The sequence below is a fragment of the Hemicordylus capensis genome, chromosome 1 (assembly GCF_027244095.1).
Source record: "Hemicordylus capensis ecotype Gifberg chromosome 1, rHemCap1.1.pri, whole genome shotgun sequence".
Taxonomy (NCBI): Eukaryota; Metazoa; Chordata; class Lepidosauria; order Squamata; family Cordylidae; genus Hemicordylus; species Hemicordylus capensis.
In genome coordinates, this window is record NC_069657.1 from 420,791,404 (window position 1) to 420,852,313 (window position 60,910).

General features: G+C 42.0%; 1 protein-coding gene and 1 long non-coding RNA gene across 5 annotated transcripts; one reads left to right on the forward strand and one right to left on the reverse strand.

The window, feature by feature from the left end:
- Positions 1-6,877: 6,877 nt before the first annotated feature.
- Positions 6,878-54,285, reverse strand: RCOR3 (REST corepressor 3). Of its 4 annotated transcripts, none has more exons than XM_053310326.1 (12): positions 54,105-54,285; positions 52,960-53,016; positions 40,904-40,981; positions 37,207-37,259; positions 31,786-31,947; positions 23,768-23,892; positions 22,747-22,825; positions 18,311-18,529; positions 15,865-15,942; positions 14,536-14,593; positions 10,151-10,389; positions 6,878-9,664 (listed from the first exon to the last, which is right to left on the reverse strand). In XM_053310326.1, the coding sequence occupies exons 1-12, from the start codon at positions 54,283-54,285 to the stop codon at positions 9,320-9,322; spliced, it is 1,674 nt and encodes a 557-aa protein (XP_053166301.1). In that variant the 3' UTR covers positions 6,878-9,319. The 4 variants fall into 4 exon arrangements, with proteins under 4 accessions (XP_053166301.1, XP_053166311.1, XP_053166320.1 ...); XM_053310336.1 differs by lacking the exon at positions 54,105-54,285 and adding an exon at positions 53,945-53,966; XM_053310345.1 differs by lacking the exon at positions 54,105-54,285 and adding an exon at positions 53,554-53,853.
- Positions 54,286-54,367: 82 nt separating this feature from the next.
- LOC128351149 (uncharacterized) lies at positions 54,368-60,326 on the forward strand. The gene is made up of 2 exons (XR_008319610.1): positions 54,368-54,945; positions 56,681-60,326. It is a non-coding gene; the product is annotated as an uncharacterized LOC128351149 (long non-coding RNA).
- Positions 60,327-60,910: the final 584 nt, after the last annotated feature.

Consider the following 60,910-nt stretch of genomic DNA (forward strand, 5'->3'; position numbering starts at 1 on the left):
CGATTTATTTGAACCCATCTGCTCAATTATAGCTACATCCCTGCTATGGGGAAACAGCTATATCAGGCAGCAGCAATATAGGAAGATGCTGAAAGACATCGTCTCGGACTGCATGGGAGAGTTATTTATTTATTCAGTCAATCAGTCAGTCAATCAAACATATTTTTATACCGCCCAAAACTTGCATCTCTGGGCGGTTTACAACATGATGGGTTGAGATGGCAATGGTAAACCCCTCCTGTATTATACCAAAGACAACCACAGGGCTCCGTGGGCACCAGGAGTCAACACTGACTCAAGGGCATACTTTACTGTAGAGATACACAAGGTGGGAGGAGAAGAAGGTGGGGCCCCAGGGTCCATCAATCCTTCTTATCCTAGGAGGACCCACTTCAGCCTTGATGCCTTCTTATGAGCTCTCCCCTGCCACTCAGCCTCCATCTTCATAAGTAAGATGATTCTGTACATTTTGACTCTGAAGCCAGTCCCTCAGTGGTCCTTAGCCTCAAATCTGTGTAAGTTTTTGCAGCCTGTTTCTCATGCACGCCTATTTTCAGGATTTCACTGCATGAGAATCTTCTTCCCAAGTAAGTATGTATGCACAGGTTTGCAGCCATACAGTATGATCCCATGCATGTTTACTCAGAAGTAATGCCTTCTTTGTCCAACAGAATTTACTCTCAGGTAAGGCTGCATGGGAGGAATTGCAGCTGAATCCATTAAGTTAAGGCATGCCCCTAGGATGGCCGAGATTTAAGAATGCCTGCTAAAAAGAGACAATATTAGTTTAAGTAAGGCTTTTGCCTGAATCAAGTGCTTTTTAAGACTTTGGATTCTTCTATTGGTATATATAGTACTGGAGTCCCTGCACCAGTGGGTGCAGGAGAGGTAGTTGCCACAGGGGGCAGGATTATTGGGGCACCAGCAAGATGCCTCCTCCTATCAGAGGAGATCTTTGGAATTAATCTGACCCTTGCAAGCTTTGCAAGGAGAACCTCTCCTCATAGTCCTTGTAAATCTTGCAAGGAAAGAAGAGGAGAGGCTGCTGGCAACTTTCTCTCCTCCTTGCTCCACATGCCTCTTTCAAAACTTTCAGGGATCAGTTTTGAAAGGGGGCTGGCCCCACCAGGGGCATGGGGCAAGGCTGCATTTGGCACATGGCGTCAGGCACCATAATACCTTGGGCTGCTCCTGCTCTGCATGCTTTGAAACTTGGACATGTGAGCCACTTGACTTCACACATCATGACATTCCTACATCATGTAATTCTTCCATAACTAACACGTGCATGTATCTGGTCAAGAGGCAGGTGATTAGAGTTTTTTGTAAGCTACTCTTTGTAATGGAGAATCACTTCTAAAACACATCTGTTTTATAGGTATAATCTGGAATTGAGTCTGCTCTTCTTGTTTCCCCCATCCAGAGTGTGGGGGAAACACACTCTGAAACAACATCAGAATGTGAAGGGGAAACACAGGGAAATACTCTAAGGCTGCAATTCTATGCAAATTTACCTGGAAGCAAGCTCACTGAACTCAATAGAATTTGGTTGTGAATAAACCTGTAGGATTGAGCTGTGAGTGAAATATAACCAAAAGACTGACTCAAGGAGCAAGCCACTATTAAACATTGACGGGTGTGAGGGGAGTCTGTGGTTGATACCTAGACTTTCAGAGGGAAATCCCTTTCTTAAATTCTAAGTATGAAAGCAATATCAAATCCTTGAGATCGTTTCTGGGAAAATAAAATTAAAACAAAAACCTAGCAGTTTCTCTTCTTAAATAAAATTAAAACAAAAACCTAGCCGTTTCTCTTCTTAAGTTCTATCTTGAGATAGCGTTGGCTGTTGTGACTGGAGATGGGCAAGAAACACAAACTCTTAATGGCCTGCCTCATGCAATGAGGCAGATTTATGATTATTTGTAATGTCAGTGCTTCAGGTTTTGACTGACTTCACGCAGCTTTCTGGGTACAATTCAAGGTCCTAGTTTTGAGAACTAAGATATATCTTGCACTAACTTGATCAAAGCTTGTAACATCCATAAATACATTTATAAGCTATTCTCACGAGCAGCAAAAACCAGGCTAGGGAAGCCCAGCCCGGTTTTTGCTGCTTGTGAGAACCACCAGGAGTCTCTCGGTGGCAAGCCCTCTTAGGTTTCCCATCACCTAGCCCAGGTTTTGGGTGCAAGTGTGCCCAAATACTGGGTTATTAACTAGTCGTGTGCCGACTGCAGCTGCTTGTAGCCTCAGCAGTTGCACTCGAGTGGGGAGGAGAGGGGTCAGAAATGCACCGCGCACTCGCACGCTGCATTACTGGGGCTCCGGAGGCGGGGCACCGCACAGTGGCACTTCCTTGTGTCCAACTCCTGGAGCTGCCGGGCAAGCTGCAGCGAGGCACAAGTGGCCTGCAGAAGAGCTGCCGCTCGTCTGGGCAGGCAATTCGCCCACCCAGGGAACGGTAAGGGATCGTATGTGGGGAGGGTTGGAAAAATCCACTCTCCCTGCAGACCTCAAGGAAGCTCTTCTCACTGATCATGAGAAGAGCTTCAATGTCAGGTTCCTTAGAAGCTCAGTAAATATGTGCCCTTTTGGTATAGCAGATACATATTGAGGTCATTCACACAATCAAAAACTCTGTTCTACCTGGGTTTGAGAGCTGTGTGTTCTCTCAGCTTTCGGTTGTGTGGAAGCAAGGTTGGAGGAAAACCTGGGTAGTGTAGTGGTTAGAGTGTTGACTTAGAGCGGGGAGACTTACGTTCAAATCCACTCTTTCCTCCCTAATTATGCTACTGTTATTTTAGCTTCAGCTTCTTATGCTTGATCCCATGGCAAGAATTTAAAAAAATTTTAAATCTCCCTTATTACCTTCAAATCTTTGGCACTCTGAAGATGAAGACTTCAAATTCCCCTACCAAGTATGTCTGGTTTTCACCACCTCCTTGCAACATGGCTGGCCTTTATTTTAAACTAAAGTACTGCATGGTCCTCTCACAGGATAGATGCACAGTCCATTCCAATACAGGTTTATTCAGAAGACCCACTGAGTTCAGTAAGTTGCCCCCAGGATGGTGTGCTTAGGATTGCAGTCTTTATGTCAAATATTCTGCTGTTATTATGAAATGCAGTATTAGATTTGAAAACACTTGAATATTTAATATACATATATACACAATATACTATGGTATGTACTTTAAAATTTAACTGCCGCTGTAATAGGAGACTAGGAGAGCTAGTCACATGCCCCCACCCTGAAGCCTGTCCAAAATTATTGGGTCTAAAGCTACAGAGTTTTTATAATATCTCTGATCTTTAAAAACGTATATTTTTCAAAATGAAACTTGTATTCAGCTATATTATTGCCTACCAAAACTTGGTAAGTGGAGAATTGCCAAGGTTGGTCAATACAGACACATTTGACTTAGTGAAAAGGAAAGAAACAGAAAGTCAAAATACTCACTTTCCCCCAGAACGTGTGGAGATTATTTAAAACCACAGTATTGGGAACTCAGCTAAAATGTATACTACTAAGAAGGGAAGGTAGAACCAAATCCAAGAGGATACTAGCATGAAAAACAAGAAGCTTAAAAAGGAAACGCAGCTTCCTTCAGAAGAGGAAGTTGTGTCTAAATGAGAACAAAAAGGTGTGCCATGTATGGCAGGAAAAATGACAATAAAGGTGTGAAAAAAATAATATGAAGACTATGAGCCCTTTCTCACAACTAGTGAGAAAGAGCTACCCTGTCTAGGGAAGGAAGCCCAGAAAAGCTTACCTCCTTGCAGATGATCCTCCAGGCTTCCCTAGGCGGGTGAATCGCCTGCCCAAACACCGGCTGCTGCCAGTGGCTCTGGGGGTCAGGACAAGTCGCCCCCCTCCTGCAAATACCATTATGCACCATGCAAATGTGCAGTGCATAATGGGGATCTCCCTTCCCCAGGCTCCCCGCGATATGGCAGCAGCAGGTGCAAGCAGACGCATGATAAGAAACGGGGTTAGGAGGGTGCTCGCTCACACATGTGTGCAAAATCGGGCTGGGCTCCCTTAATTGTTTTGCATGCTCGAGTGAATAGCATCTATGACTAAAAACATCAAGGTGTATAATTTCTAAAACTACCTCAGAAGCAGGGAGGTGACTGGGACATTAGATAAGGAAGTGAGAGGGATGCTTAAAAGAGGATACAGAGATTGAAGAGAAGCTAAATGAATTCTTCATGTTTGTTTTCACTACAGAAAATGAAAGTGTAGATACTCATGCTTGAATTGACCTTCTCAAGAAGCACATTTGAAGAACTGAGCCATATAGGAGTGACAATGTTCTAATTTAGGGCTTATAACATGATGAGATGTTCTAGGGCGTAATGTTGCCCCAGCAAAATGAATTGCCAAATTACATAGGAACATAAGAAGCTGTCATATACAAAGTCAGACCATTGGTCTATCGAGCTCAGGATTGTCTTCACAGACTGGCAGTGGCTTCTCCAAGGTTGCAGGCAGGAATCTGTCTCAGCCCTATCTTGGGCAACATACTGTATGCTTTGGTAGTTTGTTGGTTCAATAAAAGAATCTTGTCCTATATTTTTTAAAAAAACAAACTTGTCCTATCTTGGAGAAGCCAGGGAGGGAACTTGGAACCTTCTGCTCTTCCCAGAGTGGCTCCATCCCCTGAGGGGAATATCTTACAGTGCTCACACATAAAGTCTCCCATTCATATGCAACCAGGGCAGACCCTGCTTAGCTTAAGGAGACAAGTCGTGCTTGCTACCACAAGACCAGCTCTCCTCTCTAATTATTCAGACAAAAATCTTTTAAACTATTAAATCACCAGGTCTGGATAGCATCTGTAAGAATTCTTAAGATAATTCAAATGTAAAATTGCTGATCTAGCAAAATATCCAACTTCCCCCTAAAAACCAGGCTCTTTGCCAGAGGACTGGAAGGTAACCAATGTAACTTTTTTTTTAAAAAAAGGGATCTAGGAGAGATCATCTAGGAAATTGTGGCTGATTAGCTTAATATGTGCTCCTGGTAAATTGGTGGAAAGCTTAAGATAAGGGTCCATACTCTCTGCAGCATTATGAAGGCTTGCTGTGCAGCCCAGAGCTCAGGGAGAGGGATGGGGAAGCAATTTTTGCTTCTTTCCCCTCCCTGCAAAAGCCATTTTTCGCTGTCAGAAATTTATCCCTGAGGGCTGCACAAAGGTTCTTGAATAAACTTAGCAGCCATCTGATAAAAGGACAGGTCTTTTAAAGTATTGGTTAAAAAAACAAAATAGGAAGCTTAGTAGGGATTTTCATAATGAAGGGAAGAAAGAAGTTGGATCCCTCAAGGATCTGTATTCGGACCTGTCTTTTAAAGTTGTTTATAAGAGATCTGGAGTTAGGGGTTAGCAGTGAGGTGGCAAGTTTACAAACAGTAACGAAGTTTACAGACAACAGCAAGCTATTCAGGATAGTGAGAACAAAAACAGATTGTGAAGTGCTCCAAAAGGATTTCTCTAAGCTCATTGAAGCACCTTAAGTGGGGCAGCAGGGAAATGCTTGACTAACAAGCAGAAGGTTGGTGGTTCAAATCTTCGCTGGTACTTATATTGGGTAGCAGCAATATAGGAAGATGCTGAAAGGCATCATCTCATACTACACTGGAGGAGGCAATGGTAAAACCCTCCTGTATTCTACCAAAGAAAACCACAGGGCTCTGTGGGTGCCAGGAGTAGAAATTGACTTGATGGCACACTTTACCTTTAAGCTCATTGAATGGGCAACAAGATGGCAAATGTGACCATGTAAAAAAGTATAAAGTATTGCACATTGGAGAAACCATTCCCATTTTCATATATACACTGATGGGGGCAGTGTTGTCCATAACTAACCAGAAAATAGATCTTTGGATACTTGTTGATAGCTCAATGAAAAACATATGCTGTGCAGCAGCTATGAAAAAGACAAATTCCATGATAAATAAAGATGATTAGGAAAGGATGAAGATAAATGCTAGTATTATAACAGCCATATACAAATATATGGTGTAACCACATTTATAATACTGTGCACAGTTCTGGTTGCTGTATTTCATAAAGGATATTGTAGAGCTAGAAAAACTGCAGTAGAGGACAGTTTTTAGGGACTGAAGCACCACCCTTATGAGGAAAGGATGCAATATTTGGGTGTTTTTAGTTTAGAAAAAAAAGACTAAAGGGAGACTTAATGGAGGCTTATACATTTAAGAATGCTGTGGAGAAAATTCATACAAGTTTTCCTTCCCACAAGAGATTTAGGAAGACAAAAAGGAAGTATTTGTTTACACAGTGCATAATCAATTTATGGAATTCATTGCCACAAAATGTGGTGGTGATCACTAGCTTAGATGGCTTTAAAAAGGGATCAAATCCATGAAGGATAAGTCTATCATGGCTACTAGTCCCCATGGCTACATGTTATCTCCAGCTTCAGAGGCAAGATGCCCCAGAATACAAGTTGCAGGGGAACAACAGCAAGAGATGAGGTATGCCTTCATCCCTTGCTTATGGGCTCCCCAGAGGCAGCTGTTTGGCCATAGTGGGGAACAGGATGCTAAACTAGATAGGTCTTGGCCTGATCCAGCAGGGCTCTTGTGCTTTATATAACTGCAGTCTTCCAATATTCAAAATGACCCAGATTAAAAGGAATTCCACCAAAGTTGGCTGAACATTGTATTTTTTTAGCCTCAATACTATATTGTTTCAGCATAAGGTATTGTTATGATTAAAAGGATATGTGACTAACTATCCAACTGTGGCATAATATGACCAATGCTCTCCATTCCCCCACCTTCGCCCAGGCTTTTGAGCCTAGAAGTACTTTGTCCAAATACACACTTGGGCTTTTAAATGGCCATTCGTTAAAAGTTTTTATATTTCTTTATTGTAACTGAAAAACTGTACATAAAAAGGAGCTGTAAAGTTACACTTCTCAAAACCAATGTAAGAAATATTTTCTCTGCCCAACTTAAAGGGAGTGCAAACATTTTACATTTCATAAAGTGACAAAAAGAAACCAAAATTAATAGATTATGTTTTGTAGCAACGGTACAAAGTCAAGCTGGATTTTTAAAAAATTTCATAGTATGGCAAGAGAGAAACCCTCTTTCAAATGAAAAATCATATAGTTTTATTTCTAATTCTTAAAAAAATATAAATGAATTTAGAAGAAAATCACAGTATATGGGCCCTAAACATTTTAAACCATTACAAGGTACATAAAAATAGACACAGATTCCTTGGAAACTTTAATTCTTTGATTAAGCAGCAAGCATATCACTCTTCCAGGCAAAAACACTGCTTAACACAACCCCCTACCCAAAACAGGACGTGCAAGCTGTATGCACATAATCTGGAAAGCACACAATTTTTTAAAAAGACAACATTTTGCTATGTACATATTCAGTACTACAAATGCTAAACATTTCATTACTGTGTGGTATAGCGTATGTAAAGCAATATTACACTACATACCTATCTCACCCAAACGCACAAGCGCCCAGTTACAGTTTTGATAGTCTAAAATTACCACCTGCATGGCACCCAACCTTCTGTATACTGAAGTTCTAGCAACAATAGACAAGACAAAAAGTTAGCAAAAGAGGGACAAATACAGTCACTGGGAGACCTGATCTAAATACTTAAATACTGAAAATGCAATGTTAATAGTTTGGTATTTAGAGAGTTATGCCTAAATGCACGTACAGGGGTTTGACAGGTTGGAAGAACCAATCCAAGGGTTAATATTGACACCAGAACCAAAGTTCCAGAATCACAAAGTACCAAGAATTCTGGCAATTGACAATGCTGCTTTTCTCCCTTTGGAAAAAAGCCAATATTTAAAATCCAACAGTGTGGCTGGAAACACAGGTATAGTGTGAAAAGAAACCCATGAAAGGGACATTTGCATTTAATATACTACAAACAAAAGAAAAATCTATGTAGATTATTTTTTTAAAAGGAGAGAGCGAGCGAGAGAATAAAGGTAATGGATTAAGCCCTTTAACACCTTAATAATGATTAAGATGTTAAACCCAAAGGTTTTGACACTTGAGCTACAAAATGTAGAACACAAGAGGCTTTGCTGTGCGCAGAAATCATCCTAAACCTTAAACTTTGAATGTTGAATACCGTTGCTTCAGTAAGAAGTGGGGAAGTCATCTGCGGCAGTTGAGAAGAAATGCACACCTTTTAATGAAAACAGAAGCTCAGCATTTGTTTTGCCCAAAGCTAAGAGAAGCAAGCCAGCACAGAGCTATACTACTGTTTCCCAATTGATTAGTAAAGCATGATTTGGTATCTGCTTTAACACAAGTTACAAAGGAAAAAATGCATTGGCAAGGAATACCAGAGAAAAGGACTAGAGGTGGCCTGAGCAGGAAGGAGTGGTAGATAAACAACATCTTAATGTTTGGTTATTTCCTATTGCCCCTGGACCTATGAAATTCTGGAGGGCACTTCTTGCTAACTTATTGCCAGAACTTGGACAACAGAATAAAACGGGTAAAAAGCAGTATTACAAAGATCATTAAAAAAAGAAAAACAATGGGTTGTTACTGGTGTTAGCTTTCTATTTTTATTGTAAAGCAAAGATGCTGGCTCATCCACTGCCTACCACAGATTTTGCACTAGCAAGTCATACTTCCAGTATCAGAAGACCACATCATTAGGTTTAACCTATGTACCTTAGCACTGCAAATCTTCCAAGAGAACTTTTCCAATAGGTATACTGAAAACTGTTCCTGAAGAAAAGATTTTATAAAGAAATCTAGGAAATACAAGCTTAAAAATGTATGAAATTACTGTGTATCTGTCAAAATCTGTATTGCAGGCTTATTAATGCTTGCACTCCTAACATAGGAAAATGTAAAAATAATTCTCCAAATATACCACACTTAAAGCCTGCTTGGGAGCTGAAATTGAAACTCCTACCCTCTCCAGATGCTGTGTTTCCATTCATTCATGTAATTGAATATAAAGAATCTCATAAAATAAATACAAGTAAAAACCAGTTGTAGTCCTAGTGCACTGAACTTGGTTTCTTTTAAAGAAGCTAGCTGTGTAAAAAGGCAGACTTCATAGAGGATGGTCTTGGTGTAACCATTTACTGCACCGAAGTTTCTCTTATACAGATGGCTATGCACATGTTTCTGCTAAGGCTTTCACCTTATGCTCTGTGTAAGACTGCTTCAATACTGTGGAAGGCTTGCTCTCTTCCCCCGCCCTGCCCCCATCATTATCTGAGGAAAAATAGACACTGATACAATTCTGTTTGTTAGTTACCATAGTTCTGCCCTATTTCTTTAGTGCAGAGGGGACTGTGATTCTGTCTGGATTCCAATAAGCGATGGTGGCTGTGGGCCACCAGTGGAGGATAACGCTGGTCTTGGGTTTAGACGAGGAGGCATGGAATTAGCTGGGCGGATTAACGGTGGAGGGGGCTGGTTTAGGGTTGGCCTTGGCTGAATAAATCGAGCCTGCTGCTGAAGTGGTGGAGGCTGACGGTGGAGAGCTGGAGCAGCCGGAAGGGTTGGACGAAGTAATGGAGGAGGCTGGTTCAGAGTTGTTACAGGGGTTGCTGGTGTTGGAGTAGACGCCTGGGCAGGTGGAGAAGACCCTACACACTGAGGGGTCTGTGGTATCTGGGCCTATAAAGAAAGTGATACAAATATGTAAGAGCAGCCATTCTGTCATACCATGCAGTTTGTGTTGCCTTTGTCTCCAGAATAGGAAACACAATTAGTTTATCCACACTGAGAGCTATGAAACCTGCTTTGAATGCAACAATATCTAAGCATTTAAATATTGCAAGACAAAATAACCAGTTAAAAAAGTGGGGGGAAAGGATAAGCTTAAAAATTCAGGATTATTCAGCTACACATTTTTCCATGTTAGCACTGTCAAAACAAAGTTTGGAAAGAGAGACAGGTAGCCCAGTTTTTAACACATTCTGCTAAACTTAAGCCCCACTGAACTGAATAGGACATGGAGGCCAGTAGACTGTTCTAAGTACCAGGATTCCACAGCTGGTGGTTCAGCATTCCAGTTCAAGTTAAACATTATATTCTATGATATGAAGTTTAATGCCATTCCTGAACTCATGCTTATTTAAGATCTGGTACACAAAAACACACCTCATCTTCTTCATCAGTGCTCTTTCCTGATGGCACATTAGTATTTTTTGTGTCCTCCCCTAAAGCAGAAGCATCACCATTAGAAGCCAGGGTTCCTTGTTCTGCTTCCCACTCCTGCAATACCTCCTCTAAGTTAAAACGACGCCTGTAGTTTACAAAGAAGTTCTTCACTTGACCAACAGTCTTGTTGCCAATTACATCAGCAATAGCTTGAAAATCTTTACCATACTTGCGGACACCTAAAAAAGGCAAAGTAAATACACCTATGAAGGTTCAAGTCAATAAGCAAAACTCTGATGTATATATGCAGAGATGTCCTCTAGGGACAGCAGATAAAGACCCATTCTGAAAATTACAAAGTGAGGCTTCTGTAAAGATCTGTAACATAACGCAAAATATTACTATGTGGTTGGTTCACTGGATCAATTTTATTGATCTGAGTTTTAATATTGATGTTTCACTTATGGCCTGACTTGAGAACACCGTATATCTAGTTCCAAGGGGACTTTCTTTTCTCAAACAGCAACTCTCCATGTCACAAGGCATAACATGTTTGAAGAAAGGATTATGATGGGGTGAGAGGTGGTAGGGAAGGAGAACTTGATAATAAAAAGGGAGCATTCTTCTGGATGCACATTAACTCTGGTGTTCCTGCAGTAGTTTTCTGGATCTCAGTCTACACATTTTGTTCATTACATAATTTCTCTGGGTGAAAGCCACTTCGAGCAAGCAACTGTTAAGTAAAACAAATAATTCTATTTGCTTATTTCATGGTATAATTACCTACAGTTGCACATCTATTATGATGGCTAGTAATAATAATGTGGGTCATTCTTATGCCAGACCTGTGAGATCATTGGACTGTCCTTGACAGGGGGGAAAAAGGAGAGGATTTGTCGTTTATTCAGTTTCTGCAAACAGCTTCTCAACTAACAGCTTACAGAAAAGCCAAGTATTTAATGTGTTGATTAAGAGGTATCTGGAAAAAATTAATGGAATTTCAATGAGAAAACTGAATTCAAATTACAGCTACAGTAGTATGGGTAACAATAGTTTTTAAAGTTTGAGCCCTCAGAAATGCAAAACATTGATGCTTTGTAGAAGACTCATTTTCTGTAGGAAACAGCAAAAGTATATATTTATTTAATACTTTTATGTATCTTCTTGATGCATCTTTTTACTTTTGTCTATATTCTCAGATGTGTCAATGACTCATCCTTATTTGGGCTTTTGGCCAACGAGCTGTTCTTTGCTCTTTTTAAGCTTTTAGCTGCTATTTGTTCGGTTTTTATTGAATTGCTTTTATCTTGTTAACCGCCATGGGGTCTTAGGACAAAGGGCGATATATAAATATAAACATAAACAAACAAACAAACATAAATTCATAAATAACCGGTTTCATTTAAGCTACATTTAAAATATTGCTGCTGATTTCCAAAATTTAAATTCTGGTTTAAGCAAAAGTGGATATAATTCATTGCTTTGAGAATCTTTTTGTTGAAAAGCAGCATATTAATCATAATAATTTAATTGCGTCAATGATACAAAACAGAAGTGTTAGAATGGAGCAAGTTCTATGCATACAGAATATATTAACAGTTTAAATACTGAGTTTCACTATTACCTGACAATAGGTGAAAAAATAGGTGAAGCTAGGGAATTTGCCAAGACCAACATTTAACCAACTAATAGCTCAATTCTGCATGTACTCAGAACTTTATGTTGAGCAGGGTTTATTCCAGGGGTGTCTGCATAATATTACAGCCTGAAATTCTAATAGAGTGCTTATGAGATTCATGCAAGGAAACTTTCCTGTCCCCACCTCCGCCCCAAAGCAGCCTCCTAAAACCCACTCCTGAAGGTTGGGGGATCCTCCAGAGCACAGTAGTATGAAAGAGTGAGGGCTGCCCAGGAAAGAAGGGTAGAATCAGCAAAAATCATATCTGCAAATGGAACTGCTTTCTATCACACAGAATCAACCTAGGATGCATCTCCAAATAGCCTTGATGATGGAATCATCTTATCATAGCTAACTCCCAAGAGAATGAGAGTTTCCAACCTCACCCTTTAAAGTGACCACTAACATTCTCCCTTCTTGTTGTAATAGTCCAGTTATTCTTATTACTCCCAAATCTGAAGAAGTTGTGCTTTCACTACTGTTGAAAGGACACTGATCAGCATAAAAATAAAGTTTTGAACATACCTGTCAGAATCCATGAAGTTGTTGCTGAATTTTAGTAAACAGTAGTGAGTGTGTATGTTTTGGAAATTAACAAAACTTAAACAAGAATTGTTTTGCCAGCAGTGAATTAGGATTCATCTATATAATCATGTGTAAGAAAGCCAAAGGATTTTTTAAAAGGCTTCTCAAATCATGACAGGGAAACATGAACTTTGACTTGCATTTATTATAGCACAGCTTGACATTGAGGAGGAATTAGTGCTTCCCCACTCATCTGAAAACTCATTATTTCAGTTGGACCATAGATATTGCTCAGCTGTGCAGGCAGAACTATTCTTATTTATAGCTGATCAGGGGAAAAACATTGCCAAAGACAGACTGGGTAATATGCATGCTTACACCAGCTGTGCACAAATGTACCACAGGAAGACAGGACACTATATTATGCAATTTCACACTGGAATGGAACCAGCTGGAGTTTGGGCAGTTTAACTCACTCACGGCTCCTGTGGGGTGTCTGGTAGTCACTGTCACTACTCTCTGCTTCCAGAGAGAACTCAAGTTTGGGTCTGAACCAACTTTTGGAGGATCCCCTTAATTTCCCTTTAAGTAGCTCAACCAAATGGTCAGCTCATGGGTGGGAAGCTGCAACTCCAAAGTCTCTGAGCAATGTACACAAGATTGTTCTCTCTAAAAGATTACTTAATTAATCTACAGGAACCAAGGTGGGAAGGGGAGCAGGTAGGCATTTGGGAAATAAAGCAAAAGTCATTTCTAACTCCTAACACATTCTAAAGTCTAAAGCAGGGCTGCTCAACTTCGGCCCTCCTGCAGATGTTGGCCTACAATTCCCATAATCCCTGGCTATTGGCCACTGTGGCTGGGGATTATGGGAGTTGTAGTCCAAAAACAGCTGGGGGCCTAAGTTGAACAGGCCTGGTCTAAAGCAAAGCACTTGCCTATCTTGATGAAGAGCGGTCCAGCCAGCAAATGGAAAATAAATGACTTCTAACAAAGGTAAGACACAACTTTTAAAAGAGTTTCTAAGGCAAAACACCTGGAAGGGCAGTGAGCCCCTTCCACCTATTTAAGTGGACAGCCTACTGAGGAATCTCAACTAAGCATGTTGGCCTGTTTCCTCATATATCACTCTGTCCCAACTCCAGGGCAGCTACTAGCCAGAGGCTTGGAAGGTAGTACATAGCTTTTCTGAACTGCTGCTGAAAATCAAGCCACTGATGATGCCAGTCTGTGCACTGTGACCTGCACCTCTGCTGCTGGGACATCCAGAGTCAATGGTTTTGTGAGAACTGCAATGTGAATTCAGCACAACCAGTGTCTACTGTCTGGACCATTCTTTATCAAGATATGTAAGTGCTTTGCTGTAGACTTTAGAATGTGTTAGGAGTTAGAAATGACTTTTGCTTTATTTCCCAAATGCCTACCTGCTCCCCTTCCCCCTGATTAATAAAGTAAATCTTTTAGAGAGAATGACCTCACCTCTTGTGTAAGTTGCTCAGAGACTCTGGAGTTGAGGCTTCCTGCGAGCTGACCTCTTGGCTGAGCTACTTAAAGGGAAACTTAAGTGAAGGGGTGAACTAAGCCTGGCTCCTGCTCTGCAGAGACAGAGGGGATCTTCCAAAGGTTGGTTCAGACCCAAACTTGAGTTCTCTCTGGAAGAAGAGCATGGTGGCAGTGACTAGTGGACATTGCACTGGAGCAGGGGTGAGTGAGTTAAACTATCCAAACTCCAGTTGGTTCCATTACACATACTTTAATTGAGTCTCATCCAGAATCTATGATGTTCCCTCTTTCTTTATAAGAGACAAATACCCATCTACTTGCTTCTTTACAAAGCTTTATTTTAGGACTGAAGGATTTGATCTCACTAAAAGGCTCTGAAATATTAAGTATATGGGAAAGTTCCAGACAAAATACTTTAGAAACTTTCAACTATATATACAGTCTGGCTTTAACATACAATGTCATTGTTCCTCTGGTATACTTGCCAACTTCATCTTTAAATCATCCCTATTAAAACGAGAAAGACAAAATTCCTTTCATCATATTTTAAAACGGTCATTCCATGAGTCAACCACATACTCTTTTAAAGGAAAGTGGCAGCTATATATCCATTTTTTGAAGTCTTTTCTATATCACAAAATATTTCAGTATTAAAGAAAGAGCAAAAATGCCACCATACCTTGCACTGCAAGAAGTTGTTCTTCTGTTGTCCAACGGGCATTGATTTTTTGATTTGACTATTAAAAGAGAGGAAAATACATCAAAACAAGTGCACTAATTGAAAAATTAATTGTCTGAAAACAGTAATAGAGAACTTGCACCATTCACAACACCCTTCAAGTCAATAAACCACAATTTAAACTTGCTCAGTAGTGCTAGTGTGTTCAGCAAGGCAGTAACCTTGCTGAAATTAAGCAGGTATGGGTCTGGCCAATGCATGGATGGGAGACCACCACTCGGGAAATCCATGTACACCATTTTGGATGGGGCCGTAGCTCAATGCTACAGCATCTGCTTTTCATGCAGATGGTCAAAGGTTCAATTGTTGGCATCTCCAGGTAGGCTGGGAAAGACCCCTTCCTGAAACCCTGGAGAGCTGCTGCAGTCAGAGCAGACAATGGTGAGTTAGATGGTCCAATAGTCTGACTTGGTATTAGGCAGCTTCCTACATTCCTGAAAGGATGACAACAGAGCAGTGAGGGAGGAAGAGATCACAAACATAATCACACTGGTCAAATCAACCCTGGTATCCAATCAAACACTGACCTTCTTTTTCAATGCAGAGAACAGCTATGTATACAGTTGGTGTGTGAGCATAGTGCATTCCAGTGCTGAAAAGAATGAGTCAGCCACTCTTTTGTAGAGTTTGGCATGTGAATTTTTGGACTGCAGCTAATGGCTGACATACCTGTTGCCTGTGCACAACTTAAGCTGGAAGGGGCAGCTTTTGCCAGCTCCCCCTTCCCTCTGCAGCCCACTGTGCCTCCTGAAAATATGTCCCTGAGGTTGCCACTCCACTGCACACTTGAAACTTTTTCATGCTCAAAATACAAGTCTGTCAGTGAATGATTGTAGCAGAACCAGTAGTATACTCTGCAGTACTCCTCTCAAAATCCTGTTCAAGTGTGCAGCCCCTTATGTAGCACATAGGTTGCTGAGCACAAGTCAAATTTAAGGGTAGTTTTCCTCTTGACACTAAAAAGTGCTCTTGAACCTCTCACATTATTTGTGCACACATCTGAAACACAGGACAGAATGTATGAGAAAGCTATATTTTATTTATTTAACATATTTGTATACCGCCCAAAACTTACTTCTCCAGGCGGTTTTAAAAGGGCATTCTGGCTCATACAGGTTTCATTTCAGCCTTACGAACCATTTTAAACAAAAAATAAATAGTTTTAAGTTTCACATGTAAAAATGTCTTTAATGACTTGACAAGTCATAAGCTATTTAGCTCCCAGCACAGCACTGCAATACTGAACATCCGCACTGCACAATGACTCACCTCAGGAGGTTTGAATTCTTCGATCCCACCTTCAATTTTCTGCTTAAGTGCACTGTTTACTTGTTTAGCATTCTGAACCTTGACCGAACCAAAAACAAAACCGGGGGTGGGGGGTGGGATTACTTTACAGAAAATAAAAATTACTTTACAGAAAATTACTTTACATAACATGTACTTCTTTCTAAGTATCTGCATTGGCTGATACATCAATTACATCCATTTCTGGAGGAAACTACCTTATAACAGTGGTACATATGCCTGTAATCTCAAGGCTTGACTATCGTAATGCACTCTACATGGGGCTGCCTTTGTATGTAATCTGGAAACTACAGTTGGTGCAGAATGCGGCAGACACACTGGTCTCCAGGATAACCCAAACAGACCATATAACACCAATCTGGAAAGCACTGGCTGCCGATATGTTTCCAAGTGAAATACAAAGTGCTGGCTATTGCCTATAAAGCCCCGAATGGCTTGCGTCCAGGGTATTTAAGAGTTCCTCCTTTGTCATGAACCTTTCTGCCTCCTTTGTCATGAACCTTCCTGCCTATCAAGATCATCTGCGGAGGTCCAATTACAGTTACCACTGGCTTGTTTGGTAGCTACTTGGGACTGGGTCTTCTCTGTGACTGCTCAGGGGCTCTGGAATGCACTCCCTGTTAAAACCAGAGTTTCTCTATCTCTGGCTGTTTTTAAAAAGACCCTTAAGATGAACTGGCTTTCTCGGGCTTTTAATTAATTTTAATAGCTCTTCTATCATAATTGTTTTAATCATTTGACCCTGTTTTTATATTTGCTGAATTTTAATGTATGTCCACCGCCTAGGGATGCACATGTCAGGCAGTATAGAAATATGACTGAAAAATAAGTAAGTCACTAGAACAGCCTGGAAGTCAAACCAGACTCTGTGCAAACAGAATAACTTCTGAAGAACTGATTTCTGCCTGCAAGAACTAAGCTGGCTTAGCATGTGGAAGTGATGTTACATCAGAAGCTGCTGGCTTCTACATGCTAGGACAATAATGGCTAGTGTAATGTCAGACTCTTATGAGCGCTTGAATTTCCAGGATCAGAAGCTAAAGGGAGAATCAGGCTACTCACCCAAGACAAAGAACTTGGGCTACCTGCCTAAACTGATTCTAGAAGCTAACAATACAATGGCTAGGTTTCTGTTCCAGAAAAATACCACTTCCCCTAACTTACTCTCCCCCATGATTTTAGAATATGTGCACCAACCTGACCAAGCTGTATTTTAAATGGGTGGCATCCAAACCTTTGGTGCAGCAGTACTCGATCACTGAAAGGTTTTCCTGTGAATGGAAGCAGAGTTTCATGCTCACACAAGGCATCATTCCATGAGTAGAAGAGGTCCTTGCGTGCACTAGCACAGCTCTCCTGCTCTTCACAGAAGGAGCCTCCAAGTCTGAAGTGCTGCTATGCCAAAGGTCTGGATGTCCCTCAGCCAATTCTAAGAGGCCTAGAACTTGGACACACAAATATATAAATGGAAATATACATTTGTAAGTATTCAGACAGTATGGAAGATGTCTAGAGAAAGAACTGGCTTACAGATAATGTGCTACAGATTTTTTTTCATCCACAAGTCAAAAGAATATTTGTCTCCCAAAGTCATGAAAAAGGGACTGCTGTTTACTGTCTTTACAGACTACTTTCCCTACATCTCTAAGGACCAAATATGTGTTCTTTTGTCAGATTGCTTCGTCCCTACATCCACAAACTCTGCTGCTGGTCTGGGCTCTGTTCCCCACCAAGCACCTCTGTTATGAAGGGGAGGGGGTTAGACACCTGTTATCTCCTCCTCCAGGTCTCTCCTCATCAAACAGACTTCTCTCTGGGAGTTCCAGATGTTTCTTCTTTCCCCTTGGTGCTCTCCTGATCTGCGCTAAAGAACTCTATGCACCGTCAGTACAATCCACATACTATCTGGGCAACTAACACATTTGTCAAAATCCAAATTTAAAATTTTCCAAAAGTGCTTTAGCACACAGCTCTTGGATTAACTTTTAGAAACCAGGACTACTACTACTACTACTATGAATATTTATATACTGCTCTTCAACCAAAGTTCTCAAACTGGTTTACAGAGAAAAATAAATAATACATAAATAAGATGTCCCCCTGTTCCCAAAGGGCTCAAAAATAAACATAAGGCAGATACCAGCAACAGCCACTGGAGGGATGCAGTGCTGGGGATGGATAGGGCCAGTTGTTCTCCCCCTGCTAAATATAAGAGAACCACCACTTTAAAAGGTATCTCTTTGCTCAGTCAGCAGGGGTCCCTTACTACACCTGTAAGAGATAAATTTACACCCTATAATTCCATTTTAATGGGGATATTTCTGTTTACTACTATTGCCTTCTCTCTACACACTGAAGCACAAAGAATGGGGAAATAAGTGAAATGGAAGTCCGATCATTGGAATACCTGTCGCTTCAGTGAAATCAATTCCATATCCAACTGCCTAAGAAGCGTGTTAGCTGCATTTGGGCTACAGGAAACAGCGACGACATCTTCTTGAGTTAGGTACATGCCTTTGGGAGGACGACATTTAGAACGCTGGGAGTGATGACGATGCTGTAAACTCTGATACTCTCTTCTACCCAGTCCTATTTTGCTGGACTGCACAGGCTGCTCATTACTTCCCTGCAATTTTCAAAAAGTTAAAACAAAATTAAATATCAGGCAATTTTTTAAAAACTGCTATTAAAAATCCCATCAAAATTTACAATATCAACAAACCAGATATAAACCCAGCAATCAACAACAGTGGTTCCCAACCTAGGGGCCTCCAGATGTTGCTGAACTACAACTCCCAGAATCCCTGCCCACAATAAATTATAGCTGGGGCTGATGGGAGTTGCAGTTCAGCTACCTCTGGAGGCCCCCAGGATGGGAACTACTCCTTTACAAGCAAGCCCAAAATTATTAAAAAACATTGATATACATCGTTTCAACAGCAACATTCTCAAAATGCTGCTGTTTTCTCTAAAGACTTTTTTTTTTCATTCAAGCTTTTTATTTATTAACTGTACTATGGTTTTAAATTGTTTCAAAGTTTTCATTTTTAATCCGTTTTATGTTGTTGTGAACTGCCCAAAGATGGAAGTTTGGGGCAGTCTACAAATTTGAAAAACAAAACAATAAATAAAATACTAACATAAGCATGTAAGAACAGCCCTACTGGATCAGGCCCAAGGCCCATCTAGTCCAGCATCCTGTTTCACACAGTGGCCCACCAGATGCCACTGCAAGCCTACAGGAAGGAGTTGAGGGCATGCCCTCTCTCCTGCTGTTACTCCCCTGCAACTGGTACTCAGAGGCATCCTGCCTTTGAGGCTGGAGGTGGCCTATAGCCCTCAGACTACTTTATTTATTTATTGTTTTATTGTTAAATTTGTATACCACCTTTCATTAAAACAATCCCAAGGCGGTTCACACAAAAATTAAAAACAAGACTATAAAAATGACACAATTAAAATATTAAGCTAAAATATAAAAACAAATCTGACTAGAGGGAGAAAAATCTCTCTATCCACTTTCTCCGCACCATGGATGGTTTTAGAGACCTCTATCATGTCTCCCCACAGTTGTCTTTTTTCCTAAACTAAATAGCCCCAGGTGTTGTAGCCTTGCCTGATAAGGAAGGTGCTCTAGGCCCCTGACCATATTGGTTGCCCTCTTCTGTACCTTTTCCAGTTCTACAATGTCCTTTTTAAGATGTGGTGACCAGAATTGTACACAGTACTCCAAGTGTGGTCACACCAGAGTTTTGTATAAGGGCATTATAATATTAGCCATTTTATTTTCAAACCCCTTCCTAATGATCCCTAGCATGGAATTGGCCTTTTTCACAGCTGCCACACATTGAATTGACACTTTCAACGAACTGTCCACCATGACCCCAAGATCCCTCTCCTGGCCAACAGCTCAGATCCCATCAATATATACTTGAAGTTTAGGTTTTTCATCCCAATGTGCATCGCTTTACACTTGCCAACACTGAACTGCATTTGCCATTTTGTTGCTCCCATTTTAGCCATTTTTGTTGCTCAGTTTGGCGATATCCTTTTGGAGCTCCTCATAATCTGTTTTGGATTTCACTACCCTAAATAGTTTGGTCTCTTCTAGATCATTTATGAATAAATTAAAAAACACCGGTCCCAGGACAGATCCCTGAGAGACCCCACTTCTTACTTACTTCCGTTGTGAAAACTCTCCATTTATCCCTACCCTCTGTTTCCTGTCCTTCAACCAGTTAGCAATCCATACACATGTGCTTATCCCCTTATCCCATGACTGCTAAGTTTCCTCAGGAATCTTTGATGAGGAACTTTGTCGAAAGCTTTTTGGAAGTCCAGGTGTACTATGTCAACTGGATCACCTTGATCCACACACTTGTTGACACTCTCAAAGAACTCCAAAAGGTTTGTGAGGCAACATTTACTTTTGCAGAAGCCATACTGGTTCACTCCCAGCAGGGTCTGTTCTTCTATGTGCTTTACAATTTTATCTTTGAGAATGTTTTCCATCAATTTTCCTGGAACAGACGTTAAGCTAACCAGCCTGTAATTTCCAGGATCACCCCTAGATCCCTTTTTGAAAATCGGTGTTACATTTGCTACTTTCCAGTCCTCCGGTACAGATAAGTTATATATTTTTGCAAGGAGGTCGGCAATTTCACATTTGAGTTATTTAAGGACTCTTGGATGGATGCCATCTGGCCCTGCCGATTTGCTAGTTTTTAATTTTTCCGGACAGTTTAGAGCATCATCTCTTGTCACTTCTATCTGACTCAGTTCTATAGCCTCCATCCCCGAAAAGCCTGGTTCAGGAACAGGTATATGCTCAGTATCCTCTGCCGTGAAGAAAGATGCAAAGAACTCATTTAGCTTCTCTGCAACCTCCATATCCTCCTTAACAATCCCTTTCACTCCCTCATTGTCTAATGGTCTAACTGGCTCCCTGGCGGGTTTCCTGCTTCTGATGTATTTAAAGAAGTTTTTGTTACTCCTCTTGATTTTTTAATCTAAATGTTCCTCTCCTTTCATAACATGCAACATTACAATGATTGATAAGCACAGACCAGTTCGACAAAATTATCCTGTTGCAGTCCTTTGATATTATTTTTTTATTATTACACTTATATCCCGCTCTTAATATATCCAATTAAACAACAAAACAATTAACCGTATCTGCTTATATTTGTCCAATACTGACAGTAAGCAAAGTTATTTCTTCTCAGAGGCAAGGTTAATTCTAGCTGCAACGAAAAGGCAAGTAATCAATGCAAGATCTTATTCTAAAATGGTAGTTTTCATATATCACAACACATTATTTTGGGACGGGGGAATGTTACAGGCTGTAACTGCTGATCTTTTCCAAATCTGATTCCAATAAGCGGCAAATCAAAAATGCTACAGAAAAACAATTATCTTGACAACCTTGCACTTAATAGAACTGTTCTTTCAAGCATACTTTACTACTTTTTCTCCTTCTCACTTGTACATTGCTCAATTTAATTTCTGTTTAACCATCTCTTCTTTATAGGTGGCTTTATTCAATTTTAACTCCTGGCAGGGGGATGGTTTTGTCCCCTTCAGTGGCATGGGAGAAGGCAAGGTGCAGAGGTGTGTCATTATATTTATTTATTCGATTTCTATACCGCCCTTCCAGAAATGGCTCAAGGCATTTGGTTTACATTAAAAACCAAAACAATTAAAATAAATTCACACTTAAAAACAGACTATAAAACACCATAAAACAATCAACAGTTTAAAAAACAGTTTTAAACCCTGGAAAACCAGGTTACAATAAGTTAAAAACAATTACAACAATTTAAAAACCCTGGAAGGCCAGGCCAAACAGATAGAGACCTCGATAGGTACAGCTGTTAATGCTGGCTGCAATCCAGTCTCCAGAAGCAGGGCATGACACTATGCCTCCCAGATGAGCATTAAGCAGTCCTCCCTGCCCCTCTTCCCATATATAGGCTATTTACTAAAGTGTAAGCTATGCGGATATGGGTGTACATGCCAAATTTCCATAGCAAATGAAGACCAGAGAAGATCTTCAGCTGTGAGAAGCCACAGGATGACTGACGGAGGTCAGTAGGTTGGCCCATAGTGCTGGTTGCAGAGGTCACTCCAGCTGGGCCTATCCACCCCCTCCATCACTTCATGGCTTCCAGCAACCAAATGGGACCTTCCTACTGTCTAGCTGGTGACAGCAGTCTGGCAAGGCACTTCCAGGCATAGGTTGCAATTAACACAGGTTCATGCACTTACTGGCATTTATCACCCTCCATGTGGGAAGATGAGTGAGGCCTAAGCTTTTCCCTCTTTCTATGAGCAATGCTAATATACCGTTCATGTGGTTACCAGAAATTGTACAACAGTGTAACAAAAATAGAGATTTCCCTTTATCTGTCCTCCATCACTGTCAGGCAGAAGCCAGAGTAAGTAGAAATGTTTCAACAGCTGTAAGTTAGAGCTGATGAGCACCAAGTTGTGGATTCTTAATTATAGTGCTTTCTAAGCATGTTGCTTTAAGTAAAATACTGCTACCAGAGACTCCCAAAGCAGCTTACAACCTAATAAGTCTAGCTAGTTCTAGAATCAGCAGTACAAACTACAAGCAAACCAAACTAACATACTTACCACTTATGCTGAACCAAAACCCTGCACAAACAGATACGTTTTTGCTGCTCATTGAAAGGTATGGGGCAAGGAAGCCAGGTGAACCTGCCTCAGGAGGAGATTGCATGAATTGGATGCCATGACTAAGAAGGCCTTGTTTCTTGTACCGTCCACTCCATTTCTGGTGTATTTTTTGTGAATAACATAGTTCCTGCAGTTTATTACCTCTTTTTTAGTTTCCTTCTTGGGATCATAATCACTATCATTTCCATCCATTGGGTGCATTTCTTCCACATCGTCATCACTAAGGATAGAAACAAATTAGTCAACACTCCCATTTGTCTGTCCCTATATTCCACTTTTGCCCTTAAGGCCAACATTTTTTTTGGTGGGGGGGCAGTTTTGGGCCTGTACCCAAAGCGTCACTAAATTCAATGAGACGAGTTGGTCATGACTAACTTAAGTCCCATTAATTCTAATCAATCAATCAATTAAACAAAATTGCTGGTGTGGGGCGGCGCCAGGCACTTGCACACGTGCTCCGGGCACTTGTGGTTTGATGCTGACCAGGGTGGCAACAAGGTAAGCTGCCGCCCCACACCAGCAATTCTGCAGACAGCGCCAGTGGGGAAATGCAGCAGTAGTGGCGGGTAAGAGCACTGCTCCTTAAAGGTAAATCCCCCATACCCTGTCGCCAAACTGGCTGTCTGCGGTTCTGTGCACATCCCTACTCCAGAGTCTTGTATGGAATTATAGAAGGGAGAACAGAATGAGCTGTACCTAGAAAAACTGACTGGGAGGCAAGAAGAGAGCTACACCACAAGTACTGTACCTTTTGTATGCCCATACAGTTCAGCGGCATTCATATGTAGAGAACAAGAGAAAGGCCTTCAGTCATTGCATAAGGCAGAAACCTCAAAAGACTTGCTCCTCTCTGCAGATGTTTAGGAATTCCAGTCTACCAGTTTTCTATAGTATAAGAATTACAGGGGAGCAGAAGTACTGCATGTGGCATCCTGGTGGGCCCTCTGTCAGTTCTTCTTGTTCTATCACTTGTACAGCATTCCAATTTAACTAGGGCTACACTTATGGCCATTCCCATCAGACTATGATGCAGTAAAATGGGGACAAGGGTTGTTAATGAAAGATTTTTCCAGAATGCACCAACAAGTCTGCCAGAGCAGAGGAACAACATGGGCAAACATACCTTGCATTAATACCTGATATGGGGGAAAGTATTTCTTACCTGTCACCTTGATTATTTCTGTTAGCGAGTTTCCTAGCCTGGCGGTCCATTAAACTTGTCCTAGAACGAGTTTTCTTCCAGGAGTAGTAGTATTTTACAAGGCTTGCAATTGTCTTATCTGGAAGCTAAAACATGCCAGCAAAATATGTAGATACTGGTTAATAATGCTAGGAATTAAATAGCAAAGGAAAAACATGGCTACAGTGTGGAACAGGTAAGAATTATGAATACAATAAATTAGTATAAGGTAACTATTTAAAAGTTTTTATGCCCTGCTATTTCCACCTGAATAGTGCCCAAAGCAGCTCAAAATATAATAAAAATATGTAACATTAAATATGCATATAACACTATATGCATATATAGTGGCATATAGCTTTTTGTCCACATAGAGAGAATTGCATTTAAAATATTTTTTTTGCAGATTATCTTCAAAACACTGTAAACATGCACTCTCAACATGTAGAATGTTAACTTTAAAAAAACTCAAGTGTTTTTTTAAAAGAACATTAGCTGTGATTATATTTCCTCATAATCAGAAATACAGATGCTCCTGAGAAATAAAGTAAGAAGGATCATCCCACTAAGTTAAAAATCTATTGGAGTTTAAATATATGTAGCAATAGCACTTACATTTATATACCGCTTTATAGCTGGAGCTCTCTAAGCGGTTTACAATGATTTAGCATATTGCCCCCAACATTCTGGGTACTCATTTTACCGACCTCGGAAGGATGGAAGGCTGAGTCAACCTTGAGCCCCTGGTCAGGATCGAACTTGTAACCTTCTGGTTACAGGGCAGCAGTGTATATGTATACACTTTAATCTGTATACACCTGAGCTGCTCTTCAAGAATAATTGTGTAAATAGAACTAATATTTGAACATAAGGCAAACAAAATTAAAAGACCTTTATATTATGCTTAATCAGTCCATATGGTGTTCCATCTACTTAAGACATTGTGTTGATAATAATCATTTTATAAAATGCTAATAAAAATTTTATGAAATTGTTTTCTTATAGAAATTGCTTTACAAGGAAAATAAGCCAGTTCGAGTTACACACAAAAAAGTCATTCTTTGCCTCTTTAAATTTTACATCTATTTAAAAATCCTTTACTTAGAACTGGAGAAATTTTTATACAGTGTCCAGGGATAACCATTTTACTTAACAAATAAAGTACAGCCCAGCCATTGTCAAGCATTTTAAAGTCCCACTGATTTCAACAGGAGAGATTTAGATATACGCTTAATTGAAATAAATGAGGCTTATTTTAAAATGGCATAACTGTGGCTGTGCTAGACTGTACTAATAAACATCCAGTTTATTAAAAGAGAATTTTAATAAGGTTTCCAGCAAAAAAATAAAAAAATCTTTGTATCAAATAACAAAATCAATGACCTGTTCATCTCTCTCACTCACTTTATCTTACTGTCTGTAGGTCTGTTCTCAGCCATATTAAAGTTTAAATTGCAAAAAACCAGCAGTAGGATTCTTTTGAAACATTTGTTGGGATTACTTTTCCTCACCATTACAGGGATATGGTTGCTCCTGAGGATTATTCATATGTGAGCTGAAACAAAACTATTCTTCCAGTGACTGTTGCTGGTGTGTGTCTTGTGTTTCTTTTTAGAATGTGAGCCCTTTGGGGACAGGGAGCCATCTTATTTGTTTGTTGTTTCTCTTTGTAAACCGCCCTGAGCCATTTTTGGAAGGGCGGTATAGAAATCAAATGATCATCATCATCATTATTATTATTTCTTGTTTACACAGTCAGACAGGTGTTATTGACTGGTTTGTTTTATCCAGACATCGAGTCCTTCCCAAGGACCTGGGATGCCAGAATTTTATTGTCAATGGTTATAGATATCATCGCAGAATATAGGCTGTTCCCAGTAAAGTTGCTTTTTGTAATTGGCTGATGGTGATTTCTGTGGCCCCGATGGTGTTGAGGTGCTCTTCAAGGTCTTTTGGAACTGCACCCAGGGCGCCAATTACCACTGGGATTATTTTGGTCGTCTTCTGCCACAGCCTTTCAATTTCAATTTGTAGATCTTTGTATTTGGTGATTTTTTCTATTTCTTTTTCTTCTATTCTGCTATCCCCTGGTATTGCTATGTCGATTATTTTCACTTGTTTTTCTTTCTTCTCAACTACAGTGATATCTGGTGTATTGTGTGGCAGATGTTTGTCTGTTTGTAGTCGGAAGTCCCATAATATGTTTACATCTTCATTTTCTTCAACTTTTTCAATTTTATGGTCCCACCAATTCTTGGCTACAGGTAGCTTGTATTTTTTGCAGATGTTCCGGTGTAGCATCCCTGCTACCTTGTCATGCCTTTGTTTGTAGTCAGTCTGTGCAATCGTCTTACAACAGCTGATCAGGTGGTCCACTGTTTCATCATCTGCTTCTTTACAAAGGCGGCACTTGCTGTTTGTTGTGGATTTTTCGACTTTTGCTCTTATTGCATTTGTTCTTAGTGCCTGTTCTTGTGCAGCCAGTATTAAACCCTCTGTTTCTTTCTTCAAGTTGCCATTCTTAAGCCACTGCCAGGTCTTGGTGATGTCTGATTTTCCACTTATATTGTGTAAATATTGACCATGCAGGGGCTTATTTCTCCATTTTTCTGCTCGGTTCTTGACTTGTTCTTTCTTGTAGGCCTGTTTTGTTTCATTGGTGTTGAATAGTTTTATTAATTATTATTATTATTATTATTGAATGATGAGCCCAATTATTAATACAGCATTTATATGGCATTCATTTTGGACACAGACATGTGGTATTAGTAAAGATACTTCTTGAAAAAATGCCAGCTGGTTTTTTAATGTGCTGATAATGTGCTGATGTAAGTGCTATTGCTATTGCTAATGTGCTGAGAAGCCAAGGCTGGATCTAAGCAAATGTATCCAGAAATTAGCCTCATTAGGCCCAGTAGGGCACGTCCAAATAAACACACACAGGATTGCGGTGAACAGGTCTTTTAGTTCAGAGACAAAGCAGAGCAAACTCTCAGCTCTCCTCACAGCCCTCTTCATTCCCTTTACCATACAAAACATGCCTGTTCCAAGACTGGAATGAGAAAGTAAGGTGCTGAGTCCTAATGCTGGTCCTAGAATGGATGGGAATCACCTGAGGGCAGCAGAACAGTAATTATGACATGAGGTTGGACCCGATGATTTCCACTCTCCTTCCAGTCCCAAAATGACCACACAAGAGTAAGAAAGGATGAAAAGGGGCATTGGTTACTCACCATGAAGGCTTCTTCTTGCTGCTAGATTTGAGGACATTTCACGTGAGTTATCCTTCCCACATGCTCCAGAGAGCAGGACTATGTTAATTAAGGAATTCTTTATAAGTCTAGGAAGGGGAAGGAAAAAAGGAAACAAGTCGTCAGGAAGAAGCACACCAGTAGATACAGACACCCGAACAGGTGGGCCGAGATGTCCTCAAATCCAGCAACACAAAGAAGTCTTCAAGGAGAGTAACCAATGCTTCTTTCTCTGCTGCTGGATAAGAACATCTCACATGGGACATGCCACAGTGAAGAAACCCGGATGGGAGCACCAGCGTCTACTGGGGTGGAAGAACATGTTGTAGTACACGTCTGCCAAAGGCTGCCTGAGAAATACAAAGCATGTAGTGCCAAGTGAAGGAGACACCCATGTGGCTGCTTGGCAGATTTCTGCGAGCAGGGGGTTTGCTGGAACGCAGCTGGGGTGGCTGCCAACCTCGTAAAGTGAACCATGATCTTGAGCGGCAGCTGTAGGTTTTGAACTCCATAGACCAGCACTATACACGCCTTAATCCATCTGGCGATAGTAGCTGACCCATAGAAGAAAGATACAAACAATGACACTTTCTGACCCATAGAGGAATGATGCAAACAAGGCATCTGTGGATCAGAAGGACGCTGTGCAAGATGGATACACTTTCAGGCAGTGTCATACCAGCCTTTCAGTGGTGCGCCGCATACCAGTCTTGTGTCAGTCTTCTCCAAGGCGTGAACTGGCTTGGGACAAAATGAGGGAAGCACGATGTGTTGGGAGCAGTGGAAAACCAAGAAAGCTTTAGGAAGAAAGGATGGGTCAGGTATCAGATGAACTTATTCAGGTGAAAAAATGCAGAAGTTGGGTTTAGCACAGGGGTGGGGAACCTTGGCCCTCCAGCTGTTTTTGAACTACAACTCTCATCATCCCCAGCCACAATTATTGTTTGCACATAACTCCGAAACACATCTTGCTGAGGTGATGGCTATGAGGAAGGCCAATCTGAAGGAAAGAATGTGTAGTGGTATGGAACAACTTGGCTCAAAAGGCACCATGTGCAGACCTCATAAAACTTTATGCAGGTCCCAGGAGGGGAACCTGTGCACCGTCAGAGGTGAGGTGAGCATGGCACCTCTAAGGAAGCGTTTAAGGTGCGGGTGTGAGTAAAGTGCCTATGTAGCAGAAGTGGAGAGCAGAGAGAGCTGCTGCTTGGCGTTTCAGTGTATTGGCCCTGAGGCTTCTGTCCAGGCCTGCTTGTAGTAAAAGTAGTAGTTCAGGAAGGCCACAATCTTCTCCAGAAAGGTTGTGATGTCAGCACCAGCGCAGGAAAATTTGCCACATGGAATGGTACATGAGATTAGCTGAGTTCCTCCTAGATGCCAAGATGATGTCCAGGACTTTCTGTGTATATCTGGTCTTTTCAGGATGTTCCGCTTAATCGCCAGATGGCAAGCTTGAACCACTTTGGGACATGGTGGAGGACGGGAGCCTGATGGAGAACATCCAGGGATACTGAAGAGCACCATGGACCCACCACTACCAGATGTAGAATTTCCACAAACCACAGAATTTGGGCACCAGGGCCAATGTGGTGCCACGAAAATCACCTGAGCCTTGAGGAGCTGAATCCTGTGAAGTAAACGGCTGAGAATCGGGGTCAGAGGGAAACTGTACAAAAGCCCCGGGGGCCACAGGGTGGATAGAGCATCCAATACTTCTGCACCCTCGTAGGGAAATTGGGAGAAGAACCTTGCAAATTTATTGTCTGGAGACACCAATAGGTCCACCTGAGGGCATCCCAGAGCTTGACTCAGGAGCTCAAATGAATGGTTGTGTAGGTTCCACTCTGCCAGATGGATCTCTTCCCTGCTGAGTCAGTCTGCTTGCATGTTCAGAGACATGATGGGCAATGAGTGATGTGAGATGAGACTCTGCCCACTGTAGAAGTAGTGTTGCTTTTTGGTGCAGGGATCTGGATCTGGTGCCGCACTGGCAATTCACGTATGCCTTGGCTGTGACACTGTCTGTATGTACCAGTACATGACGGTTTAGCAGAATGGGCTGAAAGGCCTGTAGGGCTAAATGTATGGCTCTAAATGTATGGCTCTGGGCTCCAGCTAGTTGATGTTGTGGCGTTGTTCCTGGCACATCCATTTTCCCTGGGTGGAATGGTGCAGGCAATGAGGCCCCTAGCTCGAGAGACTAGTGTCTCTTGTCCTGGGAGGATCCAATAAGGTCTTGCCCTGGGAAAGATGGGATGGATGGCTCCACCGGCGGAGGGCCTGGAGGACATGTGCAGGAAGGTCAACAATGGTAGGTTGTTGCTGTGTTATTGCGGTAACAGGAACCACTGAAGGGTACAGAGGTTAAAGTCCCAAGGCACCGCATTCAGGGAAGCCACCATCTGGCCCAGGAGTTTGGCCAGTGTGAGGAGTGGTACTGCTGTGGTAGTAGTGATCTGTCAAATGAGTAAAAGGATCTTGTGTATACTATCCTGCAGAAGATGAAGATGGTCCTGAGAGGTATCTATAATCACTCCCAGGTGATGAATTTGAGTGAATGGTGTCAGGTGTCTCTTCACCCTGTTCACCAGAAAACCATGGTCTGGCAGCATTTGAAGGGTAACTTATACATCCGATTCCGCATTTGCAAGGGATGAGGACTTGATCAGAAGGATGTTGAAATGGCAGAAGAATTGGAAGAGGAACTCATCCCCTTTGGCTTTGCTTTCTTTCTTAGGCTTCTTTGCCTTTTTGGACTGTTGGGGGTTTTTGTGCTTATATTCCCTTTTTGTCTTTTTAGGATGACTGGAAAATGAGGATGAAGAAGAGGAATAGGAGGATGAAGATGACTCCCTATCTTAGTCCTGCTTTTTAGAGGTTTTGGAATGCCTGTGATGCTGCAGGGTTTATCCAGCATACCCTGAAACCACAATTGCCAAGTAGTGGGGACCTCCACAGGAAAAGTAGGTAGAGGAGCCGGTGATTGGAGTTATCAGGGAAGGAAGGGGTAGGAAGGCTTCGGTCTCACCAGTTCTGGTGTTGAAGGTCTGGCTGGAGTCGGTGTACCCTGTCCCAAATCTGGCTACGGGTGGGCGGGCTGAGCTGGCAAGGAAGGCCCGACCATGTTGTCCTTGTCTGCAGGCTTCAAGCCTCTTTTGCGAGCTTTGTTTGCCAGAGCTGCAGGTGGCGCAGATGGGACTGGGAGTGGCCAGCTGGGCCACGCCCACCAGAGGGCCTCTGTCATCCTTCCGGTCCATAGTCCATTATGTTCCGCAGAGGCTCCACTAGAGGTGCTGTGGAACTGGAGAGGGCTCAGACACAGGGGGCAATGCTGCACGGCAAAGCCTTTTGGGCGGCCGCGGAGGAGGAGTACAAGGGTCTTGCTCTGTCTCCATGCGGCCAGGAGGGAGTGTGGGAGGAGTGGAGGCCTCCTTTGGCATCCCGGGCTGGTTTGGTGTCTGAGCATGGCAGCACTTTTTCACAGGCCACATCCCGGGTGCGGATGGACAAGACAGTCCTTCCAAGGGATCTGGTCCACTTCTCCCTTCCACTGGCACCGGTGAGGACCCAGTGGTTGTCGGCGGGAGTGAGGATGTCGAGTGAGTCAGCACTGGTTGGTGGTGAATCCTCCCAGTCAGGAAGAAAAGGGCAGTTTCTAACCCTTTGGCACATGCTGCACCCTCTTAGGCAAGCAATCCATGGACAGCGAGGAAGCAGAGAGCAGAAAAGAAATGAAAGGGTTTTTTTTGGGGGGGGGGAGGTTGAGAGAAGGTAAATGGAAAAAAGTTGGACAAAAGAGAGAAGGCTTGGCTAAGGCAAAGAGACTGAATGCAAGATTAGCAGAATTGGCTGGGGCTTCTCCTTCCCAGGCTTATAAAGAGTTCCTTAATTAATATTGTCCCACCCCTCCGGAGCATGTGGGAAGAATAACCCACATGAGATGTCCTCATCCAGCAGCAAAGAATGGCTCTTCTTCGGTACTAGAAGTGTTTGCTGCAACACTGCGGCCCGCAGCAGAGAAGAAGGTACTGAAGTTAGTTTCCTCTTAGTGAGTGCCTGCAGCAGCAAGAAGCAGAACAGCTGATGGGTCAAGTCTGCTCGGTTCAGAGACACTGCTCTGCATAGACACAGAACCCACATGAGCTTGTGCAGAGACAATGAAGAACAAAAACCTTCACTCTCCCTTTGGAGTAGCAACCTCTTAAAATAGACACACACAAGCAAACACAAATGCATACACACACACTTGATTACAATAAAGTCATCTACTGAATGGATAGCTGACACATAGCAATAATATTCTAAGTGCAGGTGGTCCTCGTTATCTGCAGACTCTGTATCTGTGGTTTCGTGTATCTGAGATTGTGTCTTAGTGACACAGTTTCATTATCCACAGGTAGAAAAATAGCCAACATTCACCTCTCTGTGGTTTTGAGTGGCCAGAAATGACCCGGAAATTACTTCTGATGTCATTTCCGGCTGCCATTTTCCAGCAGAGAGCCATATAAACATGGACATTCAACAGTTTTGGGGGGCTGGGAGGGGCACTGCTGGAGACCTGGAGGAATGGTACTGTCCTATTCTTCTCTTATTTCTGTCCCCCTTGCTCCCCCCCCCTTGTTGTTCTTAGGAACCTAACCCCCCCAGTTCCCATTGACTCAAGGTTTCGTTATTCACGGTTTCCATATTTGCGCCTATAGGTGAGAACAGAACCCCCACAAATAACGAGGGCCACCTGTATTACCTTACCATTTGTTGTATCCTGTGAAAGCTTTTCCCATGGAAACTGAAAGCTTGCTCAAAAAGGACTTTATCTTCAACTGTCCACTCATCTGGGAAAGGAGTAAAATTTGGGAGATCTGCAAGGGACTTCTCAATGTTGTGCTTATGCCAGAACAACATGCCAAGTGCCTTTTAAAAAAGAAAGAAAAGAGAAAAAGTACTTAGTTTTGTATCATGATACATTGAGCCAGTTCAGGTGTCAAAAGGAAACAGGATCAAATCTTGGCTTTGTGAGACATGCACACTCCCTATCCATGCATCTAGTTCAGTGTTCTTCATTGCAAGTTCGGGGAGCCAGTAGCAGCTTCCATCAACCTTAAGTCTAGCTCCCTGATGAACTGTTATTTGCTGGAGATTTGGCCAAAGTGAAATACTCCACACAGTCCCCCTGAGAGTGCAGCCCAGGGAGTTCTGGCGGTCACTGTGCAGCCGAGCACTGGCTGGGCACCTTTAAGGGAAACAGAGCCCTCTTTAGCCTATGACATCTTACGCAGCGTCTAGACAGGCTCCTAGGCAGTGCTGGGGAGGAGACAGCTGTCGTGGTGCACGTCGGCACCAACGATGTGGGGAAATGCAGTCGGGAGGTCCTGGAAGCCAAATTTAGGCTGATAGGTAGCATTTTGAAATCCAGGACCCCCAAGGTAGCATTCTCAGAAATGCTACCTGTTCCACGCGCAAGTACAGTGAGACAGGCAGAGCTGAGGGGTTTCAATGCGTGGATGAGACGTTGGTGCCGGGAGGAGGGCTTTAGATTTGTTAGGTACTGGGACACATTTTGGGGCAAGCAAGGCCTGTACAAAAGGGACGGGCTGCACTTGAACCAAGATGGAACCAGACTGCTGGCTCTTAAAATCAAAAAGGTTGCAGAGCAGCTTTTAAAATGACACCTGGGGAACAGCTGATGGGAGCTGGGCAGTATCCCGTTTGGCAAAAGCCATCCTTTAAAGTGTGAGGCTGCAAAGAATTCAAATAAAACAGATGGGGACGGAGCAGAACCGCATAAAGAGCAGACGGGAGGCTGTGCCAACAGGTCAAAGAGTCAAAGGAATAGCATACACCAGGGGAAAGATTCAGTGTATAGGTGCTTGTATGCCAATGCCAGAAGCCTCCGAGCCAAGATGGGTGAGCTGGAGTGCTTGGTTGCTAATGCAGAAATAGACATAGTGGGCATAACAGAAACATGGTGGAACAGTGAGAACCGGTGGGACACTGTTATCCCTGGGTATAAACTCTATAGGAAGGACAGGGAGGGGCGCCTTGGAGGAGGGGTAGCACTGTATGTTAAAGAAGGGATAGAATCTAACAAGCTAGAAAACCTAGGTGGACTGGAGTCCTCCACAGAAACCCTGTGGGTGACTATACAAGGCCGGAAAGGAATCGTGCTACTGGGGACATGCTATCGCCCTCCGGATCAAAATGCCGACAGTGACTAGGAGTTGCAGGAGGAAATCAGGGAGGCATCAAGGAGAGGCAGGGCTGTAATTATGGGTGATTTCAACTACCCACACATAGACTGGGTAAATTCACACTCAAGTCAGGACAAAGAGGTCAAATTTCTAGATATACTAAATGACTGTGCCTTAGAACAGTTGGTCATGGAACCGACCAGAGAGAAGGCGACCTTGGATCTAATTCTGAGTGACACCCAGGACCTGGTGCGTGATGTCAGTGTCATCGACCCTTTAGGGAACAGTGACCACAGTGCCATCAAATTCAGCATACATGCGGGGAGAGAATCACCAGGATGTCAAACACAGACATTTTAAATTTCAAAAGAGGAAACTTCTCCAAAATGAGGAGTATGGTGAAAAGAAAGCTGAGGGGGGAAATCAGGAGAGTCACTTCGCTCCAGAGTGCATGGAGTTTACTCAAAACCACAATACTAGAAGCCCAGTTAGATTGTAAACCCAAAAGGAGGAAAGGTACCACTAAGTCCAGGAGGATGCCAGCATGGCTAACGGGTACCGTCAAGGAAGCCATAAAAGGGAAGAAGACTTCCTTCCAAAATTGGAAGGCCTGTCCAAACGAAAAGAACAGAAAGGAACACAAACTCTGGCAAAAGAAATGCAAGGTGACAATAAGGGAGGCAAAAAGAGAGTTTGAGGAACCTTTAGCCAAAAGTATCAAGGGGAATAACAAAAACTTCTTTAAGTACATCAAAAGCAGGAAACCTGCCAGGGAGGCGGTTGGGCCATTAGACAATGAGGGAGTGCAAGGGATTATTAAGGAGGATGTGGAGGTTGCAGAGAAACTGAATGAGTTCTTTGTGTCTGTCTTCACGGCAGAGGATACTGAGCATATACCTGTTCCTGAACCAGGCTTTTTAGGGATGGAGGCTAGAGAGCTGAGTCTGATAGAAGTGACAAGGGATGATGTTCTAAACTGTCTGGAAAAACTGAAAGCTAAAAAATCACCAGGGCCGGATGGCATCCATCCAAGAGTCCTCAAAGAACTCAAAGGTGAAATTGCCGACCTCCTTGCTAAAATATTTAACTTATCCCTGAAATCGGGCTCTGTACCAGAGGACTGGAGAGTAGCAAATGTAACACCGATTTTCAAAAAGGGATCCAGGGGCGATCCGGGAAATTACAGGCCAGTTAGCCTAACGTCCGTTCCAGGCAAATTGATGGAAAGCATCCTCAAGGATAAAATTGTAAAGCACCTAGAAGAACAGGCCCTGCTGGGAGTGAGCCAGCATGGCTTCCGCAAAGGTAAATCTTGCCTCACCAACCTTTTGGACTTCTTTGAGTGTCAACAAGTATGTGGATCAAGGTGATCCAGTTGACATAGTCTACCTGGACTTCCAAAAAGCTTTTGACAAAGTTCCTCATCAGAGACTCCTGAGGAAACCTAGCTGTCATGGAATAAAGGGACAAGTACATGTGTGGATTGCTAACTGGTTGAAAGACAGAAAACAGAGGGTAGGTATAAATGGAGAGTTTTCACAATGGAGGGAAGTAAGAAGTGGGGTCTCCCAGGGATCTGTACTGGGACCGGTGCTTTTTAATTTATTCATAAATGATCTAGAAGCAGGGGTAAGCAGCGATGTGGCCAAATTTGCAGATGATACCAAACTCTTCCGGGTAGTGAAATCCATAACGGATTGTGAAGAGCTCCAAAAGGATCTCTCCAAACTGGGGGATTGGGCGACAAAATGGCAAATGCGGTTCAATGTTAGCAAGTGTAAAGTGATGCACATTGGGACGAAAAACCCCAACTTCAAGTATATGCTGATGGGATCTGAGCTGTCGGTGACGGACCAGGAAAGGGATCTTGGGGTTGTGGTTGACAGCTCGTTGAAAGTGTCTATTCAATGTGCAGCAGCTGTGAAAAAGGCAAATTCCATGCTAGGGATCATTAGGAAGGGGATTGAAAACAAAACGGCTAACATTATAATGCCCTTATACAAAACTATGGTGCGACCACACTTGGAGTACTGCGTACAATTCTGGTCACCACATCTTTAAAAGGACATTTTTGAACTGGAGAAGGTACAGAAGAGGGCAACCAAGATGATCAGGGGCCTAGAGCACCTTTCTTACGAGGCAAGATTACAACACCTGGGGCTTTTTAGTTTAGAAAAAAGACGACTGCGGGGAGACATGATAGAGGTCTATAAAATCATGCATGGCATGGAGAAAGTGGAGAGAGAGAGATTCTTTTCCCTCTCACACAACACTAGAACCAGGGGTCACTCCATGAAATTGATTGCCAAGAGGTCTAGGGCCAAAAAACGGAAGTACTTTTTCACACAACGCGTGATCCACTTGTGGAATTCTCTGCCACAGGATGTGGTGATGGCCAACAACCTGGATGGCTTTAAGAGGGGTTTGGATGACTTCATGGAGGAGAGGTCTATCAATGGCTACTAGTCAGAGGTCTGTGGGCCACCTCCAGCCTCAAGGGTGTGCCTCTGATTACCAGTTGCAGAGGAGTAATGGCAGGAGAGAGGGCACGCCCTCAACTCCTGCCTGTGGCTTCCTGCGGCATCTGGTGGGCCACTGTGCGAAACAGGATGCTGGACTAGATGGGCCTTGAGCCTGATCCAGCAGGGCTGTTCTTATGTTAGGCTCCTATGGAGCTCTATGGGGAAAGCGCTGGGAAGGACTATACTTCCCAGTGCTCCGTATGTGGTTTCCAAGTGGCACTGGGACTCGAAGGGCTCCATTTCTTTTAAAGGTTCCCCCCAACCACCAGTTCTGGGCACAGCACTGCACAGAGGTCAGCACTATGGGAAATGGCTGTCATTTTGAAGTTATCCTCCCACCCCTCGCAAGTAGACAGTCCCTATCTGAAAAAACTATGAGGATCATTGATGTAGTTAGAGAGGGCCACCCTTCTTCAATGGTCCAAATTTTGGAAGCTAGACGGGTGAAAAAAAACCCTCTGATAGAATTACTACATGTAGCTACTGCTACAGGGTGCGATGGTGATTCAACTTCAAAATTTCTTGAATGGAACAACTATCCCTATCCATCAGGCTTGAGCTTGATGGTTTCAGGCTTGAGCTTGAAACAAACAAATCTTGGTCGCCCTGGTGTATGACCTACTTCAGGAAACAGGGCTGGTATAATCCTGTTGATTCCCCCATATTCCACACAGGGCTGCCTTTGAAGCCCAATTGGAAACTATCATAGGTTCAGGCCAAGGTGGCCAGATTGCTGAATGGTAGTGATTATACTACACATTAACAGTTGTGTTGAAGAAATTGCATTGGCTCCCAATTAGTTTCTAGGAAACCACTCCAAGTGCTGGTTTACAGAAAACCCTACATGATCTGGGTCTGACACAGATGGACCACATGGTCTCACAGGAATCTGTCCCACTCAGGTCATCATCCAAGACTCTAGTTCTTCCTCTGGAATCCGGGGTTAGCTGTCACATGAAACAGATTATGTACTCCCTCCCTAGAAGGCATGGTTGACCCAGCCCTCCTCTTCTTCCAGAGATAAACTAAAACTGCTTTTCTCCTGCCCCCCAGGAAGTTTTTTGGAGAGAATGGGGGCTGAGCTGGCTCTGTACCTTTTCTCTACTTGGTAGTATCTAGACCTATGGTGAAGCAACGCACCACTGGCAGAAACTCCTTCCATGAAAAGAAGAGTTGTGCTCATGCAAGTGGTCCTTGCACAAGAGGAATTCTTCTTCCATTAATAAAAGGCGCTTCCACTCACAGCTTACCTTTGTGCCAAAGGTCTAGATGCCACCCACATCTGGACCTTTGACCAGATATTTTATCTTATAATATATTTTATATTGTTTTAATATTATGTATTTTTATTATATTTTGAGCTGCTTTGTACACCATTCAGGTGGAAACAGCAGACAATAAAAACATTTAAATAAACAAATGGTTACCTTATACTAATTTATCGTATTCATAACTCTTACCTGTTCTACGTTGTAGCCATGTTTTTCCTTTGCTATTGCAATATATTCATCCACTGCAACAAAGGAATGCCAGGATTAATTTTCCAATTATAGTATAACAGGAGATATTCTAAAGATTCTCTAATCGGGGGTGGGGTGGGAAGAAAAGCTGTTGACCAAGACTGGACTCCTGCACATAGGCTAATCAAATCAAGCTGAAGTTAATGAGATTTAAGCAGCCTAACAATAAGCAAGATTGCAGTCCAAATCTTTATGTTCGATAACAGGAGTAGGCATTCCCTGCAATATGAACATCCCCATACTTTAGGATCAGCTGAGGAGGCCCTACTTTAAGTTCTATCATATTCAGAGGCCCAATGGGCCTTCTTGATTGTCTCTCTCGCGCTCCGGAATGTCCTTCCATAGGCTGTGTGCTTTATTCCATCCCTTCTGGCACTCCACAAGCAGGTTCAGACCTTTCTCTTTTGGTGTGCTTTTTGTTGCTAGTTAGTTTGTTGCTGCAGCTTTTGATGGTCCTGCTGTTGGTTTTTGTTTTTATTTAGTCTGTTTTAATTGTTCTACTGTCTTCATTTTCTTCTAAAACAACTCTGGTGGATTTATTTTTTAAATACAAAGCAGTATACAAATCTAGTAAAAAAAATCTTTTTCATATATCTTTTTTAAAAAGAACCACAACAAAAAGTTTCCAATTCTACTTCATCCTAATCTGGGCACATTTGAATAAAAGTAGTACATTATATAGAATCTAGCCAGTTATTTCATTCTGATTTCTTTTTCTCTTTCACCCCACGATTGGTTATTCAGGCAAATTCAAGAATGATATCAGGGTCCATAGCACAACTTCTTCTCTTGCGACTTCTACAGTGTTGTGCATAAAAGCAGTACAGAACTATACAAGGCTAGGTACAAATGAGGGACTAGCAGAGAGAAACATATAATCCCTGCTAACTGGGCAAAGAGGCACCTTTTATAGTGGTGATTCTCTTTATTTAGCAGGGGGAGAGTAACTGGCCCTATCCACCCCCAGCACAGTACTTCCAGTGACTGTTGCTGGTGTGTGTCTTATGTTTCTTTTTAGAATGTGAGCCCTTTGGGGACAGGGAGCCATCTTATTTGTTTGTTATCTCTCTTTGTAAACCGCCCTGAGCCATTTTTGGAAGGGCGGTATAGAAATCGAATTAATAATAATAATAATAAATAATCCAATGGAATCATGAAGCAATCTACAAGGCAGAGAGCAAACACAGTGAGCTATAGGGGAAGGAAGGTGGCAGACTCAGAAATATTTGAAAAAAGCAGACAGTCAGCACACCATATTTATCAGGACGTATACCTTATGGTATATTAATATGGAGGTAAACACACCATATTTATGAATACATATTTCATTTATGCCCTTGATGAATACAATGTGGAGATGAGATATATTAGTTCAGCTGATGGCATTTTACCAATCCAGTATGGCTGATTTTCAAGTCAAAGAGGCAGTCATACAAGCCTAATAGAAAATATTTTTGGCCCAGCCAGTAATTTGGGACACATTGGAGATATGTTCCCACTGTCTTTGTGCACGGATTTTAATACAACATTTACTTGTAACTTGAGCTTTTAAAAGACAACTTCCACATTGTCACACTCATGGAATCTCTCCCCAACTTCCTCCTTGCAATGTCTGGAGAACACTATACCAGTGCCATCTGGGGCAGAGGTACACCTAGGTAATTTTGGAGCCTGGACCTAAAGGCCTTCGGAAGCTCCCTCCCACCACCGCCCTGGCTGCGAGTTAAGCAACACACACACACACACACACACACACACACACACACACGTGACACATGCAGTATTTTTAACACGTGGGTTCTTGAGGGCACAAACAGCAACTGAACTCACAAGAATGTAAGAATATAAAACAGGTATATTTATGCAAATATGCATTAGCAGAAACATTTCAACATGCAACGTAACATATTCCCATCCCACATATTTCTTTCCCCATTTCCCCCTCTGTCTCTAAGGCACCTAGCACAATCACACTTGGCCACCCGGCGACCACACCAGCCAGGACTAAAAAAGGATTTGGGGGCCAGAACCTAAGGTGTATACTCGTGGGTCAAATGGGCCGTAACCCAAAATTTGGCTTTTAAAAAGCCAAATCTGGCAAAAATCTCAGGGATTCAAATGACCAATTTGTGTGGTACTAGCATATATTAGTGACAGGCATCAGAAGTATGTGATTTGAATGGTAGTAAATTGGAGCTTGTTATAATGTGTAGTTGACAGTTTTGCTCCAAGGCCATTAATGCTTTTGCCAAGAAAGTACAGTGTCTTTTGTTGCCGGTCTTTATGTGGCGATGCTACACAAAGCACAGATTTTTGGCAGTAAGGGAACTGCAACAGGAGCAGGTGAAGCTGGTGAGTTCCTAAAGGTGGGAGGCACTAAAACTTTGTGTGGACACATAACCACCCCATCCCACATCACAGGCGCTCTTACCCCTGGATTTCGGGGAACAAAATATGTATTACTACTAACTCTTCTCTATACCACTATAACATACTATATTGGTTTTCAACTGACTTCACAAAAAGTTAGGAATACTTGCCTTTAACTGAGCTGTTGGATGGTAAAGAAATAACTTGGGGGAGCAGCTATATATATGTAGTGGCACTGAAGCATATTAGGACTCCAATAGGACACATGAGCCTCTGACCAACATAATATTCCCCAGATACTAAAGAGCTGGGGGAATGGGAAGGGATTAACTGTCAAGATTCCTCAGCACCACCCTTTTATAAGGATGTGTGACATCTAACCAGACTGATACCCCCCATCAGTCTAGAAGCTGAATTCACTTATTTAATGCAGGAGTGCACTTTTAACACCTTGACAAACTAAACAATTCACCACAAGAAAATACTAGCTGTGTTCTGAATTGTTATTCTATTTTTTTAACAACACTAGAATGCACTTGAAAATTAAGCACTCAACAATATTAACAACATTTAATACTTACTAAGAAGGGTTTAAAAAACAAACAGCCAGCAATATCTTTTAGTAGCAACTTGTCTAACCAGGGAAAGCATTAAATACAGATGGCTCAGCATCCTTAAACAGAAAACATATTAGTCAGTTCCACGTAAAAATAAATATGAAGCCCATATATGAGGCTGATTCACATGCATATGGATAGGCATTAAATTCCCAATCCTTGTGGTGTGCACATTCCCAGAAAGCATGTCATGAGAACCTAGAAGTTTCTGTCGATCCCTGGGTGGCATTGTGCCAACCAGGCATTTAACTAGGATTTTCAATCTTAGATTTGAACTCGGCCTGTCAATCCTGGTTAAATAATGGGGTTTAGCAGTATAGATCTGGGATTGGTGAAAATGTCTGGATTCTGACATGTTCTGCAGGAGCACACATGCCGCAAGGATCTAGGATTTAATGACTACCTGGAATCAGTATGATCATGTGCACCAGCCCATAGATTGTAATGTGCAATCTAATCGTAGAGGTTAGTTTGTTACTGGCTATAGCTTTCCATTTTATGTACACTTATATTTTGTGTTAGATTTTTAGCTCTTCATGCATCAGCTGTATGAGTTTCAAATTTATTCCTACAAGGAAGTGTTTAATGTGAAGCAGTCTTTATACAGGGCAAATGCTAGATTATTGTTTCATGCATTATACAAAACTTACACTTGGCATCTGGAATACTGTGATATGGAGACCACACAAGCATCCCTCCATTGTCTTTATCAGTGTATTTTGTAGCTCCTGGAAGAAAAAAAAGTTATGTTGTTCAATGTTTCAGAGAACACTTCCACAAACAATAAACACAGTATCTGTACATAACTGCTCTGTTGCCTGTTTGCTTTCATTTTTGTTGTTTTATTGTGAAAAATTATTCATGTGAGCCCCACAAGCAGCACTGTGCTGGAGAAGCAGAAACATTTTAAATGAAATGAAATGGGGGGGGAGAGACACCAATAGTGAAGTATAAAAAGTGGACAACATATAATCCACTTTTTTTAAAAGGCACCTTGTAAAATCATACATCCATTCTCAGAGTTGGTCCTGCAACCAATAGTTTTAGTTTTGTTTTGTAACCATTATTGTGAAAACAAGTTTAAGCATATTAAAATAAGATAATGCAGTGTGATGAGGTTTGTTTCCAAAGATTAAAAAGTTAATTTGCAATGAAGGGACAGCTGGTGTCTACCTGTGAACTCTCAAGAACGAAGACAGTACAGACCCAATACAGCAACCAATTATCCTGCAGCACTAGTCTGAGGATTAGGTAAAGACAGATATGGGGTGGGGGTTGAAAAGTTGGCATTAAAAAGTGGTTTGTGTGGTTTTTATGGAGTTTTATTAATTTCATTTTTTGTAAACTGCTTTGGGATGGGTTTTATGAAAGGCAGTATAGGAACAGAAAAACAGGTTGCTCACCTATAACTATTGATCTGGAAGTGATTCATTGCAGTCATAAGAGTGGGTTCTGTGCCTGTGCGAGACCATTCAGGCAGAATTGACTAGCTCCTCAAAGCGCTTAGCCCCACCCCCTGCATGTGGTGCACTTCCTCAGTCTGGGTGAGCTAGCATTTTCTCCTCAGTTCCTGAAGGACCAACATTTGGATTCAACCATCATATGGAATCAGTCCACAGTTCAACAAGGTAAGTAGCACTCCATGTTCTATAAACATACATTTTGTCACTTTGCATACTGCATCGGGGCCGGCGGGAAGGTCTTACGACTTCAATGGATCACTTCCAGATAAATAGCTACAGGTGAGCAACCTGTTTATCTGGACTGAGATCCATTGCACTCATAAGGGTGAGTGACTAACGAGCTGTCATTCTGGAGATGGGTGTAGTATGCTAAGGTAAGACCCTTTTCAGCATACCCCACTCCTTTTCAGCACACCCCTCTCAAAATTGGCCTGAGCTGCAGAACAAAGGTCTAATATGTAGTGCTTCAACAAAGGTATGCTCAGAGGACCAAGTTGCTGCAGTGCAGATGTCTCTGAGCTTAATACCAGCCATATGGGCAGCAAAAGTAGTGTAAGCCCTGGTATGAAGTAGCATGAGCCCAAATGGTCTTACCTTTTGATATTTGTAGGCAATGTAAATGAGTTCCACAATCCAGTGGGATAGCCTTGTCTAGAAATCTGGCAACCTTTCACTTTGCCCTTGTAACCAGTTGCTGGGGTGTAACAGCAGGAGAGAGGGCATGCCCTCAACTCCTGCCTGTGGCTTCCAGCAGCATCTGGTGAGCCACTGTGTGAAACAGGATGCTGGACTAGATGGGCCCTGGGCCTGATCTATCAGGGCTGTTCTTATGTTCTTATGATCTCGAATTTGTTGATAGTATGAAATTAGTTAAAATTGTTGTATTCTTTATGTCATGTAAGAACAGAACTATCAGAACTGAGAGACAGTGGAACATGAGCTAAACTTTGACTTAAATAGACAGGCCCAGATTCATGTTCTGCTTGACAGTTAAAGTACAAAAATGTGAGAATAGTAGTTTTACTTCTCATAGGTAAGCAACCTTGTTACAGCTAAAATAATCCTATGTGCCAGGCCTCTTAACCAGAAGATGCAGTCAGTTCTTGTAAAGTGTCAGGAAAGAGAATCCTTGGGGATAATAATGTCTAGAAGGCAAAGTAACTGTGTACTGAAAAGGACAAGAACATTAAATGCACAAATGTTGGAATTGGTGAAATATTTAGTTTGTTCTCGGCATGTCTAAGTCACTCCTTATCTATGACTGAAAGTGCTGGTTAATGTAATTGACCTGCAAATGTAATTAACAACAACAATCATGCTGTAACAAAAAAAAAATATTTGAATCTGGGATACTATTAGATATCTCATCTATCCACACAGTGGTCACTATGGTGTTTCTATATAAATAAGAGATTCCTGCTTATACCACTTGTTTATAGTGCAAACAATGAGGGGGAAAGAAGCATAAGTGGGAAAAGTAAGATTGGGAACCACAGGCAGGTAGTTTTTCCTTTGAAAGCCAAACCACCTTTATTTTTATACAGAAGTAGATACAACCAAAGGGGACCCCACCCCACTCCCCAGGATGTAAATGCAGTTTGTGCAATTTTCATCAACCCCACACTCCACCAATGAGGCAACATATTCATTGTGAATAGGATTTGCAAGAAATGTAGAATGTCTTGTACCAGGATCTTTTACAAGCTCCCTTCTGACCCAAAGCTGCCCCTCAAGTGTCATTTGGCACTTGTGGGTCAAAAGGGAGCTTGTACAAGAACAAGCCTGACTTTTCATATGTTCCCTGATAAAACAGTATGCAAGTGAATATAGACTATTCCATCTGATATCTAGAAGATATATCCTTGGGGATGAAAGATATTATGGGGCTAGTCCAAGCCATGATATGTTTTCTATAACTTTTCACTACTGAAGGCTTTCCTTAAAAATACCCACTAATAAGGAGAAGTGATTAATACCTTCTATATTTAGTCAATATGCCTGGGATCCAACATCAGCTTATCCCATATAATATATCCAGAGAGTGCACTGAAAAGATTGCTCAAACCCTTAAGGAAATTGATCTGATGATAAAGCTCATGCTGAAATAGAATTTTACAGATTTCAGTGGCATTTTAACCCCAAGGGTCACTCAAAAACAAGAGTGGGCCGGACTAGAAAACAAGCACAGAAGATGAATATTCACATGTAAGAAGGCAGATGCATTAACTAGAGGACCAAGCACAAGCTAATAATTTGAAGAAATGTAGCAAAAATATCAACTTATTTTGGGGGTGAATGAGGTCCCAGTCACATTGCCACAGGAAGACAAAGGGAAGGGAGCATGCATACAAAACAGAAGCTGACAAGCTGACAACAGAAGACAGAAGCTGACAAGTATGATAGGACTGCTCCCTTCAACAATGATAAAAACAGGACATTCATATAAAAAGTAGTATGGACAAAGGAGATGCAGAAGTTCACACAATCTTAACTTATGAATGCTGGAGGACTACCTGGAGCTATTTACAGAAATACAGAAAAGTACACATCTCATTAAGCATTTCATCAAGAAAGCCCTTGAAACAGTTATTCAAGAAGCTGATCTTACCCAGGCTATAAAAAGCAGTAAAAGAGGTTGTCCACAAAATCTTGTAATTGGGCATTATTGATGAGTAACAAAACATTGGCAAAAATGTTTTGACTGGTGCCCAAAGCAGAATGCTCTGTTTGCAATTTACATCAATAGGCATTGCATACCAGACCTATCAGATTAGCTAGGGACTTCCCAATATTTATTAACAGTCAACCTATCAAAGATTGCTTTCAAGGAAATTACCCAAGAAAAAGCTGTTTCTTCATTACCTTCAGCCTGCAACTGTTTATTTTTAGCAATTTTAATTTGGCCTACCCAGAAAATATCAGAACAATAGGAGGTCACTTTGGACCAGCTCAGATAAAGGAAATAGATAGTACAGACCTTTATTTATCTCCTAGTCTAAAACGTTTTTAAAAATAAGCATGGCAATGTCTTTTCAGTTGTTAGAACTCTGGGTATGTATGGACTGCATCACTTTTGTGTTGTAATACATGCCTAACACAAGGCTAACAGAAATCAAGACTACAATGCCAGAAGACTCCGCAGATCAACCGAAAGGCTGCTTCTGTGGGCCAGCTTACTATCAGCCACTCCATCGACAGTTCCTTTTGCCACCTTCCTCCAGAAGGAAAAACCTGGACTGTATCACCACCTGCCATAATAGACTGCAACGCACCCACCTATGCATCCCTAATTGCATTGTATCTTTTAATTGTAGCCCACTTTGGGAGTTAATCTTGGCTGAAAAGTGAGGTATAATCAAAGGCAATTAAAGTCATTCTGTCTCAGCAAAACTTTTAAAACATGTTGCCTGTTTTAATCTGCTGATGTTTCAAGCGAAGTTGTTTTGATTTTATGTTTTGATTTTGATTTTTTTTGCAAGCTTTCTTGGTTGTAGTTTTATACTGAAAGGTGTGGTGCAACTATATGAATAAATAATTAAAATTTAGTATCTGGTGGTCACCACTGGAAATGACCAAATTTGATAGATCTTTGGTCTGATCCACAAAGCAGCTCTTATGATCAAGCAAGACACTGGCTCCAAATACTAGTAGCAATCCTTTCATAGATGGTTCCATGCCTCCTTAAATGATGCACAGCATCATTTAGATCAGGTATTCACAACACTGGATCCTCAGGTGTTATTGGACTTCAACTCCCATAATCCCCAGCTCCAGTGTCCTTTGGTTGGGGATTATGGGAGGTGAAGTCCAATAACATATGGGGACCCAACATTAAGAATCTCTGATTTAGATGGCCTATTCTTCTAAAAATACTTTCTATTTTAAAAAATTTCAGAGTACAGATAATATCAATGTGAGAACAATTATCATTGTCAAATTGGTCAAGTTATAAATGTCATCATCTATGTATATTTCACTTGTTACATATGTTTTTAATAAATGAACACTTATCTTAATCATTCTGATCTGGACTGTGTTATTTTAGATTTATCTATATAATTGAGAAAAGGTATCCAATGTAGCAGGAAATTATCTTTAAGATGAGGATTAATATGTATTTTGATTGGTGAAAAGATTTTATCCATAACTAAGATGTCCCAAATTTTATCAAACCAGTTCTTGACTGCTGGTGTGTGTGTGTGTGTGTGTGTGTGTGTTCCCCTCTGCAACCCTTAGCTTTTTCAAACCTGACCATCAACAAAGGATTTGCAATCAATTCATTATGACATAGTAATGGGCCACAACCATGTGTTTCTCTAAGCAGAAAAACAATGTATCTAACAGAATGGTCTCTATATATTGGATGGCTTCACAAGACACACTAAAAACGAATGGCCAGTTCCCAGAGTTTGGCGGCAAGCACAATTTTCAGAAGGAGAGGTATATACTGAAGTGGATAGGTTCTCATGACATGACCAATTTTGGCATATTCTGCCCAACCTTCAGATTTGAAACCAACACCAGTAACCAAGATTTGATGTTGGTTCTGGAACTGAAAGTTGGGTGGAATATGCAGACTTTTGCATGTTCACATGACACAACCAATGTCAACATATCACCCCACCACTGGAAGTTGGACTTGCTGCTGAACCTTTCGGCTTTTAGCAGTTGTGTAAAGCCATCCATTGTCATATATGCTCCCAAATTAATTTTATCTTAGGCAGTCCCACCATAAATGAAAGTATCTTCCTCTCTTTCAACTGTCTCTCCAGCATGCTGATGGGTAATTTGGCTGGATATGATTCAATAATGTTGGGATACATGCCATCTGGTGATTATCTTAAAAGTAAGCTCTTTTCTATTGGGAGAAGTAGAGTTTAAAGTCCCTGAGTGAGACCATATTAAATCCCACTGATCTTTACTAATTTCCTTGTCAATGTCTTGTGCCCAATAGGCATGAAAGAGGTATTCTTCTTTCAAATTTTCTTGTTCATTAATTCATAAAGTTTGGAAAGTAACCCCTTATTTATAAAATTATCTTGAAGTTAAATATTTTAAAAGTCCATACATGTTCTTGAAATAGAGCTTTAAAAGTTGTTTTGTAGGTGTTGATGTATTTAAAACATGGAATTTTTGTAAACAAAATTTTGGGCAGCAGATTTGCTTTAGAAGGCAGCTTATGTGTTATAAATTGCCCATTCTTAAATGCACAAGAATGAAGGACTCAGAACTGTAGTCTTTCAGCTATTAAATGATTAAAAAACCCATCATGACCCTGGTCAAGGATGAAATCTTTGGTCAAAGATGAAAATATTGAACTATTGGGAAGGAAAGAAGGAATAGCTTTTAGGATGCCATCCATCTCCTGCTATTAACTTATACAAAACCAGTTCTCTCAGATTACTGATCATTTGCCTCTCAAGGAATTCCATAGCATGAAGGCTCCAATACAGGCAAATTATGAAATGATGCTTCAACCTGTACCCTTCAACTTTGACATGATTCATCTATCTGTTCAATTACATATGAACATGGATTGTCCCTCCTCTAGTTGCACCACTGAATGCGTCCACAGGGAACTGAAATGTTTGTAAGGTCTGATCCCTCAATGAGTAAATCAGAACACCAGGAGAAAGAACAGTACTCAGCTGTAAAGGAAGATCCCACTGGCTCAACACCTCTCAGGCAGGTTCCAGATGGTGTCCCTTGGAGACTGCTGTTCTTCAAAATCTGAACTTTTGTATGGTGTCCCTCAGGGCTCCGTATGGTCTCCGGTGTTTAACATCTACATGAAACCGCTGGGAGAGATCATCAGGAGATTTGATGCAGGGTGCTATCAGTATGCTGATGACACCCAAATCTATTTCTCCATGTCAGCATCATCGGGAGAGGGCATAACCTCCCTAAATGTCTGCCTGGAGTCAGTAATAGGCTGGATGAGGGATAACAAACTGAGACTCAATCCAGATAAGACGGAGGTACTTATTGTGCAGGGTCGGAACTCAAGAGACAATTTTGATCTGCCTCTTCTGGATGGGGTCACACCTCCACAGAAGGAACAGGTACGCAGTCTAGGGGTGCTTCTGGATCCAAGTCTCTCCGTGGTGTCCCAGGTTGATACGGTGGCCAGAAGTGCCTTCTATCAGCTTCAGCTGATACGCCAGCTACGTCCGTTTCTTGAGTTAGATGACCTCAAAACAGTGGTACATCTGCTGGTAACCTCCAGACTGGATTACTGCAATGCGCTCTACGTGGGGCTGCCCTTGTACATAGTCCGGAAACTACAGTTGGTCCAGAATGTGGCAGCCAGGCTGGTCTCTGGGTCATCTAGGAGAGACCATATTACTCCCGTATTGAAGGAGTGACACTGGCTGCCAATATGTTTCTGGGCAAAATACAAGGTGTTGGTCATAACCTATAAAGCCCTAAACAGCTTGGGCCCTGGGCTTTTAAGAGAATGTCTTCTTCATTATGAACCTCACCACTCATTGAGATCATCAGGAGAGGTCCGTCTGCATTTGCCTCCGGCTTGTCTGGTGGCTACTCAGGGACGGGCCTTCTCCGTTGCTGCCCTGAGGCTTTGGAATGCGCTCCCTAGTGAAATAAGAGCCTCCCCATCTCTGACATCTTTTTAAAAGTCTCTAAAGATGCATTTCTTCACCCAGACTTTTAACTGATATTGTTTTGATTGTTTTAATGTTGTTTTTAGAATATTGTTTTAAAATTTTAAATTGTGTTTTAAATTTCTTGCTTTTAAATTTTTTTGTTTTTATTTTTAATTAATGTTTTACTTTTAATCTTGTTGTAAACTGCCCAGAGACGTAAGTTTTGGGCTGTGTAAAAATATGATAAATAAAATAAATAAGGAGAAATTGAAAGAATGGAGGCTGAAAAATATGACTCCTGACATACAAAACAGAATGCAAATACACTCACAGGAAGTTTCCACAATCCCAACCTTGTGCTTGTCCTATGCAGTAGACTATTTACATGTTTCAGAAATTAAATGCTTCTGTGAGATTAGCAAGGGCAGTGACTACCCAGCCATTTCTTATCTCAGGTAAATATAGATGTTAGGATTAATTAAGAAAAAGGTTAAATTTTCCTCCTAGGGTCTCAGGAAAATGGCACTGCCATCAGGGAGTTAGTCATTCTACTTTGCTCTGCTGCAAGTAGAGGGGGAAGGGAGCACAAAGGGACCTATCAGACTGACTTCTTGGACCCAGAAGCTCTAAGGCAAGATACAACACCAGGGGATTATCCCTCATGCTCTAATCTGCACACAAGGGACAAACTGTTGTCTCTATTTGCCACTGGCCTAGGAGGCAATAATCCCAGGCCAATGGTGAAGAACAAGAAGAGTGCACATGACCAGAGCAGGAATTAGGCACAATGCCCCATAATTCTTATTTAGAAGACTAAATCTGGCAGAGCAATACCCCCTATACAGCATGCTGAAGGCCACCAAAGTATTGCCAATTGCACTGCATCAGAATGCATCTCTGTTAAAAATCTTGGTTAAATATATTTTGAATGATAATGGAATGGTTTCGCCTACTTGTAAAACATAAAGTAATGTTTTGGCTACAGTGTCACAAAGCAATATCTGTGCCACTGTAGCTCAAAGGATCCTTATGATTCAGTCACCATACTGCAATCCTTTTAATACGTTCATTATAGAGCTCTACTAAAGTATGTAACAACAATTAGGGATGTGCACAAATCGATGTTTTTTATTCGATTTGTGCTCCAAACAAATCACCCCTGATTTGTTTTGTATCCAAATCTACCCCTCCAAATCACCCCAGATTCTATTTGTACTTGCTTTGATTCAATTCAGATTCAGACCACTTAAAAAGGTCCTAGGGCCACCACATTTGGGTGGTTGGTAGGTCCCCATGGGTGCCATCTAACACCCAAATTTCAAGGCAGTGGGGGTTGATTTTTAATGAATTTTAGTTTTTACTTATTTGGAACATTTCCGCCATAGGAACAATGGGGATTCAAAGTTGCCATATCCTAACCCTAACACAGATCCCCAGCTTGCTTGCGTGCTTGCTTGCTTTTAAAGCTAAGCTCTAGCCCTTGTAGAAGTGGAGGTATGGAGAAAAATGTGCAGTCACTATTTTTCAAGTGTTTGGATTCTTTGGTGTATAATAACTGTTCCTCATAATGAATCCCTATGAGGATTCATTGCACGACATTTAATTTTGACTGTCACTAGACAGTGCCAACTGTCAACTGCCATGTGCCAATTACACCCCACACCCACCTGCAAGGCAGTGGGGTACTCATTTTAATTTTTAGGAATATTGAAATGTTTAGATTCTTTGGTGTATAATAACTTTTCCTCATAATGAATCCCTATGAGCATTAATTATACATCTTCATTTCTTCTATTCATTTTGACTATCATTGGACAGTGCCAACTGTCAACTGCCATATGTCAACTACACACACACACTGGGGTACTCAGTTTATTTTTAAGGTATTTGTTAAGTGTTTAGATTCTTTGGTGTCTTCATTACACACCTTCATTTGTTCTGTTCATTTTGACCCCACTGCTTTGCAGGTGGGGGTGGGGAATTAGTGGCATCCCATGTTCCAACTACCCTGCAACCCACAAGCCACTGGGTACTCAGTTTATATTTTAGGAATATTTGAGGTGTTTAGACTCTTTGGTGTGTAATGAATCCTCATAGGGATTCATTATGAAGAAAGATTATTAGACACCTAAGAGCCGAAACACTTGGAAAATAATCCTAAAACATAAACTGAGTAGTACCCCACTGCCTTGCAGGTAGGAGTGGGGTTTAGTTGGCACATGGCAGTTGGCACTGTCAAAAAGAATAGAAGAAGTGAAGGTGTGTAATGAATCCTCATAGGGATTCATTGAGGGAAAGTTATTATACAGGAAAGAATCCAAACACTTGAAAAATAGTGACCACACATTTTGCTCCATAACTCCATTTCTACAAGGGCTAGCGCTTAGCTTTGTTTTTTAAATGAAAGCTGGGAATCTGGGGGAATTAATAGAAGGGATCCAAATTTCAAATTGATTCAAATTGAATCAGGTGCAATTCGATTTGTACCTGAATCTAGCCAATGGACCACAGGGGTGATTTGTTTTGTCTCCAAATCACCTAAATCAGCTAGATTCGGGTACAAATCGATTTGTACCTGAATCAATTTGCACATCCCTAACAACAGTCATAACGTTTGCCAGTTTTGTTGATTTATATGTTATTGTTTCATATTTTTATTTATTTGCTTATACCTATGTAAACACTTTGGGAACTTTTGTTGAAAAGCAATCCATAAATATTTGCTTTGTTTGTATTCATTTGTATTTAAGCACTGAAGGCTGTCCAACAACCTGTTTACAAATAGTCTAATATCAAAGAAAAGTATTCTGTATACTGGCATGGCAACTTCAGGGTAAAGTCATAAGATCATTTCTAACACATTATACTATGAGCCAAAGTTTTCAGTAAGTTGACATGGTTCATCACATCTTGGAAAGCTTTGAAAATATGGGTTGAGCAGGACAAAGACCAGTGATTTTCAAATAATGTACTTGGGAACCCTGTCTAAAGGACATCACAGCAGTTATCCATCTTCCCTGCCACAGGGGAAATGCTGGAGGGATTCTAGGTTGTGCTCTGCTTACATAGGGCAACTGCTAGACCTAACAGATCTGGCCATTATGTGTCATGCACAAACTGAACACAGTCTTAATACATGTCTAAGAATCCTCTGCAATATGGGCAGGGATTCTAGGGCAGATGTATAGGTGCTCCATAGCAAACTAACCAATATGGAAAGAATTCTCTGAGAATACAAAGCTTGAAATCCACAATTTAGAGACTATATGAGTTTCACATGCCAAGCCACAAACCAAGAGTCAACTCATAGTGGTGAAGGGGACTCTAGACTACAATATGTATGTAAGTATACTAAATCTGTTAGTGTTTATTTTGTTACAAGCGACTCAGATGGTTATCCCTCCAGAACTCATGATGGCCTCAACATGCAAGCACCATGTTTGTTTAATACAGTGAACTTATCTGCTATTAAATTTGTATTTTGTCACTTGATCTATAAATCAATTAATGCTGAATGTATTTCAGCATACAATATTTCCACAAGCTAGATGCTTTCAGTGTATCTTCTGCACTGGGATGGGGCTGTAGCTCAGGGGCAGAGCATCTGCTTAACATGCAAAAGGTCCCAGGTTCAATCCTCAGGTAGGGCTGAAAAGAATTCCTGCCTGAAGCTGCCAATCAATGCAGACAATACTGAACTAAATGGACCAATGTTCTGACTCAGTCTTTATCTTTATTTTAATTGTGTGAAAAAGAAACAGATTCCTCATCAACAAACCCAACAAACATAAAACAGGAGAAAAATGAATTGTTATAATTTATAAAAAAGTATAAATCCCCTGCTCCCTTAAAAGTTTTCCGTCCAATATTTCAAATACAAGAAAACCATAACAAGGACTGAAAGAAATTCCAACATAAGGTGAACCGTAAAAGAAGAGCATCACTATGGCAGGAGGATCCAACTGACAGATCTAGGTATAGATCCAGGGAGCAAGAGCAAGTTGATAGTGATATTCTGGCCAAAGCAAGAAATGAGGAGGTATTTGGATAATATTAAGTGCTTTGTTATGTACACGCAAACCAATAGCAACTTAAGTCGGTATCAAGGAGCACAAGCCTGCCTGAAACACTCACCAGATGGTTAACTGAAGCGTTATCTACAATATTATAATCTTCAATGTCCCACACACTTTTAGTACATTCAAAAATCCATATGTCTATACAAATTACCAAGGCAGACAATATCCCCAGAACATGATCTTTCTTATAATTTAGTATAGATACAAGTCAATGGTTTTTTAAAAGAATATTTGCAACCTGCCCCCTCCCTAACTACAAGGTAGGAGTGTCTTTCCTCCCCGCTCTCTATACATCTGAGGCCTTTCCCCTTCAGCCCACACAGAGCAAAAAAGCTGGCTCTGCAAAGCTTCAGTGACCACAAATAAGCAAAACAAAGCCTTAAGGGGGGAAAAAGGGGAAGAAAACCCCACACCTTTAACCTTCACAAATGCAAGTCACACAGGGTATTCAACTGAACGCAAGCATATTCACCTTCTCATTTTAAGCGCACACAATAAACCCTCATTTGCAAAAGAGCAACAACATATACAACTATAAATCAGAAACATATATATTTACCAGGATCAAAATCGGGGATGCGAGCTTGATAGTCTGCTCCGACCCTCATTCCTACATCTGCAATGGAAGGAAAAATAAATGCATCACTTAGAGGGACTGTCTGGGGTGGAGTGGGTCGGGTCAAAAAGATGCCTCTTTCTTCAGTGATGGAGGTGTGATCTTTAAACAATATAACTGTGCAGATTGAGATCTAGCATAACCACAGTCAATCCAGTCCAAGACCAAAAATGCAGGAACTGCAGGTGAGCCTTTCTATTCTTATAGCCTCAAACCCCTGAACAAGTGAGAAGAGAGAAAGAGAGATGACTCCCCCCGCCCCACTTCACGCCCCACATACACCGGAAAAAGAAAAGCCTACTTCCCCTTCCCAATCCAAGTAGGGAATAATTTCCAAAAGGTGAAAAATTATTTTTAAAAGGGAACTACCAAAAAATAAAATAAAAAGCCTAGACTCCCCACGCTCCTACAGCAATATTCCCATCACTTTATTGTGCGGCACTGTGTTGGCTGCGTGGGTGTATGCCTCAGCGTGCCTCTCACACAGAGCGAGGCACAGACAGACGAGACATAATAAAGAGCTGCACGTAGAGAGACCTGCATGCACCGCTGCTTCACGGCAGTCCCCGCATCTTCAGATGCGCACTCCAATGTGCAAGGCTTACAGCGGCGAGTGTGCACAGCTGTACACACACCTAAGAGGCAATGCAATGCCGCGCCCGGGCTGCGGTTGCATTACACGTGTGTCCATTGTGAAAAATGCACACCCACTCCCCGCGGGACGGATGGATAGACAGACGGGCAGGCACAGAATCGCGTCGCGCGCAAGCGAGGCAAGGAGGCGCGCCGGAGGGAGGCGCGCGCGCACACACACATCCCCACAGTTTTCCGTTTCCTCCCTCACACTCCAGCCTGTCACACGCGCCCGCGCGCGCGCGCCCTCCCTCCCTCCCTCTCCACACATTTGCGCGCGCGCGCGGACACTCACACATACACCCCCCCGCCCGCCGCCGCATATATACTGGCTCCATGCAGTCGTCGCCAGCCAGCCAGTCAGTGCGCAGTGGCGGGGCGGCTAGGCCCAACTTGGCCCTCTCAGGAAGGGGGGAGCCGGGAGGAGAGGAGGAGGAGGAGGATGAAGCCCGCACCGTGCTCGTCTCCGCCATCGCCGCCTCCGCCGCCGCCGCCACCACTCTCCTGCTCTGAAAAGTGCCCGTTGGAACCGGGGCTGCCATTGCTGCCGCCACCGCCGTTCTTGGTGCCGTTGGAGGCAGCCCGACTCTTGCCGCCCCCCAGGAGCTCGGCTCCTTTCTCCATCATGCCCGGCATGACGGCTGAAGGGGCGAGGGGGCGGCGGGCGGTGGCAGCGGCTGCCGAAGGGGGGAAAAGTTAATACGGAGCCGCCATGTTGGTGCCCCTTTTCCCCCGCCCCCCCGCGGCTCAGGCCGCCGCGGCGCCGGCGCCTCCTCCCTTCTCTCCCCCCCTCCCCGCTCCCCTCCTCCGCCCACGGGTCGGGGATCCCTCCGCGGTGTGGCCCAGCCGGATCTAGCCTCACGCGTTGGAAGCTTCAAGAGAAGGCGCAGGGAGGCGCGGAGGTTGTCTCCGCGCTTGGCCGGCGGCTGGGCTGGCTTCTGCCGCGCTTAGTCGAGGCAGGCCGAGCGGTGGCCGTGACTGACAAGAGGCCGCGGCGCTGTGGCGGCGGAGGGATGACTGAGGGGAGCTGATGTTTGGGAGCCGGAGTGATTCCTCTTCGGGGGAGACGCGCTCCTCCGGTCTCTTCCCGCCCCCACCCCGGCAGGCGGCTCACTCAGGAGGGGGAAGGGGACCCGCATCCTGCTCGAATGGGGTGTTTCGAGTTCCATAGAGTTCCATGGGATATTTGTGTACGTCTATGATTGCAGCTTTATACACGATGGGGAAGAGTTCAGGAACCTGAAGACTAGGTCCACTTCATACATTCACATGAAACCCTCATCTGGAGAGGATTAGGTGTGTGATTTTTGTACACGTAGACAGTTGCTGTGTGTACATGTAATGAAAAGCCGTGCATGATGTGGGTGCTTTGCGCATGATAACTTGCAAGGGGATGAGGGATATTTAGAAGTACCTTCCATCCTGGAGTTCTGTAAGGTGAAGCAACTTTCAGGATTTGTTCAGGTATGTTTTTCCATTGCTGGCTGTATGGAACACCAGCATCTGCAGACGATCTGCATGTATGAAACTGACATAAATGCAGTTTCATGTATCTATCTAAAGCTCTGGAGATAGTTTTCATAGTGCTTGACCCATCAGCAGCGCTTCTCTGAGGGGAATACTTGAGCCATAAGTGATGTGGGCAGAGCAGGCAACAAGTGATTGGCAGTGCAACCTTCAACTTGGGTGATAATATGGCAGCCTAAAATAAACTGGATCTTGGGCTCTAAGTGGGAAACATGAACTTCCTCCCTGTGTGGGAAAAGTGCCCCATGCTACTGCAAAGCAATAGAGGGAAGTTCATTATTCAGCTGAGACACATTGCATTGAACAAGTGTGCAGACCATGCACAGTGTACACGGCAACATCTGGAGGCCCCCAGGTTGGGAACCACTGGTCTAGAGCATCTGCTTGGCAAGCAGAAGGTCCCTGGATCAATCCCTGGCAGCATCTCCTGGTAGGGCTGGGCAGGACAGGTGCCAGACTATTTTATGGAGAGCCAGCGTGGTGTAGTGGTTAGAGTGCTGGACTAGGACCAGGGAGACCTGAGTTCAAATCCCCATTCAGCCATGAAACTAGCTGGGTGACTCTGGGCCAGTCACTTCTCTCTCAGCCTAACCTATTTCACAGGATTACTGTGAAAGAGAAACTCAAGTATGTAGTGCACCGCTCTGGGCTCCTTGGAGGAAGAGCGGGATATTAATGTAAAAATAATAAAATAATAAAAATATGATTGTTGATCTGTGCATGTGTGCACACATTCAGCGCATGAGCCATTGTATATAGGATCTGAACATTTTATAGGAGTCTTTGTATTTACTTTCAGAATGAGCGAATGTATAATCATTCGCACAAAAACATGTACATGTGCACAGACATCTGTACATGCCATACAATGTAACCTGAATTTTCAGTGGCCTAGTATGAACATTTACACAGTGGAGTACAGACAGATTACCCACCCACCACCTTGGATAAGAATGTGTTGGTTTATTTGAGTCCTGCAAAAGTACATTGATCTATGAATATTCCCTACCCACATGCTATATCTGTCACAAAAATAGGTGGACTGAAATTCAGGAGGGCTACATGTGGATGAAATGTATGTAGTAGTCTACACACTGGTGAATGCTTGGAAGTTTTTGATTCAATCCCATAGACTACTACTACTACTGAAATTTATATACCACTCTTCAGTCAAAATTGTCAAAGTGGTTTACATAGAAAAATAAATAATACATAAATAAGATGGCCCCCTGTTCCCAAAGGACTCACAGTCTAAAAAGAAACATAAGGCAGATACCAGCAACAGCCACTGGAGGGATGCTGTGCTGGGTTTGGATTTGATATAGACTACATCTATATTCAGTAGCTAGTAAATTCACCTATCAGGTTTTCCACAAGACTTCCACTCATCTGCATCTGGCATTGTAAAATAGGACTTCCAGATCACATGAAGTAGTTTACAAGCAGTCTTGAACTCTGCAACACTTTAGAAATGAATCCTTTATCACTGTATTCTCATTCACAGAAAACTGGAAGATGAAAGATGGAAGTGGATATAATCAAGAGAACAACTATAGGTTGGGTGAGAAGGAATAAAGAATTGACAGGCCTGCTTCTTCTCTTAGGTCCAACTACAATGATACAAAAACAATGATTAAGAATGTTGCAAAGATAAATTTAAGCACACAACACAGTCTTAAGAATAGCTTTACACAGATTAGATATTTTTAAAAACAAGCTCCAACCATCCACTATATACAGAGGCCAACATTCTGTTCAGTAGAATGTTGGCTCTTTCAAGTTGTGCAGCAGCCCTGGTGGGTCCCCAACACCAATGTTCCACTGTGAGATTTCTGCTGGTGTCAGGAGTCCTAAACATTAACCCCCCACCCAGGGGCGTAACTACTATTAGGCAAGGGGAGGCGGCTGCCTGGGGGCCCCCACGCCTCAAGGCCCCCCCCCAGAGGCAAGTCACATGACTATATATTGTGAAGTGTGTGTGTGTGTGTGTGTATCAGCGAGGGGCCCATTTTAAAATTTTGTCTCTGGGCCCACTCCAGCCTCATTACGCCCCCACCCTATGCAATCAGTAGGGTTGTTCCTGCGATACAACACAATTCTGCACGTACAAACTTGGGAGTTTTTTTGAAATTAGTAGGGCCATGTTCACACATGCCACTTAGAGCATTCTTCAGTCTCCTGCTGTTGATGTGTGTGTATGAAAAACAGAAATAAATATACTTCTATCAGGTCTTGTAATTAATGGATGACAGTGCAGGAAGGTGAGCTTACAATTGCATTTCAAGCTTCCTCCATTTGTTGTCTTGCCTGTGAATAAGTGCTCTTTCTTAGTCTTCTAGCCCCCCTTTTTTTTTCAAGAGAAGTGTGTATATTTGGAGAAGGTCTCTTTTATATATTTTATTTTTATATTTTAATTTCCCATCCCTGTATATAAGTGTCACTATTCACAGGAACGAGGGGAGAAGAAAAGATGCAGCTGAGGAAGGAAATCCTGATTCTCGAACTGGAAGTCGAAGGCAGTTGCTACATACCCCTGGTACTGGCTCTGCTTTATATTGTATCTATTATATATTTTGAAGAATTGGTTGGTTTTTGCAATTAAGTTCCCGATGACCTACAGACACCAAATTTTGCATACACAATCCTGCCCCTGAAATTAGTTTAATGCACTACTTTTTACACTGGAATATGTTTGATGGAGATTTTTTAAAAAATTAAAGAAGAAATTCTGAATATCATACTTCCACGTTACCTACAGGTACCACATTTTGCATAAACAATCCAGCAACTGAAATTATCTGAATGCTCTGCTTTTTAACATGGAATATGCTGGGTGAAAGGTTTAAATAATATTTTTGTTACTTTTAAAATAAGAAATTCTGAATATAATAATCATATTTTAACTGTTACAGTTCTCAGCAGATTTTTAGTAATCAGATCAATAATTCAAAAAGGACATCATGTCCTAAAGAAGCAGAAGATATTTCTCAGATCCAAACAATGCCAACTCCAAATAAATGATTATCACCAGAGAGGTAGAAAATATTGATTGAAGATTCTTGTATCTTCCTATAAGTATAATCTATGTAAAATGAGTTTGCCTGGTCAACAACAGGTCTCACCTGCTTGCTTGCTTGCTTGCTTGCTTTATTTATTTATCAATCACATTTATATACCACCCAAACTTTTGTCTCTGGGCGGTATCTATATTTCTATATTATCTATATTTCTATATCTATATATTTACACACACACACACACACCACACACGTACATACAGGGCTGGTTCACACAATTACCTGCTATGTCAGTTTCCTGGGAATCTTTTTCTTCCATATCCATGACCATGTAACAGAAAACCTACGTATTAGTTGTCAGTTCTCATGCCCTTTAAACGTTTTATGTTTTGTTGTTTAGAACGGAGAGGGACAGGAGCTAGATTGGGATCTACTACTAAATCTTTGGGTGATTTATCTGCAAAGGTTTCTGACTCTCGATTATTTAAAAATAGCTGCCCTTCATTCTAAGTGTATGCCCAAGCCCCAGAGCCTCTGTCAAAGTAGGCCCCACATGCATGAAGTCTGTCCACTACTGGTTTAAGAGACTACTCCAGCACTTCAGTATGTACATTTTTAAAAAGCTCACAAGGCTTGGGTCTGGGCTATCTTAGAGAGCGCTTTCTGTATGATCCCCATCACATGTTGAGGTCATCTGGAGAGGTCCATCTCCAGTTAGCACCGATACCTCTGGTGGCGACTTGGAGCCAGGCCTTCTCTGTAGCTGCTCCTGGCCTATGGAATGCACTCCCAGCAGATATCTGTAATTTAGGCTCATTGTTGGCCTTTAAGAGAGCCCTAAAAACTTACTTGGTTGGCTTGGCCTTTAAAGGTTTTTAAATTGTTTTAAAGCATTTCAATTGGTTTTTAAATAGCTCTGAATTGTTTTAAACTTGTTTTTATATTGTTTTAAGCAGTGTGTTTTTGAATGGTGTTTGTTTTAATGTTTTTTAAAATTTGTTGTGCCAGAGCCTTTGGATGGGGCGGTCTAGAAATGCAATAAATAAATAATGAATATTAATAAATAAGACACTGTAAAGGTGAAGTTGGTAAAAGGAGAGAGTGGCAGGTAAACAGGTAGTGCCGAAAAGTGAGGTAACGCACATTTTATGAAATTGCATCCAAGTCTAGTTACAAGGCATCAAGGACCAATGTACAAACTGGAGTAGTTAAGTGGGGAAATTCTTCTCCCACGCTAGCTGGAAACTGTGTGGCAACATTTAAGCCAAGCAAATCATAACTTGTGACTGGTGGTAATGCACTTTAACTAAAGTGGGGAAATATTCCCAAATTATAATTAAAGTGGTTTTAAAAATCATGTGTAATTTTGGCCTAAAAGCCTTTCTATTTAAAAAAAAAGAGTGTGGGTTTTGTTTTGTAGTGCTGCAGGCTTTAATTAGTAGATTAATCAACCAAAGCTTTGGTCAACATTGAAGAGGGTCATTTTTAATTGGTGGACATGTGGATTAAGGGTATACTTGTTCATGTTCAGGAGATTACAGTTCTGTTTTGTTACTGCCATAGAGGATGGAAAACAAAATATTTCACAGTAGTCTGTTAACCCTGTCTTAACTTTTCTGGATCAAATTATAAGACATCTCATTCTTCCTTGAAAGGAACCTCTATCAAGGTGTTGGTAGTACTGTATGTATATATATTTACATTTCAGACAACTGATTTGTTAAAAGGCAGAGTCTTTTAACAACTTTCTTCTTATAAAAAGTCTTTTCTTATACAAAGAGCTGTTGCTCTGGTGTGGTGGTTCTGAGTTCCTGCTTTTTGAGGTGATGATTTAGTTTAGCTTTCTTCCCTTTTTGTTAGCTGTGAGGGACTCTTGGCTGAGTCCCAGCTGCATAGCTCCAGAGAGCATGCAGAGATCGCCATGAGGCAAGCTTTAATTTCGGAACTTCAAGCTAACAACTAAGATCTTTTAGCCTCCTGCCTAACACCAGGCAGGATAAAAGGTAAACACTAGGCAGGATGAAAGGACATTTTGGAATACTTACTATTGTACATCTTTTAATGCCTGTAAACTGCCTCTTCATAAACTGCTTCTTTATATTTACTTAAATAAACTAGATTTTAAAATTCTTGTTCCATTGTAAGGCTGACTGTGCTGAGTTAATTTACTGTGTTTGCCTCCTCATGTACTGCTAAAGGGGCAACATGCAACTGAAGAGGTTTGGGGACATATTTTGAGGCCACTAAGCAAAAACATTTATCCTGCAAGGGAGTGGTGGCAGCCCTACAGATGGAACCTGGGGCACAGTGAGACCAGCTGGACCCGGGCCATCTTTGACACACACCAGTATTCGCACATTATCTTCCCATCACCTGATACCTACCCCAATCCACCCCACCCAACCATCCCTGCAGAGTGCATCTCCCTGCCTCCATCCTGATTTCTCTGCTGATCTCACCTGCAACACGCAGAATATGCTGTGCACCAATCTCCCCCCATCTCCCTTTAACGCACAGTGGCTGCTCCTCTTCCTCCTGCTGTTTTCAAAAGACACAGGGCTGGGAACAGAATGGAAGAAAATATAGAGGATCAGAGTGATGGACTAGACTTCCTTCCACTCTCTTGTTGCATTACCTCTGCTTTTTGAAAGGGCACAGAGTGGGACAAGGAGAAGGACCAGAGGAGAGCTGGTCTTGTGGTAGCAAGCATGACTTGT

Excerpts from the sequence above, each read along its gene's own strand:
- RCOR3 (XM_053310326.1), bottom strand. The coding sequence starts at position 54,285 with ATGCCGGGCATGATGGAGAAAGGAGCCGAGCTCCTGGGGGGCGGCAAG. Across the intron at positions 31,948-37,206 it reads ATGGCTACAACGTAGAACAG|GCACTTGGCATGTTGTTCTG; the intron begins GTAAGAGTTATG and ends CTTTTTTAAAAG. Across the intron at positions 22,826-23,767 it reads AGAAATAATCAAGGTGACAG|TGATGACGATGTGGAAGAAA; the intron begins GTAAGAAATACT and ends TTCTATCCTTAG.